Genomic DNA, 72,089 nt, shown 5'->3' with positions numbered 1-72,089 from the left:
TTTGTTCATCAATAATTCATTGCAAAATTTTACAATATCGTAATTTTCATATCCTCTAGGAACACATTTCTTTTACTTGGACATGCATTTCACTTCATCTAAACTTGGACTTTAAATATTCACCAACTAAGTCGCAAAGGTTTTAGGGCATACTGCGTAAAACATTCATCTTTGCATACAAGACCGGTTTGTCAGGTGCCCGGCAGAAGGGAATATGAGCGTTCTGACGCAAATAATAAATTTCTAGAAAAATGCATTGAAAGGTTCTATTGTTCCCCCATGCGTATTTGGAATCCCACCCGTGTTATAAGCCGTACGATTTTTGAAATTTGTCACACGTATCAATCATGAGTTGTGGAACAACCTGTATTAATTTCTGAAGAAAATGTTTAAATTTCGTTGAAAAAGAGGCAGTTTTCTGCATATGCCCTTTTGCTGGGAAGAATTTGTTGATTACGCGCTATTGCATAAGGGCATACGCGCATATGCCCTTCTGCCTGGCACACGACGGTTTGTAGGCTTATACCATGTTTCACAATTTCTAAGCAATGTTGAATTTGTGAAATATTGTGTATGGGAATTGGCCAAATACTTGAGTTATATGGACAATCACACCCACACACACAACCACGTTTGTTTAAGTTGTAAATCGAGGTGTAAATCAAGGATTTCCTAGTGAAATGCAGGACGTTCTCGATTCAAAACCTGTACAAAGTCAATAGGAGTTGTATGAACACTCACATAATGTTGATGTTGTAAATCGAGGATTTCCTATTTTTCTATTTTTTTTTCATACTAACTGTTTGGCAACAGCACCCATTGATTTTAAACACGTTTTCTAATTGAGGACTTCCTCGATTTGACTCCTGTCCTTAAATACACAATGATGTGTCAAGTGTGTCCTCGGTTTGCACTATTAACATGCACAGAATAGTACTTTACTACCGAGAACCCTTATTATTCCTTGTTTTATGTGGACATTTTCTCGATATTCCCACTATGTCTATCCACGAAAACCTTCTAAAGACTTGGGCTATATTCATCGGGGTTATTATTATCTGTCGTTACCAGTTATTCAGACTTAAAGGACCATTTCCAACTACAGACTTTCTTCTCTTATTTTGGAGTGTGGACTTAACATTTTCGTCTTAAACTCATTCACACACAGGCCGCATTACAACTTTCAGTGCCAAAATAGAGGCAGTAACATATTAATGACTTCATCTTCAACATTTCTGACACACCAAATTGCAATGAAAAAAAGAACAACAACAAAAACCAGATAAATGAAAATAAAATGAGCTTCATGCTGTGATAAACGATTAACAGAGAAAGGCAAAGTTGAAGATTATGAGCACTGGTTGAGTCACGTGTGTGAGGTGTCTCACTTATCAGTTGCCACTTATGCAAACTAGAGAAAAATACGTTATCCATACCTGTTTACAAAGAAAATAATACTAGCCGTCCGCAATAGAAAGAAGGAAGTCGCTGGTTCGATGCCACTTGAGCAGCTTGTATTTGTGTTTCTCGCAACACTCAGACAGCGGTGGTGGTGGTGGTCCTTCGGATCCGAAGAAGACGTCATTGTTTGGCAACTCGATCGGTGATGAGTTGCATAACAGACCTGTGCGTGAGTGTTTTATAGTGGGAGAATCGTTGCACGGGGTAATCCCACTCTGTCGGCCTTGTGAGTCTTGATCCAATGGCACGAGGAGCCGTTACAATTGGAGACTGCCAGGCTGCAGTGGATGACCAGGACTTACTATGTGTCACGTCCATGCTCTAACGCGCTCCACAAGCACAAATCAGACAGCACTAAGTATGCAATACCCATATCATTGCATAACTGAAGGGGAAAACCTAGAATTAAAAAATAGTTAAAGAAAATATGATCAGTTTCAAACAATCTACAAGCCGATTATACACTCCTTGCAGCTGACGTCACATCTGAGGGCAAATCTGTGTTGCTGTGTAACACGCATGCGTAGACGCATTGTATTGTAATTGTTAATTAATTGAAATGACAAGACCTGCCAACAGTGAGGGCGCAGCGGGCAAGGGGTCTGCTGTAGAGATTCGAATGATATTTTATTTGGCAAAAGTTTTATTTTAGATCTTTACTGGTAGTGATGGGAGTCAATCTAGTAAATGAAATTCTCAGAGAATGTGGGAGTACAAAATTGTTGTTTTCATGTGAGAATTTGAGAATTCAAGGCGAGATGATGTTACAATGGCAAAACCTGTACGTAATATATTAACCGACAGCTGAAATAAAGATTTATACCTTACCTCTGTTCATGATTAAGATGTACATAAACAGTTGATTTTGTATTAAGCTGTACAATAAAAGGAATACATATATGAGACATATTATATAAAAGGGCTATCATTTGATGAATTGTTTGGTACTTCATAACACCTGAAATAAGGTTTTCTATAACATAGGTTTATGCCCTATTATGTTAAAATTGCCGAAATTTTACTGCGAATATTTTAACATGCATCTTTCTTTTTTTTATATAACTGTATGTATGTAGAAGGCGTTTAAATCTAAAGAAAAGAAATATGTTTTGTGTAAAATGGATTTCACACTTTGGAATGTTTAGTACAGGAAAAGACCTGTCGGATTTCAGGATTTACACAAAGACATCGAATGATGCTTGCAAATCACGTTGTGTTGGTATTCTCTATGACTATCATGTTTTCTGGATATACTAGTCATATTGAAGTGAATATCTTCAGATGAGTATTCACATATTCTATATGCCGATATTTTTGAGCGAAAGAGAGGACTGATACGACGCCATTTTGAGACCGAGAAAATAACTGTAATTTCTCATAAACTTCAGCAAAGTTTTATCTAAGAATTTCTTTAACTCAAATATTTATGAATTTACAAATTTGGAATTGTTTAAAGTGCATCTCTTTGTACCAAAATTGATGCATTACACACAGCTTTCCATTCACTGGAGTATAGCTCGCTGAAATTTTTATATAAGTTTGTTCCAGCTGAGTAATGATTTGAGTAATTACAATATACGAAAAGAGTATTTACAGCCAAAATAAACCACAAGTTTATCGTGTCACGATATTAAAAATAGGATGGATTATATAAGGGGCTATCGTTATATTTTATAGTTTACATTTATTCCTACATTACCTTCACGTTTGAGTGACGATATTATAAATTATCTGGGTAGCCTATTATATGTCACATGAAGCCGGAAAACCAAGTTAGATAGAGAAAAAATGTCAAACAATATCTGCTTGTTTTTCGATTTTTTTTTTAAGTTCCAATAAACAATTGAAAAAGCCATTATAGCAGATTGTGCCATTTGTAAAAGATGTGTCCAATTTAAACATTTTGTTAAAAAAAACAATTTTTGTTTTCAGAGACAAGCATATCAGAGGAGACCAACTTATAGCTGTTGTGGGCAAAGGAAGTTAAATGTTGAACCAACCAAACCACAATGTTGAAAGTCAATATTTTTGACTTTGATGTAATACATCATAACTGCAGTTTCATTGATAAAGTTTTGAATAAAACAGTTGACGCAGAGGGTCTTGTAACCAATCGGTTTTTTTTATAAATCTTAATCAGAATTCCGCATGAGGAAAAAGGTTATATTTAGAATTTGCAGAACATATAAATGATACGTTCGCGTACACCCTTCCCCGTCTGCATCACTGCCACTCCCAACTTTTATAAAAGGCATAAGACATGACCTTGAAACAATGACCCAAAAATGCAACTGGAACACATAACATTATTCACGGCTGTTCCATGTTTGTCACTCAAAACGATACCCCCTCGCAACCCCATCCCGGATACAGGATACTCCAATGCTCGGTGTGCAGCAGAGGCAGATCCAAGATTTCTTAAAGGGGTTGGCTGGGGTATTGATATCCAAGAATGTTCAAGGGAGGGGCTGATAAGTTGCAATCGGCGCAAAAGGGGAAAAGGGGATTGTAACAATGGACCGAAATTTGCAATAGTTGAAGATGGACATTGTTCAGATAATGTCCAACTGAATATTTTTTTTTCAATTATGTATATGACATTGGTCAGTCATGGGGAGGGGTAACCACTGACACCCCCTCCGCATGGATAGGGTCCATGCTGCCTTGCATCGTGTATACGTTTCTGCCTAAGGAATAAGTAATTGCGGCCTCTATTCGAATCCCATCTCCACCAAAAGGATATTATACCACCCTCATGAAGACCACGCTGAAGCATTTTTGTGGATTAATAAAAGAACATTTTTTTCTTTGTGTGTCCACCTCCCCTTCCTCCCGTCCAACTTAGCCGTCAGTCAAAGAAATCAATTTTCTTTTGCAATTCAAGGTGTTGTTTTGTTGTCCAAGACCTATTTTCTGACAAATGAACATTTTATGGACCCAGCCTCAAAATGAGAAAACGCCCTCGCGTGGTATGGTCTTATGACGTTCATCAAAAGCTGGAGTCGTTCGTTGCAAATAAAATTCAAGACAGTCAACTTCATGATTTCACAAGTCTGGCAATGAGATCTTAGTCGAGGTAAGATCACGACAGCTAAAATTGCAACAGAATATTAAAATTCAAAAAATACCTTTGTTGTTCCAAGAAATTATCAAACAATTACTTGGCAAATGTATAAGGCTTCATAGTCTTGTTCCAAGACTTCATTTGATTTTTGTCCCCATGAGCTAGCTCCTGCCGAGCGAGGTCAAACCGTCAAGGCGGTTGAGGGCGCTGCCAGTAAGATTAATCAAATCCACTGTGGTGAAGGGGCAGACATGTAAATAGGCCCAGAATTGCCTATTGCAAGTAGAACATTCTGTGGACCACAAACTTGAAGGTTTGTAAAACAGATGGGTGAAAGCCGTGCACCGGGGTGCCAGCTCGTATTTCCGTGAAATTCGGATGAAATTGGGACCTAACATTGCTTTATTTTGCAATGGAGCGCATGTATCATTTTTCAAAACGGCGATGGGCCAAAGGACTAATTTTAGGGGTGATTATGTTTGGATGGAATTTGCTCCCAAAAGTCATCGGGATTACCACCCAACAATTTAACAGAAAAGTAAAGATAACGAAATAAGCTTTCATTTGGTGGGTGTCTCAAACACCTCGAATAGTTGTATTTTGTATATGTTTTTGGAACTACGCGTAATTATCATCGAGGTCCATGGGAGTCGATTTACAGGTCTGCACCCTGAATAACATTGACACTGGACCCAGACAATTCCTGGGTCTGCTTCATCTTGTTGGTAGCGCCCTTTACCGCTGTGCCAGCTTGATCAAGCTTGCCCTGGGGATCACGCTTTTACTGGGGAGGGGGGCATTTCCCAAAATCTGTTTATTTTTTTCTAGCACCCCAGCCCTATGGGGGGGGGGGGGTACGCCCCCTTACCCTCTTCTGGCGACGCCCATGCCAGGGACTGCAACATTATGATAGCCTTGGTCAATGCTCTCGACGTTATTCGTCCCGTACGCGGTCAATCGTCGGCGGATATCCTCACGCGCTATGCACATGCATGTAAAAATACAGCGCGAACAGCGACCTCATGCGGCCACTATTTTTTTATGCAAATCAGTTGAGGACGATCTCGAGCCTTGGTTCAATCGTCGGCAAAAGCTTATGTTTTTCTTTATTTTGCGCTGGATTTCTAGCGCACGACCTCGTATGCGAATACAGAGAAGTGTAGGCGGGGCTAATATGTGGAGTGTCCAATCACACCTCGGTAAATTCCGACGTCATCAAATTATTTGCAGCTATTCGCCTTTTGCGGACGTGACAGGAACCACAGTTTTTGTGCATTGGTGCCGTGTGCAGAGACACACAACGTGTACATTGTACGTGTATGGATTATGTACGGTGCCACGTTTCACTATGCAAGTTTCCAAGCAACGATCGACCAATAAGAAAACGACATTTAAGGTCAGCTAAGGCTATTAACATAATGAGCACCACCCCCAAAACCTCACATGGACGATTGAACCAAGGCTCGAGATCGTCCTCAACTGATTTGCATAAAAAAATAGTGGCCGCATGAGGACGCTGTTCGCGCTGTATTTTTACATGCATGTGCATAGCGCGTGAGGATAATATGCCGACGATTGACCGCGTACGGGACAAATAATGACGAGAGCATTGACCAAGGCTAACATTATGAGAGCGGAATCCAAATCCAGTTCCCAAGATTTGATTCGATTCATCTTGTTGATAGCGCCGTCTACCGCCGCGGTTGCTTGTTCGTAGCTGCAAGGAATCGGCTGCATTGAGGGAAACAAAATACAAATCCAGTTTTGCACCCAGACAATTACGTCACGAGTGATTGGAGAGATCCTGGGCTACATTTTGCTACTTGGACTTTTCGGCCTGCATTGCATCTTCTCCGCTCTGCCAAAATCAATCAATTTATAAAATCTACCAGGTGGTTTTCGTTATCGATTTGCAAAGAGCATTCCTATTTTCTGCGGTTTTTTATCTCCATGATGAATGGCTTCACACTGTTTAGGGATGTAGTACATGAATGGAGATTTGAGCTGAGCATGGGGGGGGAGGTCAAAAGAGCGCGGAAATTGGACAACATGGAAACCAAGACTTCAATCGAGAACATACACCTATCTTACTATTAATGCTGACGTTATATACTCAAGCCCATAGCAAAGTTAGAATTCCCTAATTTTCACGAAATCTACCAAGCACAGCGCTTTATCACATTGCATTCTGTAAAGAAGAGGCGCTCATCACCATACGGAGGCATTCTAAACTCTTGAACGACACCTCAATGTATAAGTAGTGAAAATTGGAGGTATGTGGGATATCTTTGCAAGGTACAGAAACGTGTAAAAATATGATTCTAATGGTTCCTTATCATCGCAGTCCGTATTACGCTTGCGTATCGGTTTGTATGCATGTGCGTGCACATGATTGAGATTTGAAAAGTAAAAAAAAAAATGTTTATCAGAATAAACATCACATGATAACAGATTAATGCAAATTGCCTCAGTACACATCAAATTAATTGCATTTTTGGCTCGTCAACTGGAAGCCCCATTGTTTATGCATGCAGATTGCAAATTTTGGCAAACATGCGCACAAAGACTGGCTCGTTGTATTTAGGCACACATCTTAACACAAGCTCCACACTCAATACACCCACACTTCATTCTGAAAGTAAATATGATTACCTGCGGTTATCCAAAACGCACAACATCCAAACATTTAAAGAAAGTTTGAAGAGAAAAAAACATTCCCAAGTTCCCAAGCTTTTTGCCCAAATGATCCAAAGGTATGGGGGAAAATACCAACCTCACCACTTCACCAAGATAGTCTTATCACCAGTCCATAAAGCCATGTGACTTGGACAATGTAAATTACCTGATACCGCACACAGTGCATAGGGTTCAAGTGCATAAACGAAACAAATTTTGACTTAATTACCCTGTTATCTTTGTGAACCGCCGAGAAGATGAGCCAGTGTGGTACAGCCGTACATCGTTATCAAAGCATTATCCAGATAACTGTTGTTAATGCGCGTAAACAAGTTAATTAACCCGAGCAAACGCCACAATATTGGAGTCAAGTATCAGATAATTGATGTAGATGTTTATTGTCAGATAATCAATAAAGCACCATTGTGGGATAAATTGACGAGCCAGACCACGTATACTTTTGAGAAAAGGGGTTTCAAAAACAAATTCAATAATTTATAGGAAATAATCAACAGGGAATATTCAATAGGAAATAATCGATAGAATTTGTGATAACTATATTAAGTCAAAATGGTTATGGGAATCCGTTTCATTCAACCTCGTCGCTATGGCTCGCATGGCTCGCCATGACTACGCTCGCACTAGCTGCTCTCTTTCGTGGCACTGATTGCCCAATGATATGAATATAATAATGAGGAGTGAAATGGTCGCTGCGCTGCGAGTCGATACTTGTTTTTTTACGCAGAATATGGAAAGAAGCCCTGGGTTATCGTTCCCTCTCAGAAATTAAGTTCTAATTGATGTCTTTTGATCAGAAAAAAATGCGTAGACAATAATTTGCTATGTTAAAAGATTCAAAAAATGTCCCACGTATTGTTTTTTATACAAATTAGTGCCGCCATTGCCGAACAATCTATTTTAAATTTCACTATATCTCAGCCAATATTGTAAATAACTGAACGAATTAGGTGTCTAAACCCATGTTTGCGAGGTCAGAGATCACAATAAAACTATTATGGAAGTTACCACGTGTGTCTGACGCATAGAGATATGCAATTAGTGCGGCTTATACCGGAAAATTATGTGTGTTTTTTATATCTCGGCCTATAGCACATAACTACACAAGTAAAGTGTCTGAACCCATGTTTCGAGGGTCAAGTATTGCGGTCGGCGTGGCCACTAATGGAGTATGGAAATCACAAGATGACCTCGGGAAAATTCCATTTGTAATGGCACTGTCATCCTGTTCGATTAGAAAAGTGGCACACAAAAAAAAAAATTTTCACGAGATAGTCGTCTTCACAATGCATGCGAATAAAAACAACAACTATTGTGACACATATTTCGATATTGTCAAAAATATATAATAACTACACTCATAAAGTGCTGCGAGAAGTGTTTTTTGCATGCGTAATCCTTACTTTTCCTGAAGTGCACTTTTGGCTCATCAACTTGAAGCTCACATTTATTGTTTATGCATGCACAATACATTTTTTTTTGGCAAACATGAGCATGTATTTTTTCGGCACACATCCTAACACAAGCTCGCCATTCAATACATCCAAACTTCGTAATAAAAGCTTATAAAAGTTGACTGCGGTTTGGAGGGTTTTCCTCAAATCCTCAGATTTGTGGGGGAAAAAAATCCGAATTCCCAAGCTCATGCCCGAATTACAAAGATCTTGGAGTAAATACAACATTTAATCATGCTGATGGCGGTAAAACTCTAGGAGTTGTATAAAGACGCACTGCAAATGCTATATATACTGACGCACTACATTAACGATCAACGACAGTCTTGACTTGCATTTGATAGTACCTTTACCAGCAACTACAGAGACTCATGGAACTACAATGTTTAAATACTGGTACATTTAAAACCCCTGTCTCTTTTTTTTCGGCGATGGAAGGTTGAGTCAATATTTGCCTATTTTTTTTACCCTCTTGAAACTGCCTTGCCACTGTACCCTGAAGATAGTCATATACCATTCCATGAAGCCCTGTGACTTTGACACATTGCAAATCACCTGATACCACACCCCATGCACAGGGGTTAAAGTGCATAAACGACACGAGAGCCAGGTTGGTACTGACGTACATTGTAATACAAGCATTGTCGATATATAGTTATTGTTGATGTGAGAAAAACGCTTCAACAATTACCCAGGTCAAACATCTAAACATTGGAGTTTGCCCCCATATTAGCATGGAGGAATAAAAATACATGTTTTATTCTTGTGTATTTACATTTCTCCATACTATCAGTTAATCATTATTATTCCAGATTTGGACCTAAAAAATTCCGTCAGCAGTGCCAATGTGTCCCACAAATCGCGGAGACGCTCCCCCCCCCCCCATCCACGCAGAAATACGTGTCGAACAGTACACTTTCAGATCCTAAATTCGAAACTTCGCCTAATAGTGGCAATTTTGACCCCAAAACGTGGACGGCTTTAGACATCCATGACTAATAAGTTCTTCCCGATCCTGAACTCATATTTCTGCCAAATAATGTAAATTTTGTCCCTAAAATTGTGGACAACTCTAGACATCCAGGACTTACAAACACCCAAACATTTCCCCTCTGGTGCCACTTAGTCCCCCTAATCGAGGACAACTCTAGCCATCCACGTACGTTTTTCAAAAATCTGCAAGCTAATCCTAATTTTCTCCCTTACAGCGGACAACTTTAGACAGCCTTGCATGGTACACTACCAAAAATCAGTGACAAGCTCAGGGCAAGGATACTAAGATTTGCGCGGCACTGTCACATGAATCCTGAGCTTGCTGTCAGCAGCCTGGTGCTCTGGACTTCCTCCCATGGCAGACGACCCACAGGAGGACCGAATATTACCTACGTTGACAGCCTTTGCCACGATACAGGCCTCCTTAAAGAAGAACTACTGGATGTTATGGGGACAGGGAACACTGGACAGCCATTATCCGGCAGATATCGCGAGAATTAAGCAAACAAACAAGTCCCCGGGTTAGGTAACTGTCCGCCCAAATTTAGTCAAATTTTAAGGGGTACCTCTTTAGATTCAGTGATAATTTGAAAACATTTCCAAGGTTCCAAGCTTTTGTCCGAATTCAAACGATATTTAGAAGAAAAACCCAGCTTCGCCACTTTACCTAGATAGTCTTATTACCAGTCCATAAAGCCATGCGACTTTGACATTGCAAATCACCTGATGCCACACACTATTCATAGGGGTTAAAGTACAACATGAAAACGAAACTGAAACCTATAACAGGTGGACTGAAGTGGCCTTTTTTTGGCTGTGAGTCGTATGAGTCAGGTTGGTACAGACGTACATTGCATAAACACATTCTTGTTGATGTGCGTCAACGGTTTAATAATTAAACAGGGCAAACACCACAATATTGAAGTATGCCCTGGTATGAGTAAGTCAATATTGATATTCAGTTTTACATAAGACAGCCAAGAATCAATGTTGGATAATTTAAGGCCTGATGGAAATCATGAAAGGTATTCTAACGTACTTAATTTAACAAAAAGAGCCAGAGCTACGTATTATCGACTTACGAGCGCTTAAACAAAATATTGATCTCGTATTATTCATTTCTAGTTAATGTGAAAAGTTTGTAAAAGAACAGCGGCCTGTGATAATCTGTTATAATATTAGATTATGGTTGTTTATATAATTTCAACGTCATTTTGGTTAAAGGTCAATTTTGTGATGTCCCTGAAATTATCAAGTACCCCTGCTAGGCAACCGTTCGTCCAATTTTAGTCCAAATTACGGGCACCTCTTCTTTATCGTGGGAGTCCTACGTGTCAAGATGTTTTCATTGTTGATGAGATTTTCCACATAATTATATAAAGGTCAAAATGTGCCAGTATACATGTATAATCATATTTGTGAGTTTGAAGTTGATCATTAGCGAGGTTTGGCAAGACTACTTGATGATATCTGGGGGAAAAGTAAATGAGCGAGAATCACAGGGTATAATCCATGTTGGATGTTTCACGGTTCCCATAAATATGTAGTGGCTTATATCGTTAGTCCCACAACAAAGTGACGTATGGTGTGTACAAAGCCTATGGATGGTTTGCCACTTCGTGGTGCACCCGATTATGCTTTAGAAAAATGTTATTTAAGTAAGGGTAGGTCAACCCAAAAACCCAAAATATGTAAATAAATACAATGTTTATATTAAGCAACGGATAGTAAGATACATGCAAATAAGGCTCCTTTCCAAAAGAATTTTAGGTGGCACGGCACCCTTTCCAAATGTCTTCTCTAGGACTAAAAGAGTCTGTTTGCCAGGTTTTATGCTTTGGTCCAGTCGGTCACGATCTTATCAAAGGTTGGAACTAAGCCACTTGACAATGAGAAAAGTATTGAAAAAAAAGGAAATATGGATCTGCATTACACTAGGTGCTTTGGAACAATCATAATATAAGTGCCACATGTACAAAAATAACCACCATGTTCCGGGCGCATGCGTAATACACAAGTGCAGAGCATTATGTGGCGGGGACTTCAAAGGTTCAAGGTACAAGTTCTACCAAAGATGAGATCTTGCAAACAGACGGAATAGCATGCCCTGCCGCATGCTGTTCATGTTTGGCAATTCTCCAAAAAAAACCGGGGCTTTGCCACTTGTAGCGGCTATCAGGCCCTTATTAGGAAATAATGCTATTGATAGTCAAATTACGCAAAACTGTCGTCAGGCAGCCAATGAAATCACTCAATCGAGGAAATAATGCTATTGATAGTCAAATTACGCAAAACTGTCGTCAGGCAGCCAATGAAATCACTCAATCGAGCGCGTCGGGGCAGGGCCTGTGATGCATTGTGCTGAGGCTCTGGGCCGTGCCGGCCTTTGCAGAAAATATCACGCCACTATATTTCATGATTACAATTTATAAGAGCTCGCGAAGCCAGTAGCGAGTCACATTGGAGATTTACCCCCGACGAAGGCGTATCATGGATGCATGGGCATCGCAAAGCCAACCGAGTGGTTTCAAATTGCAAAGGAGAGGAGAGACATAGACGTTTGTATCAGGATAAAGTCAACGCTGGTGGAGACCAGTCTCTGAAGGATTAGGGACTCGTTGGGGAGGGCTGCCAACGCGCCAATACAAGGTACGTAACACATCACACTTCAAATGTTGTATGTCACTAAGAAAAATATGTCACAATTACTTCCATAAATCCACTTGCAGAGTGTAAGCCCATACATATCAACATTGACGTTATTCAAGTCAGTCCATCTAAATCAAAGACTATTGAGAGTTCAGATATTTTAGCTAGAGATAGCTACATTTTTTTGCAGGTCACGAGGGCTGCCGATTTTGCAGAAATGTTGCTGCCGATTCGAAAAAAATACCCATTGAAAAGTACCCATCAGAGACTTGTATTTCAAAGATGTTAATTTCCATATTTGGTTCAATCGCTGTATATATAAATGGGAATAAAAAATTGCATATTAAAGGTTTTCTGAAATCGTAAAGAAAAGGATTATTTCAGGATAGGCTGCCAAAGGGTTTTGTTAACTCGTCGCAAAATACAATGTTTGTCCCGTTAAATAATGTTGCCGTCCCGATTTTGCCTCTTTAAGTGTCCCTGTTTTGCATTTAAAATTTTTAGCCCGTAGCACTTTGCCACTCATGCATCCTCGGCTACTGTGCTGTTTGTTGATATTTGAGACCATTTGGGTTTTGTCAAGAAAATAAAATGCATTGTCATTATAGCAAAGTTGTGTCCCTAAGAGTGACGTCATGATTACGTGATCATGGGTCACGTGACGTCATCACAAACGTGCATGTTTTGAAGTGCTATATCTACGGAACTGTAAATCCGATTGGGTTGAAACTTGGTATGTCGGTAGACCGGGATGTGTTATAGGTTAAAAAAATAAGGTGACGTCATCATGACGTCATCATGCGATTTTATATGAATATTTGAATTTTGGGACCTTGAAGCCATATCTCACGAACGCAACATGCAAAATTCAAAATTCTTTTTGTATTTGGTTCGTTAGGTAATAGGTATTTGCCGAAACATTTTGAAAAGTGTATGACTTCATCATGACGTCATCAAAAAATGCGATATTTTAAAACACACATAAGGAAAGTTCCGATCGTAATGAACTTGGTCGGTAAGTAGATAACGGTACAAGTATAGAAAGTTCGAAGTGACGTCACAATGACGTCATCGGTTGATTTTTTATAATTTTTTATAATTCTATTCTGCTTCCAAAATTGCACACTTCCTTTCATCGGATTGACTGTAACCTTGCTTCAAACCAAGACCACAGTGACAAAATATGTAATGAGAAGGGTTTTCAACATGACGTCATCGGAGGGCATGTGACGTCATGTGATAAGGCTTTATTTTGGGGATTATTCTAAGCATTGTGAACAACCTTTAACTGTATTAAACACTCTAAAAAGTTACAGCAAACGACAAACATAGCATAAACATTTATAAAATGTAAAAAAGCCCTGTGTTCTGTTTTCAAACAGACATACAGCTCTAGCTGTTTATTGCACTGCTTCACATCAGAACGCGATATCAATGAATTTGTTGAACCATGGAACCGTAGTCAGAGTGTTTTATTATACGTGTGTTATTTGCTAGCGCTTTTCTTTAATATAGGTCCAGATCATTCTGATCCACCATGTACATGTCGACCAAAAAAATGAAATGTCGCAAAATGGCTGAACTTTTGATATTCGATTTAAACAAAAAACAAACCGTTTGTTTCCAAAAGTGTACCCCTCTTTTAAGTTTTGAGCCTTCTATTGTAATGGTCAAGAAAATGATTGCCACGTGAACTTTTACGTTCCGTATTTCATTGTGCGTATTTCATTCGATTGGCTTGAAATCTGCAATGCCCCCCCCCCCCCCCCTTAAGCAACATAAGGGACGAATTTGGGTCGGGTTTTAAGTTGGTCACTTTTGGTCAAAAGATTTCGCCTATTTTTTTCTCTTTTTTTGGAGCACTTGTTGACCATTGTTTATACAGATATTAAGCTGAAATGTATAAACTTAAAAATGTACCAATTACAGAATATAAGAACAAATAATTGCGAAGTACGCGGACTAATTAATCTCCATAGTCTTTAATTGTTCGTGAAAACTTAAAATGCCACACGCGCGTTGTTTTACAGGGCAATTATCTCACGCACATTACGCGTTTTATTCCGTCTCTTCGTGAAAACTTAAACGCCTATTCGCGCGTTGGTTTTGCCCATAGAACAACGTGATAAAGTTGGAATGTGTCTGTTCGTGAAAACTAAAATACGATTCAGGTGAAACTAATGATTGATTTTGACAAACATAACTTCCCCAATTTGTTCGTTGCTGTTTACTTAATAACCGATTTCGCCCGGAAAAAAAAAAGAATTTCGAAAAAAAGTGTAGATTTAGGCCAACTCGTCCCTTCATGAACACAATGCCGAGTAATTTATACAGGTAGCAGGTTTAACGTTCATTGCCTAAAGCTTTTGATAGACACTGTTCCTTTTCATTTGCAGGGTTCGACCTTAACTTTTTTGTCCACTAACCAGCCGGGTTACTGAAAGAGACTCTTAACTAGCCCGCGGGCATTTTTACTAGCCAGCATGTTTGTTTGTTTTCTTTTATACAGTGTCTCATAAACAACAATGTGCATACATGTAAAACGTGTATATAGAGCCTGAAATTAACATGATAAAAGTCAGAGTTTTTGAAATAGTTTTGGTACATTGATTTCTTAAAAAATCACCCTCGGAATTTTATGGAAACTGCAAAATCACATGACGTGAAAGAGAAATATCGTGCCAAAAATTGACCTCTCACTTCCAAAAACATCCGTGTGGACTCGATCACTCGTTCAAGCATGAACATTTATGAAATAATTTTGTGGCGGTCATTTGGTAAAGCTTAAACATGAGACTAATCTATAATGACCGTTGATAAGAACTGTATTAAAACGTGATCCAAACGTTACCGAAAAATCTATTTTTCACTATATCTCAGCCAATATTGCAGACAACTGAACAAATCAGGTGTCTAAACCCCTGTTTTCAAGGTCAGAGATCACAATAAAATTATTCTGGAAGTGACCACATGTTTCTGTGGCATAGGAATATGCAAATTAGTGCCGCTAATACCGGAAAATCATGTTTTTGGCATATCTCGGCCGATAAAGCACATAACTACACAAGTAAGCAGTCCAAACCCATGTTTTGAGGGCCAAGTATCATTAGAAGACCATTCACGAAGTAACTATGTGTGTCTTTGGCATGAAAATATGTAAATTATAAAGTGTTGATTGATCAGAAATTTGATTTTTTAGCCAATATCTCGGGTCTACCGGAAGTTCAAAGTTAGGTGAATTCAAGATGAAGACATCAAAATAAATCAAAACAAAGCGAAATTTCTTCAGAACGGTTTACGTGATGAGCATGAAATCTGAAACGAACTTGAACCATTTTAAGAAGATGTTATTTATTTTGTTAAGTCATCATGATTTTATCAGGTATCAAGATACAAGCAATTTAAGGGCAAATTTTGGCAAAATAGTTTGCGCTATATATAAATAGAATATTGTGTTCTTTTCTTGATGAAGTTTAAGACTTTTCTTGAGAAACATTTTCTGTTCCCGGACTCAAAACTGCTTGACCTTTACTTTCAGTGTTACCGGAAATGCAATAAAAACTGAATATAGCTTACTACAGAGATATAAATGATAAAAGTGTTTAATGAGGAATGCAAGACACAAAAAAGTGTCACGATGTTATCATCCAGAAGGGCTTCCCCTAGCGGCACATAAAATGTAATTTGCTTTCTACAATTTTAAATCCATCCGTTAAAAACCACAGATAACTTGGCAAGATTTCAAATTCATAGCGTCATTAGACAGGAAGTTACTTTAGGGAGAATTTGAAAACGATTATTTTGTAAATTAAGTTCTATCATTTTGATGCCTGTCTTATATCTTTTTAGCCAAAATAATGATATCCATTACAATGTCCACCTTTTGATCTCCTATGGTGTGACGTCATTAAACCAGGAGTTAGGTGCTATTAATACAAACATATATATTTTCATACGTTATTTTAACTTCACAGTGAACATCTATCATCGACGAACTAAGTCAGTATGCAATTACCGTTTTTAACTGATGACGGCATCAAACCCGAAATAACTTGTTTCTGTACACAGAATGTTTAGCGTTAAATATGCATTTTTTTAACAAAATATTGATTGTACTGGGAAGGATTTAAATTTGTGATCCTCTGTTTTTACCAAAACATATTCATAACTTAACTCGTCAGTGTTTAATGAATAAGTTGTCGCTCGACCACGCTGCGTTTGTAACTCAACAAACGCGAACCTCTAGTATTTCTCTGAAATCGCCTTATAGTAAGGACTAAAGTGATGACGACAGGTTTGCAGAGCCGAGCGCTTGTCACCCACAATTTAATCCCTCATCAGCATTGACTGACCTAACCAACACTGAAGACAGATTCTCAATGTTCTTTTCTTAAGCCCTTTAAGCTTGAAAATGGAACCCTCCTAACTCAAATTTGATTGGTTTGGTTTCCCCCTTTAGGATTTCTTTTTTGGGCGGGGGTTGGTTGTGTTGTTGTTTGTTTTGTTTGTTTTGCTTTTGTGATTGATTTTATTATCATTTTATTTGTATTTGTTTCTTTGGGGGGGCGTGACACACGGCATAAAAGTGGCACACAGATTCCCTTTTCCTCCTTACTTCCACCCGGATATTTAGATTAGAATTTCAATTCGGAATGTATAAATTTAAATGGCAATAAATTAATGAAGTCTTGTGACATTTCAATTCGGGCGATTCACAATGCAGTGCGCCACCAAGAGTTTGCCACGGAGAGTCCATTTTTCAAGTTTACGGTCGACAAAACATGGCCCATCGGAATGAGTGTCGGTAGACAACTTGAGCTAATATGTCATAGATTGGGGCATAGCGTTCTGCCGCCTTACAAAAAAACACCATATTGATAACACGAAAAGAAATGGGCAAACAGATTCTCGAATTATACGCTTACAAAACCACTGACCGGAAAAATGAACAATTTCAAAGTCCCGCGCTGCGAATTTGTCGACCATCTCCCACAATGCACTGGTAAAAATGAACTCTCCGTGGCAAACCCTTGGTGGCACACTGCATTGTGAATCGCCCGAATTGTAATAACTAATATCCTGCTAAGTAGGGGGAGTAGTTATGTTAGCCGAACGCATACAATGTGTCTCTTCTACTCCCAGAAAGGGGTGTGCAGTGTTGTGATTAAACACATCTTAGAAAATTAGATCCTTCTGGGTTTTATATTCTATCTAGGTTATTACAAGTGTTGTTTCACACCAAAAAAAGTGTATATTAATATGAGACGATGATTAAAATATGAGTTTGTCATTATAAAGCATATTTACAAAAACAAAATGTTTTCTTTCCTTCATGTTCGAAGCACGGATCTGCAGCATTATATTGCACAAATTATGAAACACTCACAGTAATTAAAAGTAGGTGTCCGCACAATTTGATGATTTTCCGATAAACGAATTGACTTAAAATTGATCAATGAAATTATTATTTAGGGGAAGTTTGTGAGGGGCAGGTTTGCGCGAAGCTTAATTGCTATGGGAGAGTTGACGAGGGGAGTAGGTAGGAGGAGGGCAATTGATAAAGGGGTACGTTGGGAACGGGTGAGTTGATGAGGCAAGAGTTGGCCTTGAGGAGCGTTTATCAGATACCATAATATCCCATGGGAGTGTGATATTCACTATGACGCGAACAAGCCATATAATGCCAATGGTAACTGCATGGCATTAAACTATCCCGACTTCAACTGTTAACTTTGTATCGGCATGTTTGTATATACTTTTTGCAACTTATTCTTTCGGAGATGCCACATGCTTAGAGGAATTCCGGTATTTCAAAATTATGATTACCTGCAAATTACCTTTAATAGTTATTAGGTGCCATTTATAGTTAAAACTTTTCATCGTTATTCTAGATCAGTTGAGCCTCATCGTCTGACGTCTGACTTCAATCACAAAGATGCAGGAAGGCAGCCCTGGTCGGCGGGGTAGAGCTAGGATCACGGCCGAGGAGTACAACCACTCACTCAGCAAACTCGTCAGTGCGAAGAGGAGGGTTAAGCCAAGTCGTAAGGCGGCATTCATGGCCGCCTTTCCAGTCAAAGCCTCGCCAAGACTCCATTCTGACGAAGATGGAGCATCCGTCCTGCCACTGAAAGAGGCTTCAGTAACTCATCCTGAGCACAGCAAAACTGCAACAACAGACGATACAACCAGCAAAACTGAAATGAAAAGGTACTAACGGGGGAAATTGTTCTCAAAATCTCAATCTACCAAATGTTTACTAAATCCCCATCATGTATCATGCCTGTAGGATGGTAGTGTCTCACTTCTTGTCGTACCATGATTAGTGGTATTCAGTTTGACAGAGAATAAACCACCAAATTTTCTTGACTACAATGTTCACAAGTTCACATTTAATAATTTCGCATTCGCATCTTTATGTACCTTTTCAGTTTACTTTTTCATACAGTTCCAAGCAACCTTAAATCTGTATCTAAAACAAACTGTTAATTTCAATGCAAAAAAACCCGATATTTTTACTCTTATATTCTTTATTCTAATTGATCGTTATTACCCAAACCATATTAATATAATATGTAAACATCCATTGTAATTTGAGGTGAATATCTGACATCGTTTCCTTGTACTCAAAAGGTGAAAACTGTATACTAAAAACCCTTCAGGAATTTGCTGATTAGAAAACAATGATTGTCAGAGTTTTGTTGTTTCATCTCATGCAGGATATTTTATTGTGTTTTCAACTTGCAGTCCCGTTGAAGTGAGACGGAAATTGCAGGTGTTTGTTCGAGGTCTCCTCTTACCAAAGACAGTTTGCCTGCAATTAGATCCGGAGACATCCGTATCTGATTTAAAGGCATTGATTCAAAATGAAAATGGCATCCAGTCTCAAAATCAACACCTTTACATCGGGAGAAACTTTCAGGTGCTGATTTTACTATTACACTGGAAAGAGAAATAAATTGATGTCACATTTTAAAAATTAATTTATCTGAGCGTATAACAACCATTCAATAATAATTTCGTAAACGTTTTAATGAATTAACATCTATCGCTGCGAGTAGGTTGTATTTGAAAGATCCACATAATAAACATTGAATTGTTGCTCTGCCAATGTAGATAGTTAAAGACTCCATCATATGTGACTTCCAAGAACAATGACTTCCAAGGGGTTCAAGTTTATGCGCAAGGGCGTCAATTGCTTCTAAAACGTGGTTGCGTACCTAGATAAGAACTAACGCGTGAGCGCGAAGTGCGACTTCAGCCGTCACTGTTTGGGGTTCTGAGCCCGCTTATAAAGGGGCACGAAAAAAATGATTCTAAACGCTCTGTGGTGCAATTTGAGGCAATTTCTGACCTTGTTAACCCTTCGTTTTAGCAAAATATTTCGATTTAAACATCATTTTCGCGTTAAGAGTTATTGAATCAGGTATTCTGAGCTACATGATTAAATAGGCTGCAAATTTTATTCTGGAAAAAAAATAAGTGTGTGTGGGAGGGAACAATATGATATTCCCCCACTTTAAAAATTGTCGCCAATGTTCATGCGCATTGTGCTTTTCTTAAGAAAGTTTCGTGTAATGTGCTGATCAGCATCCAAATTCGTACAACCAAATGACCTTGTATTACCCATGCTTGTATGGCTTTAGCCTGGAATGTTTATAGATATAGCTATGGAGAGTACATTCTGTCGATAATCATGAGTCAGTTTGTGGTTTGGGGTATGTGCAACTAAAATTATTGGAATAGAGACTGGTCACCTGAACTGTTAATAAAAAATAATTTATAGGCCTACAGCAAGTCTATTCATTTTGGTCACTCAGCGAAAGGAAGTATTTCTTTGGTTTGAAAACTGTTGATGAAAGGCGGGATAAAAATTTTATTTATTTTTATAGAGTGTCTTTTCCCGCAAAATTGTTTAAACCACGTAATTGTAACATGAATTTTTAAAACAAAATGTTGTAAAACACAAAATGATTGGTAATTTCTGGCACGAAATTGTGCCAGCTCGTCAGGTTCTCTTATACAGTTATAACAATTTGGAAATATTATGTCAGTCTAATGGCTAAGAAGTGTGCCACATTTATATTTTTCTAGAAGTCTCATGAAATTTCATTCAAATTGGTTCGCAGCTGTGTGACCTACTCTCCCTTTGTGATCATGGAATACAACAAGACCAGAACATCGAGCTTCGCATCGGTGGCTTGTTGGGCGGTGCACCATTAGGTAAATATCGAGGCAAAAGACTGTCTCAGAATTAGTTATATTCAGTGTTTAACCAAAATTCCACCTTTCAAAACAAAAAAGGGACGTTTCACCATAATTGCAGCAATATTCCTTTGCAAATTGTACATTACAATATGTTAATAAAACTGTAGAAACGGACCACGGCGACCTTTATTTTCCTCTCAAAGCTGGTATATATGTGCTTTTTCAAAAAACAAATTTCTTTCCTGAACGAAATTAAAAGAAATCTGATGTCCTTCAACAAAAACAAATTGCTTGTTTGCATTTGCAGGCCTTTATACAGAATTAAAACATGGTTTTAAATAGCGCGCTTCATTTCAGAACGTTTTGAGCGAAATACTATAAATATTCAAATCTACTGACGTTTTAACAATTGGCTCCTGCGCCAACAAAACGGAGGGCGTTTTTAACCATTTTTGAGGGGCCAGTGGACGGGACACATTCACACCGCGTGTGCACACTCTACAGGTTCGCGCACTAAGTACGTGCGACTTATTAATCCAGCTGTTGTCCGTGCGAAACGTCCCATTGATAGCGCTGCCAACGACAAAAAAGAGATAGGCCTGTAGAAATTGATGCCGAGTGCCCCTTGTCATTATTGAAATCACTGTTATGTTGGTAATTTGAAGTACTCGGCACAAATTGTTCACTTGATATCCGAAACTACACTTGTTCAGAAACTTCAGATGATTTTGTGAGAATATTGTAATAAAATCTGAAAAAAAATAGTGTTAGTTCAATGTATGCTTGAATTTTGACATGCCCTTACAGCCAAAACACGCACAATGTTATTTGTCTTCGTGCGAGCGAATCTGAACACTGCTCTTTACCTCTTTCGCGCCGCACCGTGACCCACTGAACTTCGTTATAAAATTTGTACAAGCGGCATATGAAAGAATAGCTCATCAATATTGATTTAATATATGAAAGAAAGGTCAATATGCAGATTTCCTGTAAGTATATGATACACTCCAAAAATATTCACAATACCGTTTCGTTGTTCGCGGTTCGGGGACGTCCCAATACCATATTTAGTCATATAGACTGTTTCATTTTGTTGGAAGTATTCATTTCAAGAAAATAAACTGCAACCTCATTTTCACATGAGGTTTCTGTGAAATAATCTTGCATGCTCCACAATGTGAAAGCTTTGAAAAGTTTGTTCATCGACATAGGGTCTGATTTGTTAGGCTTAGGCGAGGGCTAAGTATGCGTGCTGGAGCAGAGCTAATGCAATGCACCCGAGAGTAGAATGGAAGTGACCATCTAACGACACACGCACAGAGGATGCGTGGCGTAACGCCGCTGAAAATAATTAGAGGTCGGGAAAATGATGCCCTTGATGCCAGTTAGCTTCCTTGATGCCAGTTAGCTCGGCGGCTTTACCCAAAGGATGAGTGGGTGTTCTTTTATAAGTGAAATGTCTTGGAATACATGGATGTTTTACGTTTGGGTAAAAACAAATGGGGTGGTTTCGTCGTGCATTTTCGTCTTCCAAATCCATCAACATGTTCTTTCGATGCCATGAACGTGCGCTTGATCCGCGAACTGAATATCACTCCTGATTGGCTTAAAGTGCGTATCCATGGTGATCGCTGTATAAATGAATAGCTCCCTCTATCGGCTATCCAAAAGAAGGAATGAGACAAATGATTCAATATGCAAAAAGCTAAGCCATAGTGTCCTCGCGTGGTCTCCCTTGTCCCTCGATCCTCCCCCATAACTATTCGAAGTCCTTAATAGATGGACTGGGAAACCAGTCTAGATCTCCCTAACTTTCCTTTTTCTTGCCGTTGAAGGGATACTTTTGCAAGCACGGAGCCCATTATACATGTATGTTAATTTTGGAATTAAGCTTTTTGCATTAGCCTTGTGCGATCCTAGCTACGCAACGATTGCGGCCGCGCAGGTTCGCAACAGTGGCAGCCCCGCGATCATAGTGGACCTACATGCACCCAACCTACGTTCCATCATAATCTCTGCCATTTTTGCGTCTTTTTCTCGCACTGAATCGTTAATACCCGTAGTTTTCCAAATTGTGTTTTTGTGTGAGTGGTCGCAACACGTATGACACTGTATACTGTGCATGTACGGTGTCAGGTCAACTCGCCCCCTGGCCAACATAAACATTATGACAGCTACGTGTGGAGTCGTATGTAAATACTTGAAACATATGCTATTAACTTTTGTATTCATAACTGCACTACTACAAAGCACATGTGCACAATAGATCCCACCGGGCTTCAAAACTGAATTAGAAGCAGGACGAAATTAATTAATTGGTTACTTATCGTGGCCGTTTTTGGTTTTTTAGATGTCTAATTAAACAGTTCATAAATAATGTAATGCTTGAAAGTTATCAATTTAATTTGAAAATCTATTTTTCAGGGTGCCACACCTAGAAAGCACGTATATACCAGCTTTAAAAATAATATCCATCTGTTGTAGAGTACCCGACTACAATTTACACGTGTGTTAGCTGAAAAGGTAAAAGATGATTGATCAGTCAGTACGACTGGCTTCTGGTCGTGTTTAACCCAACCCTTGAGTTGGTAAATGCAAACTGTTTTATATGATTTTGCATTCCAGAGGAAGAACAGTTGAGAAGCATATACTTCTTAAACTTGTCAGGCCGGCTTGGACGACAGTGGAAGACGCTCGCCATCTATTTGGGATTCTTGGATGAAGAACTCGACGCATTCGAATACGGCAGAGAGGAGTTAAATCAGCAGAGCTTCAAGATGTTAAATACCTGGTGGCAGAAACAGGACAACCCCGCAGACGCGGCTGAGAAGCTGAGAGACGCCCTGAAAGATACGGGCCGTGCTGACTTGGCATTGCAAGTCAATGTACAAGGTGTGTACTGTCCTTTGACTGGTTTGGTTAAACTGCAGTGACCCGAGCCATCTGATTTAGTTTGCGTCACTGATTCTTTAGACGTCAAATAAAAGTAATACCACAGTGATTAAATGCTTTAAAAAGGTTTGGGTTTTTGTATAAGTTGTACCTCTTAAGACCCACTTTACACAGGGCTGCGACCTATGGGCCTCCCTTGTGCGACCATAAAACTGGCTCAAAGGAGGCCGAATGGTTGCCTAGGTAATTCAAAGGTACACAGGGTGTTCAGACATCGCCATGGACGCCATGGTCGCCGTAAATTTTCAAAAAAGTCGGACAAACATGACCATTTTCACTCGAATGAGCCGTTGCGCCCCTCCCTGGCACGAACCTCTCTGGATCCGCCACTGAGGTTGGTTGCTTAAAGGTGGCTCAAATGAGGCAGAAGGGAGGCACAAACATTGACGTGGTGGCAGAATGGATGCACAATGGAGGGCTAATGGTCGCCGCGTAATAGATCCGTTCTGTTGCAAATGTTACCGTCAATCTGGGCGATATTTCTGCCTCCCTTGTACCTCCTTTGGCCGACCGATTGCGTGCGTTGAACGTCAACTGTGGTAACCACTGTGCCACCATTCGGCAACCACGGAAACCCTTGAGCCACCATTGTTGCATGTTGCACAGGGGAAGCACAGGGGAGGCAGGCAAGTGGCTCAGTGGACGCACTGGTCGCTTGTGGCTCGACATGAAAATGCCCGAAAATTGCAGTTTTGGTGGTTCAAGGGAGGCCCAAGGATCGCTTGAGCAGTTACATAGAAACAGGATTGTCTGGGTTTAGGCGACCATTGAGCGTCCTGGCCTTTTTGGGTCGCTCATAGGTGGTACAAAGGTCGCAGCCCTGTTTCATTTAAAGGGGCCGAGTGATTGAAATTTAAACAAAATCGAATTCGATATTGAAATGATAATTACTGCTGTGCATAACTTCTGTTCATAAAGTTGCAACTGCTGATGGACGAAAACTTATATTCCAAAACACACACGAAACTGTGAAGCACACCGTATGTTAAAACGCTTCGCAGTTAATAAGCCAATGTGCTTACAAAGGCCAATCAGGAGGGGCCTATTTCGACACTTGTCATAAAAGAAATGCGTTAAGCTAGCAAAGGGTGCAAAACTTTTTTTGAAGAGCACGGGTCACCAGTGTTCTTCAAAATAGATTTGTTTTCTCTAAACGACCTTTCAATTTGTATGGGTTTTTTTTCTTTTAAACCTCTTTAGTTCAACATTAGGCGTCTGCGACCATCCGGAAAGCTTTTATATTTTGCGGACAAGTTAACCCTTAATGGGAGAGCCAGTTTATTGTCTTGCAGACAAAAATAAAATCAATCTAGTGAAGAAATCATTAATTAACAAGGTGTCGTGGATTATTTTCGTTGAAGTTTTCATTTCAATAAAATTAAACTTGTTTAAGCCAGGAAAATAGCAATTGAAGACCGACGTTTTATATGCTGCAAGTTAAATTGACCCCCACCCCAATGACTTTTCTGCACAGGCATCCCAGGACATCGTTTTGACGTTGAACAGTGTGCAAAAGAATTGGCAGCGCATTACCGAGAGACGATGAAAGTGGCGACATACCCATCAGCGAGACACATGTCTAGAAAGATGGATGACATGTACATCAACCCAAAGCTAGAAGAAGAGACTAACATACCAACGCCTTTTTCCGCGGTATCGGAGACAAAGATGCAGGCAGAGACAGGCATGCAATCGGAGCATCCGACAGCATCGCAAAGAAGTACTCGTAATCCTTCAAAATTACAACCTGAAAGGAGAAAAGGGTTAAAAGTCCAAAAAATTTCACTAGACTCCTATGAAGACATGCTTGTACTCGAATCAAATCGATTATTAATCAGAGCTGAGGCGGGTTACGGAAAAACCACACTTCTTAAAAAGATTGCTTACGATTGGGCTGATCTATATCTGAAAACCAAGAAGGATCCCAATGAAAACCAACCAAAACCTGAAACCACATCAGTTCTGGGAAGGTACAAGCTTGTCTTTGTGGTCGAGGTCAATCGAATGGGCAAGAAATTGGACATCATCGACGCCATTTTTACTCAAATTCTCACAGACAGGAAACTGAAGAAGAAATTTTCAGATTTGGAAAAATACATCAATGAAAACCCAGAGAGCGTTTTAATTATGTTAGATGGCGCTGATGAGATTTCCTTGCAAAGAGTAAAGGATGCACAGTGCGAAGACGGAATTGACTTGAACGATGTATTATCGTTCAAATCACTTAAGTCGTGCAAGGTTATAGTTACAAGCCGACAGAAGACGGCAAATGAATTGCTAAATATGCATGCACATTACACAAAAATTAACTTGGTGGGCTTTGACGAGAAAGACAGGGAACAGTACGTGAGGAAATACTTGAAAAATTTTGGACATGCTAATCAAAACAACTTTCTTAAAAAGGTGAATGGATCCGAAAAGCTTCGTAGTTCAGCCGAGATACCGTTATTTCTGTGGCTGATGTGCCACACATGGGCAGATGAGGGAGAACTATCTGACCAAATAACACACCTTTTTCGGAATGAGTTTCAGCTGCTTTTCCAGCATAAGGCTAGTAAAGAAACAGACAAGAAAGTTGATGAACCAGAGACACACGTTTCAACACTTGGTCGGATAGCTCTTAAAGGTTTGTTAAATCCAAATGGGAAAATGCTTCATTTCAGTGAAGATGAAATCAAGTCAAAGGACCTGGAGATTTTTGAGAGGGCCTCTGATGTTGGCTTGTTGTCCAAAAAACAGACTTTCCAAGGTCTCAGGAAGGTCTCTCATTTTTCGTTTTTGCACAAGACTTTCCAGGAATACTGCGCGGCGGATTATCTTGTAGATTTGTCAATGGATGACAGAGACGCCTTTGATCAATACTTGTCTCGTATATTGCATGGTGATGTGGAAAGCTTGGAATACGTACTGCGATTCTGCTGTGGGCTAAACACAAATGTCGCCGAGGTGATTTTGAGGCAAATTGGAGATCTCTTGAAGCAAAATGAAATGAACAAGTCCTTACATAGAATCTCGATGTTGCTCCTATTTGAAGCTCAGTCAGAATCCCTCGTGAAATACTTTGTTGAAACTGGGAAGGTTGAGTTTCCATATCAACTCCAAGGCGAAGTTCTCGCGGCTGCGCATTATTTCTTTGAAGTCGCCTCAAAACATGCAACTCTGCACAGAATTGACACAGAGGAAATTAGTGCTACTTGTCGAGATGCTGACTTCAATATTTTAGAGGATATACTGACGCACATTCGATGTAAGCCGTCGTTAAACCTTGAACTTCATGGCATCAAATGGGAGAGATTCTTGGATAACTCCACATGGATATTGAAATATCTTGCTTTTATAGACGTCCATAACTGCGAATGGAACCTTGCAAAACTTTTCCAATTGTTATCAAAAACCAACACGCAAAAAGTCGGAATAAGAGGGAAAGTTTCGCTGGATACACTGTCTGAACAAAACATTCAACCATTTCCATCCCTCGAAGAATGTTATTTTGTCGAATGTGGTTTTAAAAGCAGTGATATTGAGACACTTTTCAGTCTTCTTTCATCAGCAGACAGAATAAGGACAGTTGGTCTGAGGGGACACGATTTGCACGGTTTGGAGCCTGTCACAAAGACAAGTCTTCCTTCCCTCGAAGAATTGCAACTGGTTGAATGTGGTCTGGCAAACAGTGATATTAAGCCACTTTTCTCTCTTCTTTCCTTAGGAGGCGGCATAAAGACAGTTTTCCTGATAGGAGACAATTTGCACGGTTTGGAGCATATCAATATCGCTAGTGTCCCATCCCTTGAATACTTTGAGCTATGTAAAAGCCGTCTGACGAAGAGTGATATTGAACCACTTTTCTGTTTTCTGTCATCAGCAGGCAGCATAAAGACGGTTGTTCTGCGTGAAAACAATTTGCACGGTCTGCAGCACGTTACTGTCGCCAGTGTTCCTTCCGTGGAAGAACTGCACCTATATGAAAGTGGTTTGACAGAGAGTGATATTGAGCCACTTTTCTCTCTCATTTCATCAGCAGGCAATATAAAGACAGTTGCTCTGCAAGGAAACAATTTGCACGGTTTGGAGCCTGCCACGATCGCTTGTGTTCCTTCCCTTGAAGAACTGCACCTATATGAAAGTGGTCTGAGAGACAACGACATTGAGCCACTTTTCTCTCTTCTTTCATCAGCAGGCAGCGTAAAGAGAGTTGTTCTCTGGGGAAATACTTTGCACGGTCTGCAGCCAGTCACAATCGCTAGTGTGCCTTCCCTCGAATATTTTGAGCTACGTGAAAATCATCTGACAAACGTTGATATTGAGCCGTTGTTCTCTCTTTTTTCATCAGCAGGCAGCATTAAGAAAGTTGTTCTGAGAGGAAACAATTTGCATGGTTTGCAGCCAGTCAAAATCGCTTGTGTCCCTTCCCTCGAAGAATTGCACTTATGTGAAAGTGGTCTGACAAAGAGTGATATTGAGCCACTTTTCTCCCTCCTTTCGTCAGCAGGCAGCATAAAGATTGCTCTTTTGGGTGGAAACAATTGGCATGGGCTGCAGCCAGTCACAATAACTAGTGTCCCTTCCCTTGAATATTTTGAGATAGCTGATAGTGGTCTGACAAAGAGTGATATTGAGCCTCTTCTCTCCCTGGTTTCATCAGCAGGCAGAATAAAGAGAGTTGCTTTGATAGGAAACAATTTGCACGGTATCCAACCTGTCACGATTGGAAGTGTACCTTCTCTCGAGGAATTACACCTATATGAAAGTAGTCTGACAAACAGTGATATTGAGCCACTTTTCTCTCTTCTTTCATCTGCGGGCAGCATTAAGTCAGTGTTTTTGCGTGGAAACAATCTGCACGGTCTGCAGCCAGTCACAATCGCTAGTGTCCCTTCCCTTGAATATTTTGACCTACGTAAAAGCGGTATAACAAAGAGTGATATTAAGCCACTTTTAGCTCTTCTTTCATCGGCAGGCAGCATTAAGAAAGTTGTTCTTAAAGGAAACAATTTACATGGTTTGCAGTCTGGCACAATCGCTAGTGTCCCTTCCCTCGAAGAATTGCACCTATGTGAAAGTGGTCTGACAAACAGTGATATTGAGCCACTTTTCTCTCTTCTTTCATCAGCAGGCAGCATAAAGACAGCTTTTCTAGGTGGAAACAATCTGCACGGTCTGCAGCCAGTCAGGATCACTAGTGTCCCTTCCCTTGAATATTTTGAGCTATGTGAAAGTGGTCTGACAAAAAGTGACATTGAGCCTCTTTTCTCTCTTCTTTCATCAGCAGGCAGCATAAAGAAAGTTGTTTTGATGGGAAACAATTTGCACGGTTTACAGCCAGTCATGATTGGTAGCGTACCTTCTTTTGAGGAATTGCACCTATATGAAGGTGGTCTGACAAACAGTGATATTGAGCCACTTTTCTCTCTTCTTCCATCAGCAGGCAGCATCAAGAAACTTTTTCTACGTGGAAACAATGTGCACGGTCTCCAACCAGTCACAATCGCTATTGACTCTTCCCTCGAATATCTTGAGCTATGTGAAAGTGGTCTGACGAACAGTGATATTGAGCCTCTTTTCTCTCTTCTTTCATCAGTGCGCAGCATAAAGAAAGTTGTTCTGAGAGGAAACAATTTGCATGGTTTGCAGCCTGTCACAATCGGTAGTGTCTCTTCTCTCGAAGAATTGCACTTATGTGAAAGTAGTATGACAAAAAGTGACATTGAGCCACTTTTCTCCCTTCTTTCATCAGCAGGCAGCATAAAGACAGCTGTTCTGAGTGGAAATAATTTGCACGGTCTGCAGCATGTCACAATCACTAGTGTCCCTTCCCTTGAATATTTTGAGCTGACTGATAGTTGTTTGACGAAGAGTGATCTTGAGCCACTTTTCTCTATTCTTTCAACAGCTGGTAGGATAAAAACACTTGTTCTGCAAGGAAACAATTTGAACGGTTTGCATCCTGTCTCGATCGCTAGTGTACCTTCCCTTGAAGAATTACACTTATATGAAAGTGGTCTTACAAACAGCGAGATTGAGCCACTTTTCTCTCTTCTTTCATCCGTAGGTAGCATAAAGAATGTTATTCTGAAAGGAAACAATTTGCACGGTTTGCAGCCAGTCACTTTCACTAGTATCCCTTCGCTTGAAGATTTGCGACTATATGAAAGTGGTCTGACAAACAGTGATATTGAGCCACTTTTCTCTCTTCTTTCATCAGCAGGTTTCATAAAGATTGTTGCTCTGAGAGGAAACAATTTGCACGGCTTGCAGCCTGTAACGATCGCTAGTGTCCCTTCCCTTGAATATTTAAATTTACGTGAAGCTAGTCTAACAAATAGTGACATTGAGCCACTTTTCTCTATTGTTTCATCAGCAGGCAGCTTACGGACAGTGGTTCTGGAAGGAAGCAATTTGCATGGTTTATCACATGTCAAAATCAATCCTCTCCCCTCCCTTTACTTATTGTATTTAAATGAGTGTGGTCTACAAAATAGCGATATCAGGGCAGTCGTCCGTTTACTGTCATCTCTTGGGCATGTGATTGGAGTCAACTTAGGCGGCAACAATTTACATGGCAACGTGGCGAAGAAATTAGCTGCCGTTCCTTCGTTGGGAGTGTACAATCTCGGTACTGAATGGTTACAGATATCACACAAAAAGAAGACTTGTACATGTGAAATAATATAATCCGTAGCCCGGATATGTTGCACTGTTCATTATTTTATCCCCACACATAAAATCAGTAAATGCCTTTCTGCATGCAATAGTGTTTCGAAGTTTTCCAATAAGCAACAATGCCAGACACATTTCAACTGCCTCTTAAGCAGGAGCGGACTTAGGTTTGGCTTAAGGGAAATGGGGGAGGCGTTGCCGGAAAGAAAGGTGTTTATAGCAGGATTGTGCTGATTTTATTTTGTTATTGTCTTTTGGAATCGTCCAAAAGGCACTCAGGAATTGATGCTACAGGGCCATTAATTCTACATTTGTTATTAATTACAAACTCGGTCCAAAATTTAATATTTTCAAGATTTATTTCACTTTAGTTCTAACCTATGATTCAGCTGGCAATTTCAGCTTTCATTGCTTTGTTGTCTACTAAACATTTGTTTCTTTTCAGGTCTTTGCTTTTGATTCAGATAAAATTGATTGCAAATGTTAAATTTGTGTAAATATTTCTGTAAACTCTGTGAAAAAGATTTCATTTACTCAACAATAACATTCACTTCGACCGAACGTAGAATTAGTCGCAAATACCTTCACTTCAGTGAAGTCCCTTCACTGAACTCGTTTGTCCCTATAATAACAATACTATTGACTAACAATACTATTTAATTGACAAAGCACAGGACAGTTCTCATAACAAATCTCTGAGGAAAACAATGAATGTGTGGTTCTTTGTCTTGTTGTCATCGGACTGTATTTGCACGTACAGTGTCAACTTGAGCTAAAAGCAGTCGGTACAGCAGTGTCTATATGATGACCCCCAGTCACACCCCACCACACCCTTTTCTGCACCCATACACAAAGTTTGGTTTTGCAATTCTACAGTGGACCATTCACTTCTTTTGTTCCGCTTTGAACACGGAAACCTTTTTAAGCACCCCGGCTTAGGTCATCGAGGTTAACCCATTATTCCAAGTCCTCGGACATAAAGGACCATTACAACTTCCGATGCCTAAAAAGAGGCAATAAGATATTCATGACTTAATCTTCAAAAATTCCTGACACACAAAAATGCAATGAAAAAAAGGAAAAACAACAACAAACAGAAAATCAGTAGAAATTGGGCTTCATGCCGTGATAAAATATAAACAGATGTGTAACTTATCAGTTGCCACTAATGCATGCTCTTTACATAAATTAAGAATAAGGCCATCAGCCTGGGGGTTTGGTCGGTATCAAATCAGGGCATAAATGATTAAAGTGCACATGCGCAAGGTATACCGCCCCTAGAGTGGTAACAAGCATTTTGATGGACATTTAAAAAAAAAAAAAAAAAAAGGGTGATAGGACCCAAAAAGCTGCCACCGCTGCAATGCTTTCACATATTTTTCAACTCTGGAGTGATACCTTGCCATACCAGGCTGATGACCTAAATAGCCAGGCGTCTTTAACAGAAAGCAGGAAGTCGCTGGTTGCAAATCCCACTCGAGCAGCCTTGTTTTTTTTTGTTTTGTTTTTTTTTGGGGGGGGGGTTTCTCTCGCAAATCTCAGACAGTACCGAGTATGCAGAACCTTAAACATTACATCGGTTAGTGAGAAATCATAAAATTAAACTAAAAGGGAAAAAATGATCGTTGTCACATAATGCACAAGCCGACAATTCACCCCTTGAAGTTGACGTCACATGTGAGGGCAGGTCTTTGTTGCTCTGTAACACGCATGAGTAGACGCATTGTATTGTAATTGTCAGTGAATTTAAATTACAAACCTGCCCTCACTGAGGGCGCACCGTGCAAGGGGTCTGCTGTAGAGATTCTAATGGTATTTTTTGGCAAAAGTTTTGGAGCATTATTACTAGTGATGGGAGTCAATCTGGTAAATGAAATTCACCGAGAATGTGGGTGTGCAAACTTGTTGTGTTCATGTGAGAATTTGAGAAACCAAGGCAAGACAATAATACAACTGCAAAAACTGTACGACATATACATATATCGAGAATTATTGAAAGCAGAAGCAAAGTTAACTGACAGTGGAAATAAAGATGTATACCTTCCCTTTGTCTATGCTTAAGATACGTATACACAATTGGTTTTGTATAAAGTTGTACCAAAACATAATACAAAAGAGACCCATTCTATAAAAGGTTATCATTTGCTGAGTTGTATTGTACTAAATGTGCAGTGGCACCTGATATAATATACGTATATGCCCATTTATGTTAAAATAGTCCACATTCTACTGCCAAACACTTGACAGGTGGTCGTTGTTACTTTTGTTTCTTTTGATAATTATAAGGGTGTGTTTATACCTGTGAAATAGATTTCAAACTTTGGCTCCTGCACGTTTAGAACAGAAAAAGACCTGTCGGATTTCAGGATTTACACAAAGACATCGAATGGCGCTCATTTGCAAATCAAGTTTTTTTGTCTTAGGCCAAAAAAAAATTCTCCGGTTTCTTGAAATGGAGCTTGCCCCAAAAGTGGTGCGGCTACGCGGCTTTTTTTTTGATGGGGGGGGGTTGGTTTGTTTACCTACAATTGTTGGTTGATGACTGCAAATGGTGCCAGACTAAATTTAGTGCCAAATATTTAGGAGTCCAGAGAGGCCACTTAAATACTCGATCGTAACCCAATCTAAAATCACGTTAAAATTGTGCAGTAGCAGGATTCCAGTCAAATCAGTGAGTTTGGCGGTTTGAGAAATCATCAAACATTGAAAAAAATCTGTTTTTCATTTTACCGACGCGCATGGCTACGGCGACGCTCGCGCATACCAGAAACCGGAGACTTTTTTCAGCCTTAGACTGTCATGTTTTCTGGATATACTAGTCAAATTAAAGTGAATATCTTAAGTTTCGTGTTCAAAATTATTAGATGCCATGTTTTTGAGCAGATGAGAACACTGATACAACGCCATTTGGAGGCCGAGAAAATAACTCTTATATCTCGTAAACTGAAGCAAAGTTTGGTATCTGATAATTGCTTAACCGAAACAGTTATGAATGCACAAATGTAACTTGGAATTGTTTAAAGTAAATCTCTATTTACCAAGATGGATGCATTACACACAACCCTCTGTTCACTCGATTATGGCTCACTGCAATTGTTATATCAGTTTGTTATTTAGTTGAATTATGAATTGAGGTATAGACATACACAGGAAAGAGTATGTAAAACCAAAATTGCCCACAAGTTTATCGTGTAACAATAGAAAAAAAAATAGGTCGGAATTATTAAAGGTGTTATGCAGTCATATTTAAGGATACTTTACCTTTTACATGTATTCGTTTCCTATTTTTTCTTGATGTTTGAGTGACGATATAATAAATTACGGGTATTATATGTCACATGAAGCCGAAACAAAAACAAGTGCGATACAAAAGCATTGTCTAACAATATTTGCTAGTTTATCACTTTCTTTTTAAGTTTCACTAAACAGTTGTAAAAGACGGTAGCAGATTGTGCCATTTGTAAAAGATGTGTCGAATTTAAATATTTTCTTTAAAAAAATACACTTTTTCAGAAACAAGCATCAATTCATAGAGAACACCAATTCATGGCTGTTGTGGGCAAAGGCAGTTATATGTTTAACTATCCAAACCACAAGGTTGAAAGTCAACAGTTTGTGACTTTGATGTAGTCAAGGGCGGATTCAGGGGGGGCAAAGGGGGCCATGGCCCCCCAAAACGAAACCATTTTTTTTTTTTTGTGACATCGCAATAAAGGCAGGCAATGAGTACACCACCATCTTTTCCTCAAAAAAACATTGGTTAAAGTGGTCAGAAATTGCCTCAGATCGCACCACAGAGCATCTAGAATCCAAAAATTTTTCGGGGCCCTTAAGCGGGCCCCGAACCCCACGCCGTAATTTTTTTGACCCACTTTTTTGGGGGGACCAAAATTTTTTTTTGGCCCCCCAAAATTGTGTTCTGGATCTGCCCTTGGATGTAGTACATTATAACTACAATTTCATTGATATTTTTTTGAATAAAACAGTTGACGCAGAGGATCTTGTAACCGATCGATTTTTGTTAAAACTTAATCAGAATTTTGCTAGGGAAAAAAATATATTTAGAATACACAAAGCTAGTCAGAATTGTATATCTCTGTGCACCCCCTCCCCGTCCGCATGACTGCCCCTCCCGAGTTCCTTGAAAGGCATATGACGTCACCAGGAAATAATGACCCAAGATGCAATTGCGATACTTAACATTATTTACGGATATTTCATGTTTGTCACTCAAAACGATTCCCTACCCCCACACCTCCCGGATACAGAATGGCTTAAAGTTAAGGAGTGGGCTAAGTTTCACCGCTTATTCTACTCCCATGCCCCGTGTGTAGCAGAGGCGGATCCAAGATTGACATAGGGGATGGCTGGGGTATTGATGTCTAAGTTTTTTTAACGAAAACAAGAGCTGTTTCGGTTTGTACACCGAAACAGCTAAAAATCTTAACGAAAACAAGAGCTGTGAACTAATGCTGCAATAAATGAACGCTATAGCAATGCACAGACCAATACTGCATATGGTTCGTGCGCACGTAGCACTACGAAACCATGGGCCCAGCCCCAATCAACCACAATGCACCCGCAAGTGAACGGCTAAACTGTCTAACAGTTCGCCCGCGCGTAGCATATAGCGCAATCACCATCCGCTCCGTTCACAAGTACCCCCTCACCGGCAAAGAAAGCACAGTTGGGGGTGACCGACCGACGCCATCTTGCCTGACTGAAATTTTGCCGCGACGCGCGGCCGCCGAACCACTGTGTGTACATAGTACAAATCCCCTGGTGTACATGCGTCACCCACAAGGAACGGTGCGCGTCAACCAGCTAAATGTCCCGCCCATGGTACGTCGTTGCTAGGCAAAAGGGCGCCCTCTTTCGTTGCCGCACAGAGCCCATATAGCAATACACACCACAGCGAGAGCACACTCAACTCACCTTCGTACAGCTCGCCGCCACTTGCCAGAAACTCCCCGCGCAATCTCCCCACGCGCATACATAGCATGTGCACTAAACTATTTTGCTGCACTAAACCTATGGGGCTTTGTTAACCAATCGCGAGCGTGCATACACGCAAGCACTGATTGCTAAGCCACGCCCAGTCACGGGCCTACTATACTACAGTTCATTCATAAGATAAGAATACAATAACATGTACATGTACATGTGCATAAAAACTACACTTTCCGTCACAGTATTCATAATTTGTTCCTCGTCATATAGGTTTATTGCGAAACGAACGGGACCATAGTTCTTTTCCCTTTACTTTCAGTGGTGAGCCGGGGGACCTAACGATCTTTGTAGTTTTGTGAACGAGAACGTAAGTTTTTAAAGAACCCAACGTCTTACACCTAAAGATCTTTGTAGTTTTGTGATGATAACATAAAATTCAAAAGAACCCAGCGTCTCAGAACTACAGGTCTGTGTAGTTTTGTGAATGAGATTGTAAGATTTGAAAGCGTCTAATAATAAGACCCACAGATCTTTGTAGTGTTGTAAATAAATGAGAACGTAAGATTTGAAAGAACCTTGTCTTAGACCTACATGTCTTTGTATACTGTTGCAGTGGCAGTTCTACGGGGGGCTGCTCCCAAAAATTTGTCTAGCCCCCCAAAAAAATTCCATAAAAAAATTGCATTAGCAAAAAGAAAGAATGTGACGTACATGCGAACGGTCTCCCCCTAAAGAAATAGTCGTGACAAGGGTGCATTTGTAGTTAATATAGTGTGCCTGATTGTAGGATTTTATTGGCACTCCCCATTGAAAATATGGCACGAACCCCCTCCCCCCCCCCCCCCTCCCCCACCTATTCGATTTTCGGAAGCCTAAGTGTCTGGAGAAAATAACCGGTCTACATTTCAGCACGCCTCCCTAAAAAAAAAATCTGGATCCGCCCTGCTAAGGCCCCCCAAAAAAATATATTGGCTCTAGAACCGCGCCTATACTGTTGTGAATGAGAAAGTAAGATTTGAAAGAGCCCAGCGTCTTAGACCTACAGATCTTTGTAGTTTTGTGAATAAGAACGTCAAATTTGAAAGAACCCAGCGTCTTAGACCTATTATCTTTGTAGTGTTATGAATGAGAACGTAATATCTTTAAAGAACCCAGTATACACCCAGCACACCCTCAGACACAGACACACCTTCATAACATATATTTTAGGAAAGCATTTCAAAAATAAACCCGTATGCCCACTAGCTTCCCACGCCTTGCGGATATTTAATAACCATAAAACAAATTATTTTTAATTATTGAGAAATGAAAAATTAAAAAAATGTTTGATAAAAATCAAATGTCATTAATTTCTCAGAGCAAATATTAATAATGTCAGTAAATCGACATGTCCTACACAGCTGCCAAAAATAGTTGTGAACATGGATTTTAATCATGCGCGTCAACCTTTTTTCCCCAAATTAACATGGAAGCTACAACAGCGCCCTCTATTGCCGCGCCTCTTCACATTTTTGTACCAAGGAGCAACAAGGAATGGGGAAATTGCACCAAGGCAAATGATAAAGGGCACCAAAGGCAAATTATGGAGGACACCAATTGATGCGTCGCCGCATCAATTCCGGAACTTCGGTCTGACCAGAGACCGACTATTTGTTTGTTTTTTGGCCAAATGTTCGTTTACTAGGCCCTGCGAATGTGCTCACCCAAATGAAACATATATTGATGTCATCGACACATTGTTTTCAAAATGTTGGCGCCCTGTATGCAATCCTTTAAAGTGTCACTGTGAAGTGAAGTGAAATGTTCCGGTAATATGTTCAACATAGCCCCGATAAAGGATCATTACGTGCACTGCACTGTGTGTCGGCCATTTTGGAAAACATAGCCTGCTAACGTTCGCCACTTGCGCAAACGTTGCCAACGTTGGCATAGCTCGCGAAAGTGGAGTCTTACGGTCATCTATATGACCGGCGTAAACCAGAACTGCTGTTCAGGAAAAAAGTCCCTTGTTAGACTATGGACTGAAAGATTTACACCCACACACGAGACAGTAGGAAGGGCACTGCACGGTCAAAGGTCACGGAAGATACAACGGCAGAATGTGGGCCTAGCCTATACGTCGTATGATGAATGTAGTCGTCTTTCCTGGCATTTGTAATTCAGGTTGCCATTTTAAGTTTGTTTGCCTCTGCAATGTTGTCCTTATATACTCAGTCACAAGTTGGCACTTACATTATTATAAGATCATAATTTATTTGCCTTGTGGCATAAAATATTAGTCTGAATATCACCCGTTCTCCACGGAGCCCATCTCCGGTCGAATATTTGATATATCTAAGCATGCGTGACGTCAATTCACTCCAAAATCTGGACTAAGATTTTGATTGGTCAATTTCGATGTCTGTACATGTAGTTGCATAATTAATCGCCGAATCTGCCTATATCACAGGGGTATATTACATAGAATAAGTGATCATAACGACAATTAGAATTCAGCTAATTACGGAAGTCTGTTTTCCTTCGGCCGGACAACAATATCCAGAGGGGAGAGGATTATGTCCAAGTTTCAGGCATAGAGAATTAATGTGGGCCAGAAGGGACACAACTTTTGCAAAAATATCAGAAATATAATAAATATAAAAATATATACTTGCAAATCTAGAAACAAAAACAGAGGAGGGCAGGAAATAAAAAACGAGTCGGGATGAGAAACTTTTCACTTGCCCTTAGTAAAGAGTGCTTACAGAAAATAAAGAAGTCAAATAGAGATACAATTAAAATCACACAAAAAGGCAAGAAACGACTTTTCTACAAAATAAATACAGTATTTTAATATGCGTCACTTGACGAATGTTTGGAAATGGCCTTCTTGTGGTGTTGTCTTTCAAACGGACAGCATGCCAGAAAGAATAATTTCACGGGGAGTTTATTACCCTTCCCTTTTACTCCCCCATTTACGATCCCTTTTGACAGCGTCAGTTACGTGTTTGGATAAACCTGCCAATGATCTTATGTAGCCTCAATCCTGTAAAATCCTCCAATTGGCCTCATGGAAAAACAACATACAGCCTCAATCCTGCAAATTACCATTAGTTCTTGAATATGGTCCCGGAGGGTCACCCCTTGCTGAGTCATGCAAAATCCTGCGGCAGTGACTGCCAATATCAGTGTTGAGGCTTCAGTGACATCCTGGAGCAGTATGGAGGATTTCAAGCATAATCCAGGTCTATATTTATGCTTGGCAGAGCAAAAACAACACAAGATCCGGCCTAAGACCTTGATGAAATGCATCCTACGAAATCAGTAGCGCACGTCTGCCACGTAATCTCAATCCTCCAAAGGCAGCTAGTGCCAATGGATGAGGAAGGAAAACGTGAAAAAAACACGTTTCCTAACATTTCCTAAGTGTGTTTGTTTATGGTGGTTGTGTTGGCAAGAACAATATTAGGTCGGCTGTTTCGTATCTCGGCTCCATTATCAACATTGAGCGTTTTCGGGAAGTGTGGTATTTTCATATAACCCACCTACGACGCTGAAATGAGGCAGCTCACCGCGACGACGATGCATATCTTGTGGGTCTTTGTGGCCACTTGCCTGGTGCGCCAGAGCGGGGCGTTCCTGCCAAGCAACGCCGGTGTTTCGCTACCAGTGACCGACTACACCCTCACGGACATCACGGTGCAGGGTATCGTGCGTGCCGTGGCGAGGTACTTCGAAGATACCAATCCGGATCGGTACCGTAAGGGCGATCTTACGGGACTCAATCCCTTGACTCCTTCGCGGTTGTTTCAGAGGCACTACGGAGGTAAGACCCATGCACACACAGTCATATAGCAATGTACATGATACTTGGGGCTTTGCACGGTGGATAGTTCAACTCGAGAGATGTTCGTGGATATCCGATAATTTTGAGATGACTAATAACTATGAAAGAAACGCGTGATTCTAAGAAAAAACACAAAGTGATATTATTAGCTCGACGTACGAATACGTACTGTCCAAAGTCACTTCACTTTTCGAATCTGTCAATTTCTTGTATGTAATTAGCTGACTTAACAACAAGAACGGTTGTTGGGAATGCCTATCAGATGAACAATGAATATTTTGACTCTTTATCACAATAGTTCCTTAACTGGTAAACCATACAAACAATGTTTGTTTAGAGCAATGCACAGAGTTAGGGTTCAGAGCCATTGAAATTTAATAAAATGATTTTTTTCTCTTTTTAGACAGCTACTCTTTACTGTAGGGCTGAAAGCATCTAAAACGACTTTACATTTATAGTAATCCCGATTGGCACCGAAACGTCGATTAAATTGTTTTTATTTTTTACAGTGACACGAACAGTCTTCTGAAACGCATGTTAATGTATGGCTTTATTTTAACGTCTTGTTATGTATCCTGGCTGTTTTTTGTGTGTGCTAGATTGTGTATACTCCACCAAATTTGAACGAGTCATCAAAGCCATACTGAATACGAACATTCAGATATCTAACAAATACTCGCACAGGGCAGTCTGGCACTTTAACGGAAACCAAATTGACAATGGTATGTATAAACCTTCAAATACGTTGGTATCGATATTAACCAGCTTTCAATATTTTTGTATGATTAAAACGAACCGCAGCCCCCATCACGCCTGCACCTTCACCTTTCGACCTTAATCCATAGCTGGTACTTGATAACATGAAAACAACCTAGGTCCTCTGCTATCACCTCAGACTGTTGGGTCTCCTATATACACCATAGGTCCTCCCTCTACTGAGACTGCAGCCCTACTGTAATTCAACTTCAGTGGGCACACCAAGCTTGCTCTACACTTCATCGATTTCGATATTACCACTTAGTCTTAAGTGTTTACTTTCTTAGAGTTTAGGCACTCTCCTGAAGACGGTCAGAGCATACTGACTGGAACGTCGAGTTCATACCTCTGGTTCTTTTCAGAACCATTCTCTTAGTTTGAGAAATTATTCCCACATGGTGTTTCCAAAAACCTTTCATTCATGAAAACCACCTCTTTTGATTTTCACCAAAATAGCCAATGCTGACCATTTATCATGCAGTATTTTTGATATATCATATTCACCAATGTCATGTTTTAAAAATAAACGTGAGAATTCTTAAAGTTTACGTTGTTCTGTTTGATAGGCCTGATGATTGTGACCTCTTAATAATGTCCCTGTTCAATTACTGTTCCAAAAAGTCCAGCAAAGCGCAGAAACAGTGTTGACAATTCCTGTTAATGTACCCTTAGGGAGACATTTTCGGCATATAATTTGGTGAGTTTTAGATTTCAGTCCCGCTCAGGAATTCATTTTTGTGCATTTACAAAAGTAACACATGCACAATGAAATTAGGCAGTTGCATTATATGTATATTGTGTTCTGCATGTATTTAGTTTTAAAACAGAGACTAAAATTACATGAATTTTGAGAAAGTTTAATAAAGGAGCGTACAGTTATTTCAAAGAAAAATATAAATACATTTGAAGCGGAAATTACACTGTAAACAAAGTCCGTCAAAACACTGTCAAATTCGCGTATTTTTTACCGTTATCGCTCGAAGCGTCACAAGAAAGAACATGCTACGTGAATTTCCCGTAAAACTTGGTGCCCTGACGTATATGACGCAGGCTCGGATTCACAGTGCTTTTGTATTCGTAACCTTTCCAAACCCCTCCCCTTTCAAACCGTTTTTTTAAGCTGTGATTCGTATACACACCTAGTGCAAACACGCAAGGTTCGCTACGTGTATTTTTCATTCAAAGCTGATCACTGTTAATGCTTTGATGTTGCAGAATTTGGAGAGCGATGCAGCTAATCCTGCGGTGTTGACCAGCAATGGGTCGGCCCCCTTTCTGTGGGATTAGTAAAAAGCTGTAAATGAAAATTACATAACAACTTACAGATAATATCACCTAAAATGATACGAAAACTACTATGCGTGTAACAGACAAGCTGTAAAACGTGTGCATACCCAATTCCCAGCTGCCGCAACTGGAACCTATTCCCCCCCCCCCCATACTACCCCTGCATCCAGCCCCGACGCCACCCCACTTTGCATTCCTTCTACTTTACGGCAAATTACCGTTAAATTTACGGGAAATTCGTGTTTTTGGAAAAGACCCATAACTGACCGTAATTTTACGGTTTTTTTGTTGACAGTGCTTTTACGATAAGAACATTTTTTTTTACATAACTAAGAAAATGTAAAGGTTGAAGGTGATAGCAGGAAATAAATGTTGGATATTTGCCGACACAATACTGCGTAAAAACACAGACTTTTTTTCTGTGCCGGCCAAAGTGACCGATTTGTTACTTGGTGTGATCATTTTGTGCAAATGTCACATAAAATGAAAAGGTCATGAGAATTGTATAAATTTATTTGCTTAAATGAAACTGATTTTCTTATCGCCACTATGACTGAGGTTTGGAGAAATGCAAATGCCAAATCCAGACTCCTATAAGTGCGTTTTACTTTCGATAAAATGAATACTTCTGTCAAATTCGCCTAATCGAAAACCAACAAACGAAAGAGAATTTTCCTGCGTGAATGTTTTTGACCACACGCTAATGTGAACACAGATACGAGATCTAATGCTCTGCGATTTGGAAACCGTATTCGTACCCATTGACTCACTGAAAACTCATGGAATGGATTGAAAACCTATATGACACCTTTTTAGCTCTGCTATACGGAAGGGACTGGAAAGCATCTGCCACTTGGTGGGGCTGTGGACTGGTAAAAGAGGCAAAGGAATTGGAGATTGGGGGTGCTTATTTGGGAAAAGCAGATAGGTTCTCAGCCTCCTGAATGCCCCTAAGGCTAAATAGGTATTCATTCAGTTCAATCAAGTTTTTATTTCATAACTTCCATAATGAACACAAATAAAGCTCGCAGCTTAATAGTAGATAAACAAGACATAAAAGTATTTGACGAAGATAAATAACAAAGACACATGGAAAGCAAAAAAGTTATGTGGAAGATGTTAGAAGTCCAGGGACTTATAAAACACTCCATTTTACCACCCCCCCCCCAAAGAAAAAAAAACATTGTTCCCGTTAAGCTCAACTACCCCACCCCAACCTAAGAAAAATAAAGATATATTTTTTTTTAGGTGCCGCGCTTTTTTTGTTCTCACTGAAATCACGGATCCTACACACCAGGACAAACGGCTGTTCTTAGCTCCAGTACAAAATGCACTGAGGGTACGTACTTGCCTTAATTGGTATAGATGCGTGATAACGGGCATACGTTGGCGCGTAATCGCGAATTTTCCAGGTATACCATTTTGTCGGGGTTTTGCACGACATCTAAAACGGAAATATTCACAAAACTGTAAAACTACTAGCAAAACTACTCCTTATGTAAGATATATTTGTTCCAAAAATTGTAAAAAAAAAAAAATACTTCGGGATATAACAGATGGTATTGTGCAGTTTTTGTCGTCATAGATGAAGTATTTACCTGGGAAATAAATGTCAAATTTCGAGGAAAACATCGTTTACCCAAATTTCGTTTTTATAGGCTTTCATTAACAAGTTTTAGAGAGATGTGATGCCGAACCGATGAAACAAAAGCGACATTTCATTGTTCATTTAAAGCTAAAGATATCGTGCTTGGCATTAACATGGTTATGTAGTTATCACTTTATCAGAATTCAATAAAAAAGACCCAAAACGTAGACTCATGAATATTCGAAAATATAATTAGCTGGCTTGACAGACTTCGACACCATATCGGGCGCAGAGCCCTGCAAATCCGAAAGCCGCCGCACGCAGCGGTCTTTGTTGACAAGTATTCATGGTATTTGCCACCAGTACGAGCCGTTATCACGCGTCTAACCAGGAGTTGGGCCGAGTCGTTAATCATTGTGTGTAGGATCCGTGCTGAAGTCAACCCAAATATATCGTGAGGATGTTACCCGCACTTTCAAACGTTTAGTTATCCCTTGGAGGTCAAATAAGAAAGTTTTAATAGCTTATTTGTTTGTTCTTGGTTTTAATGAGATTGAGTTAACAGTAGCACCATGTTACAAATCTCTTTTGTGAGTTTGTGAGGTTCTGAAAAAACCAGGGAAACTTGTTTCGGACAGTATGCTGTGCCAGTCGTCAGGAGGCTCAGGGGTTCTAAAGGGTGGTTATGCTGTAGAAGTGAAGCGTGGAGGCCTGAATTATCAGGTTGTTGGCAAAACTGTTGCCAACCTTGCATGTAGTTTATGCAGCTTCATGGTCGCCAATATAAAACGTCGTGGCTGAATGCTTGTGAACAAAAGAAAGTGTCCCGTCTTCGAACGTCCCCCTCCCCCAAGGTAACCGCAAGATGATGGGCATCCAGGACACCTTGCTGACCCTCCTTCTGGCGGGAGACGAGAGCACGCCTGACTACGATGTGGCGCGCCAGTACTGTGGCCAGTTCCTGCACATGGCTCAGAGCTTCTACTCCAACACCAACTGGATCGAGCTGCACCGATGGCTTAACGAGAATCCCGATGAAATCTTCACCTCCAGTGAACTAGGTAAGAGTTTCATCTTTCTTTACTCCGATACGAAGCCAAGGAATGGCGTGTTAAACCACTCACAACACATTGGTTGAAATCCACAACGCGTTTTGTTTGCAAAGAAAATAAGTTGCCATTGCGTATCTGAAAGTTTTTGCAGCGGGATAAAATCTAGGGATCGACCAGCTTCGAGGAAGATTCTTTTAAAAAAATGTTTAATGAAAAGGACTAGTGGCAGAACGGATTTTTTTTTGCTTAGCTCTCCCATACCTTTACTTAGCCGAGCGATCGTTGAAAAAAACCCTTTCCAAACACTATAATTCTGTCAACGAATTTGTTTTTTTTTAAGGGGGTGGGGGCTGGGTCAGAGGATTTACCCGGAAGCGTTTCCGCCCACGGCACGCTGTGATTCTGAAGCAAATGCCGAAACGCACTTTTCCTCTTATGCGTTTTATATAACTGTTTTTTGTGTGTGTGCTTTAAAAGGAGCAACTTTAAGAGCATGCGCCCATTTGTGCTCGTAAACGCGTTTTTCATGCACGAATTTGTTAGGAACCGGATGCAATCACGGATCCTACACGCATGATGGTCCGTGATGTTATCAAACGGGGTTTTCCCCCTTTTTCCCCATACATGTAGGCCATTGCGTGCACTTCCTGTCATCCTGACCTTTGATTATGCCTATATTTAGGAACGAATATTAGACACATAGGCCTAATGTTGGCAATCTCCGGAAGAAAGTTACCATTAATTTTATTGCACCGAATAAATTGAGAACAAAGACACTGTACTCGAAAATAGTAAACTAAACGTGCAAGAAATAAACAAAGCGCCAACATTCAGCCATTAAAACTTTATTCATAAATACTTAAGACAGTTTATCCATTCCAATAGGTCGATAGCCCGTCATGTGGCCGGTTTTAAACTATTTATAGAGACCGGTGGCTTGTCTTCAACACTTTTCCAGTGTCACATGAAAGTTGGACTCCTATGAAATCCGGTGCCTTTTACCGTTTTATTGGTTGAACGTTCACAATCCCCACGTAGGCATGCGCAATACTACCAGTGAGTCAGTGTTTCATAGCCCTAAATTCACAATACACCGGCACAGCTGCGTTCTGTGCCCCACATCGGGCAGTACGCGCGACGCGCTCGCCATCTCCTTATGGGCTTTATTCACGAGTCGGCCATATTGAATTGAAAGCGAGGTAAAATCTATATTTTTTTAACTTGCGAAGAGAAACGAAAGCATGACGTAAAGTTAATTGCAACATTACCTCGTGTTTAAGCCACATTTGATTTTTTTTTTAAATGAGGCTACAATGCATAGATAGTCTGGCACTATCCCATTCCACAGTTTACAATTTATACAATACATTTAGGGAACACGACCAAAATGGCTTCCTTGTGAATAAGGTCCTAAAGTGTGCACACCGGTAAATAGGCCAAAAATATTCTACGTTAGAGATTTCTGAGAGCCATAACATTGGGCAATTGAAGAGATATGGCAATGAACCTCTGGCCCGGACTTGGGGCTTCCTGTTCTGAGCATTTTGGATACAATTGGGCTCGACAAAGTGGCGCTATTTTGCCATGTTGTGGAGGGATAGTTTTTCAAGATGGCTACCGTTCCGCTTTGGGCGAAAATTTCTCGAAAAGTCAATGGTCAACCCACCAAAAAATGAAAAGAAAATTAAAGATGACATGTTGATCATCATTTTTCTGTGCAGCTTAAATACATGTGAGAATTTTGAGTATTTTTAACTGAGAATTTGAAGTATGGGCATTTAGCACTAGTGTCTATGGGAATTTTAATGCAAGGGTGCACCCATAAGGAATTGTTTACGACTACTCGCGAGAGGGACAGACCATAACATAGCTAGAGGGGTGTTTCGAAAAAGTTGAAGTAAAATTGTTGAACAAAATTGTTGGAAATATAATTTTTTATATATAAATATAATTTTTTATTTGCTTTGGACCGAAAAGTTTTTATTTTTAGTTGGAGTCTGGATGCTAATAATTACCCTCGCTTTTGACTCGGGTAATTATCAGCATCCAGATTCCAACCGGTCTTAAACATCGTGTTTAAAACCGGCTAAGCACACATTTATTGCCTTAATCAAGACAAATGATTTGCACATTTTGCATAGCAACACTTGAGCACACTGAATGATGTATGTATAGTCCAGTTTCGTGAATAGCAAAAGTAACAGAAAAACAAAAACAAAGTATCCAAAAAGCAGATCACATGCCAGATGGCCCGGATGTGACACAGGAACAAGATTTTCTCGATATCGACTGATTGTAATCTAGATCCGTGTTATGATGCCAGATGACCCGGATTTGCTTTGGTCTAATGTTGAATTTCGATTGGCAAACAATTTATGTACTTAGGACGTCTATGACAGATGTGTTTGCGAGGGGAAAAAAAGAAATTATGCACGGCCTCTTGGCGAGAGGGAATGGAAAGGAAATGGCATGGAACGAAGAAAATAAGATCCATGTAAATCGTGTTGCGCACTGAAATAAGGTTAACAAAGAAATTGACTAGTATATAGAGCGGGGTTTGATCCTGCATCCTCCGGCTTACCGTTCCGGTGCTCTACCAACTGAGCTATCGCGCAGTCTTGTGTTGGCGGCTCCCCATTTAGTCAGTGTCTTTGTTTGAAAAATATCTTTGTTGAATGATATAAATAGTTTGATCTTTTAAAGCATTCCAATTTTCTTTTCTAGGTATACATGATCCGCTGTCTTTGCGCCAAAGCCCTGAAAGTGAAGGCATGTGTCAAAACTGTGCCGGAAACATTACACGGTAATTCATCCGGGAAACGCCAACGAAAAATGAACCGAAAGAGATGAGTGCTTCAAATTCGATAAAAGAACAGTGCTTTGGATTATGTCAAACGTATCAGTGATTCATGAAAACTAGAACGAGGTTTGCGAATATTAGATTACAATGTAAAAGCTTTATACTGCAAACATTTTTTATATATATATATATAATCCTACATTCCTATATCAGGGGCGGATCTATAGCTTTTAGGAAACGCATTCAGACGGGGGGGGGTGTTTGATATTTGAGTGAAAGCATGCCCTCGTTATAGGGGGTCAGGGGCATGCCCCTTCCCCCATTCCTAAGGAAATTTGAGAAACAAATAGGAATTTTAAGTCAAATTTCATCGTTTGTTGGCCCAACTTTACTAGTATAATAAAAAACAATCAGCGTTTTGAATGGGGGGGGGCTGAGGGCCGGGGGGAGGGGAGGGGGATGTTTACACCCCCCGGATCCGCTACTGGCTATGCAATTATAGCTCAAAGTCATAAGTCATAAGATATGAAAAATATCTTCCTCAAATTAATTCGTGATTGAACTGACCCGATAAAAAGAAAATTGTAAATGTGATATAATCATTGGGAACATTGTAAAAGTTCTTTTCGTTTCTTTTTCTCGATTCCCCATATTTTTTTCGACAGTCCCGAACTGCAAGATTGCTCTAACAATCTTCGCCCCTACGTTCACTACCTTACCAGCGGCTACAGAAGCGGGCAGGATGTGACAAAGCCAGGTAAATAATCACGTGCCTTATTCCTCACGGCCCAAAATTAGAAATAAATTCATTCCAGAATGCTTGGATACTAAATGCTTTTTGTGTTTCTATCCGCTAAATTCTAAACTCAAGATCCACATCTTTTTTTAAATTACTTTATCAATGTGCAATTATGCTTTTCAATCGTTAGCAAGTTGCAACGGCTTTTCCGTTTTAGTTGGATGTAGATGTTAGATGCTGTGCTTGTTTTGCAGATTTTGTGCTTCATAATCAGAAGTGAACAAGCAAAAGTGGTCGCGAAGTGGTTGCTATTTATCGCATCGAGCCCCCCCCCCCAAAAAAAAAAAATAAACTAGTAGATGTCAGTTATTTGGCTACCTTTGCACAAACATAGGCCTATACCATATTTGTTTCTTTCGTTAAATTTGGACCACTGCTCATCAGAGTCTGTTTAGCAATGCACGGAAACATGTGTAACACCGTGACAGGAACAATTTATCTCTTTTGACAAGAAATATTAACGGTCCCACTGACCCTATACTTATACATTATACATCAAGATACTTTAATTGCATAAAAATAACGCAAGAATCACCCTTCAAGCAAATGCTATTTGGTTGCGAATTAATGACGTCAACGGGAAATTTTCGTTATAAGCCTATAAAATTAAGAATAGCAGGTTTTACAGGTGGGAGGATACGTCTCCAATCCACCTGTCACCCCTTGGTAGGATTCGACCCCAGGTCACCGGGGTGCTCCTACTCGACTCCCCAAATTGAACTCCGAAAATTAATTTTGATATGTCAACTCAATTCTCTCGCAGCTGCCGACCCAGAAAGTGACTGGGGGGCGTGCTCCCATGGTGGTCTCTACGACGCGTCCAGGACCGAGGTCGCCACCGGAGGCATCAACAAGGAATCCTCGGATCCACGGCGATCTCCGCACTACACCCTCCACAAACAGGCCGCGCTGACGGCAATACAAGCCACCGAGGACTTCTTCTACCACCCAGGTATACCCAGGGGTGTGGTCCAAAGCTAGGGGTGGGGACATTGGGGAGGTGGACTATTACAAGAGGTGTAAATCAGATAAAAAGGGGGAGTGTTCTAATGATAGAGGTGGGATAAAATACAAGGCAGTGTAATCAATTAAAACAGGGCAGGCGCGGTTCTAGAGCCTATCTTTAAGGGGGGCTGGCAGGGCTGGATCCAGATTTTTTTTCCCCGGTCACTTACGCCTTCGAAAATCAATTAGTTGGAGGGGGGGGGGCTCGTACCCTATTTTCAATGTGGAGTGCTGACAACATCCTACAATCATGAACACTATCCTACATATAGCCATTTCTATTTTTTAATAGATTTATTTTGGGGGGGGGGGCTAGACAAAATTGGGGGGGGGGGCTAAAGCCTCCCCTAGCCCCCATAGAATCGCGCCTGAAACAGGGTGTGCTTCGATCTAAGGGATGTGGTAAAATAAAAGGGCTTGTCCAAAAGGAGTGTAAAAGGGTTGTTGACCGATATTAAGGGGGCGTGGCCAATTAAAGGGTAATAAATAGGGGCGTGGCAGTGGGCAGAAAACATGTCCAGGGAAAGTGGGTGTGGTCAAATACAAACTCATTCAAGAGATATTCGGTGTAAGAAAATATACAGGGTGAGTAAAAAAAAAAACAAACCCAAATGTCGGGACCATTGTTTAAGTGAAGTTCTGCATGAAGCACTTTTAAAATCTAGAATATGAAAGCCCAATTCATAAGCTTTCTTTTAGTGCAAGAATCATTCAAATCACTTATGTACTTTTGAAGTTACAGAATTTTAAACACTACCACCGTTTTATAGTTCTGTTCACGGATCAACAGAAGGTAAGTGTTCTTTCAGCAAAACGATAATGTGTGTGGGTGTTCCTGCATGGCATTACGCATTATTCCTCGAAGGAAGGTGCCTATTGTCCTCGAACGCAGGTTTGTGTGCTTAGTCTATGGGAGAGTGTTATATTACAGGGACAAAGGAAAACACAGCCAATCCTCGGAAGCATAGCAAAAAACTGCGTGTGTGTGTGTGTGTGTGTGTGAATTGTTTCGTTTTGCTGAAGGAACGCACACCTTTTTTGTGATCTGTGGACAGTAAAACGGTGGTTGTGTTTAAAATTCCGTAACTTCAAAAGTACATGAGTGATTGGAATGTTCTTGTACTAAAAGAAAGCTTACGAATTGGGCTTTCATATCCTAGATTTTATGCTTAATGCAGAACTTCACTAAAAACAGAAGTCCCAACATTTGGGTTTCGCTTTTTTTTACTCACCCTGTATATTCTTATTTCCAGACAGATTTCCAGCAATCCTGGATTGCAGTGTATTTCAAACAAATTTGTGGTTTTTCAAGAAACGGAGTGAGGTCAAATTTAGGCTGTATCTTACTTTGACTTTATATCTGGGCGAAGCAACTGTTTTGGCTTATTACAAACGACGTGACCAAGTGCTTGGTTAAATTCGGTACGTGTACAAAATTTAGGAATATTCTTCACCAAAGTTGGAGTCAAAGTGGGTTCAGCTGTGACATATGTAGTGTCAGGGTGTGGTTTGCATATTTTGGTGGTTGCACCAGAAAACTGGGCGTGGACAAAATATTACGAGTTGCTGAAGAAGGGAAAAAACGACCCCCCCCCCCCCAAAAAAAAAAAAACACCCACCGCTTTACCAAGATTGGGCTTTGTTTGCCTTGGAAAGAAATAAACTCATGACAGATGTACAAATTCAAGACCAGTAAAAAGAAGACGATGACAGCAAGATAATGCAAGCTGTGGTATCAATACATTATGATATAACGCCATTGCAAGTTTGGGAAGAGCTGCCGTTTTTATTGCTGAACCAAAACCCTCAATTTGATTGACAATAAACTTGTTTTCCACCAGAAACTGGTCTGTACAGGCTCATTGGCGAGCAGAAATTCCGCAAGCTGCTGAACCTGGACGCAGGCACTTCGCTGACTTTCGTAATTGACGTTTCGGGAAGTATGTCCGATGACGTCGCTGCCGTGAAAGAGGAGACGATCCGCCTCGTGGGATTGCACGGAGAAACCTGCCTGGCGGCCTCCAAGTACGTCGTCGCACCGTTTAACGATCCAGGTTGGTGGAGCAGAAACCAAGTTTTTGGGGTAATTTGTAAACCTGGGAGTCGGAACAACAACTGGATCACGCACAAGCAATAAAAGCAGCCAGTCATTGAACGAGTTATTGTCGATTTCTGAGGGTTTTCCTCACTTGGCATCCCGAAGTAAATGTTTTTTAACAGTTCCGTTTTAAACAATATTGTTATGCCTTTGTCTTTAATACTGTATTGTTATTGGCCTAGAACGATAACGTGTTAAGTTTATAAAAAGTCATTGCATGATGGCACACTCCTGATCACGTACGTAATAAACGCTTGTATCGTTGGTACCCACGCTATTTTCACCATGTTTTCACACATGAGTGGGAGCAGCGAACTAGCAGACGATCAGCTGTTTTGAGCATGTGAGTTGACGTTCGATTTTCATTAGTGTAGTGTTTACTGCTGTTTGTTTTCGTGATTTTACATCAAAGTCCAAATAATGTAAGGCCGAGGGGCGCATAGCACCGTCGGCTTCGTCTCGGGGTGCTATTCGCCACTTGGGTGTTCACGTCATATCCCACACCACACCAGTCAACAATCGTTAAATGTCCAACAGCAGAAATATCTGTTTCCATGTATAGGCGCGCCTCATCGTTCAGTGCGAATGACACGTAATAAATCGGTGCTGTATTACATCAAGCAAACATCTTTCAATTGATTAAGTATTTTTTTGTTCCAGATTATCGCAGTTGAAACATGTCCAGTCAAGACGCAAGCAGTTTTAATGCGTCGTTTTATTTGCATAGCCCTTATTACTCACCCCGTCAACTCCGAGATTTATTACCGGTATCTTAACTTGTTTATTGTTTCAATATGCCAACTTATCCAAACTTAAAAGTTGTAATTGCACTCCTGCAAGCATGGGCGTCGCGAGGGGGGGGGGGCAAGGAGGGGCACTTGCCCCCCCCCCCCCCCCCCCCCCCCCCCCCCCCCCCCCCTGGAAAAGCAACCAAAAAAAAAAAAAAAGAAGAAAAAAAAGAAAAAAAAAAGAAAAGAAAAAGAGGCGCGAAGACAAAGTGGTGTAAATTTAATGACATGGGGGGGGGGGATGTCCCTGCCCCCCTCTAAAACTGATAAATCGAGAATGTGTTGAGAAATACAAGCATTTTTTGGCAACAATATTTTTTGCCCCGCTCTAGAAAAAATCCTGGCGACGCCCATGCCTGCAAGGGTCATACTAATTGCAAATATACTCATTTTTATGCGGGACAGATTACGGACCGGTCTTTGTAACCACTGATGATCAGAGGTGTGTGGAGTACATCAACGCGCTAACTGCCAACGGCGGTGGTGACTGTCCGGAGTTGGCGAACAGCGGCTTGGAACTTGGTGTCCAGAACAGGTTTAGAATCCAACCCCTCCGTGTATTAAACGGTAGTCATAAATACCTAAGACAGTTTACCCACTCCTATTGGTCGAGAGCCCGTCACGTGGCCAGTTTTAAACGGTTGGTAAAGACCGGCTGGCTAGTCTTAAACACTTTTCCAATTTCACATAAAATGTGGACTCTAATCGGTCTTAAACATATAGTTTTAAAAAACCGGCCAAGCACACATGTGTTCCCTTAACAAAACGCGGTTTTATCAATTAGTTTTTTGGTTTTGGTTTGGAACGGTTGTGCGACCCCAGCGGGGAACGTGTATCATTTCCTTCATTAGGGAGGTTTCGCAAGCGAACGGATACGCTTACACTTACGTTTAGCTATCCGTATCCGTTTTTTACTTACGTGTAGCGAGCGAGATATGCGTGTCGTCTGCACGTATGACGTCATACGCCACTCACTATCCGCTAAACGTGCAGACGACACGCATATCTCGCTCGCTACACGTAAGTAAAAAAACGGATACGGATAGCTAAGCGTAAGTGTAAGCGTATCCGTTCGCTTGCGAAACCTCCCTATTGACAGCAGCGGCGCGCACACATCGCTGGCAAGCAAACCCATTGTATATTGTATACATCGCTGTCCGTGCACACACCCTTTACACAAGGAGCCTACACACAGAGCTAGATTCGCTCGTACCCCCCCCCCCCCCCCCCGAGCAACTGAGGGGGGGGTTGAAAATTTAAAAACAGAAAAGTTTTACAGATTTTCCTACATTGTTATGCTTTTCAACCAAAAAAGGGGCGTCGCATTTATGAATGGGAATACAAGAGCGATGAATGACTCAGTCTTAACGGCCATTTCAAACCTTGCAGGGTCGTGGTCGTGATGACTTGCAGGTCACAGGTCACGCAAAATCTATCCAATCAGAGCGTTAATTCGTCTGCCCTTCCCAGCGTCCTGTTTGGAGGCGGGGGTACGAGCGAAAGAGCTAGATAGCTACCGTAGCTACAGCGCGCCGGGCCCTGCATGCTTTTCGAAACGGCGCGATATCGTATTGCAATGCTCAACGGTTGACAACACACACGGGGTTTTTCGAAACCTTGGCTTCGTCTTCGGCTACGGCTTTTCCTCTGAATTCTAAACCACTGAGATGCCAACCAAACGGAATTTACCAACTCTTGGTTTCGTATCAACCGACTGATAAGTCTTGAAACATTAACAGGCACCACCAAGAGTCCACGAAGTTGCCTGCCGGCGGCCTTAATTTCTTAATACAAAGCCAGAGTTTTGGAAAGGCCCATAGACAGTCACCAAGCAAACACGCCGAGCCAGTCGAATTCCTAGTTACGAACAACGTTATCGCTCACTCGTTGAGCCAGGCACCAGACTGTCATACACCCAAACAAACGTTGGAGACAAACCATTTTGAATTTGGTATTCGCGATATCATGTTGAACTGAGCGATTTCCTTCAAACGACTCTGGAGTAAAGATGAGACCTTTGATGAATCTTTCAAGGAATAAAAACGAAATCTTAAAAAAGCGTTTCCACAAAAAAAGATCATTTTTGTGTAGGGGTTATAGGGGCGTCATTGAAGGTGCTACTATACACGGTAAGTGCATTTCCCACGTGTCGGCGTACGGGATTCACTGCGGCGCGATGGCACGAAGCAACTATACAGATTCTTTTCTAGAATTGCTCTTTCAATACTAAACTAATATAAACATTCGGTATAGAACAATTGCTTGAATTATGCCTGTAGAAGCAAGAAAGCATACAAATAACGACTTTCAAAGGGATATTTCTATTATCACCATTTTGCACACCCCTGTTTTACGAATGGAAGAGGCACACAGACCATCGTTCTCGCTCTTATCAGGCTTCACCCCCCCCCCCCCCCGGTCACCGTGTGGAATCCCGCAGCCGCGCTTCAAACTGTAAGTAAAACATTGTGGTGCCTTATGCAAAAGAATTGCTGTGTGACGCGCTTTTTTGACTGTTTTCCTAACATGCATTGTAAAAATAACCTTTTTATGGTAACATTTAACCGGTTGCAGTATCAATGGAGCCAATGTGTACGTGTTCACAGACGCCACCGATAAGGACAGCGAGAAGGTGCCGGATGTCCTGGCTCTAATTGAGCAGAAGGAGGTCCGTGTCATCTATCTCTTAACCGGTACTTGCTCCTCCAGACGACGCAAACGAGGTGAGATTAGGCCATAGACATGTTGCAAACACCTAGACTGGCCATTCGCCCAAAATTTACGTTATCGAACGCTACCGCCATTTTGCGCGAACGCTCATCAAAGGCGCACAAACGCGCAAGAAGACGGTCGCACGACGAAGGATCGGACTTCTTTAGTCGTCACTAAAGAGGATACATAGGCCGGAATTACTTGGCTGCAGGGGTGTAAATCCTGGGGGGGGGTATATATCCCCCCTTTAAGACAAGGGGGATGGGCTATTGAATCATCCCCACAGTTTTTCGTGATGAGAAAAAAATTGTGGATTTTAAGGTATATTTCCAACATCGCAACAACCAAAATGTATTCAATAACACTGAAAAGTGGACAAAGTACAAAAGCTTTTAAAATGCGCTGTGTTGATGTGAGCGCGAGTATACAATGTTGACATACATGTACATCTATATCCTGAAGAGCGTACCCTAGTGTAATGATGTGTCCATTAAGTGTTCCGTAGGCCCTAGGCACCAGTGTTCCGTAGGCCCTAGTTACCCTATACACCAGCACCAATTTCATGTTGATGCTAAGCTATACTAAGCAATCCAGGCCACACTGTGATATTTTCGTAGGCTCCCGAATTTTTCGAAGGCCAGCACAGTGCTGGATAATCCAGGCCTGACACAAGGAGATAAGAGTGCTACTTCGTGAAAACGTTTTGCTCGCATTTAAGTACTTTGCGCGCCATGCATTACAATGGTAAATGGAACTTGAGTACTACTTCGTGAAAACAAAAATTGTCACTCTCGTGCAAAAGTTGCCATGGATAATTAGCGTAATTATTACAGTAAAGCTCTTGAAGCTTTGAAACTTCGTGCAATGGTAGGCCTTGATGAATAATGTTTAAAAATGTAAAAAAAAAAATTGAAAAATGAAAAAATGAAAACCGACAAAATATGGTTTTACACACGACGGAGTGCTACTTCGTGGTGTTGGTGATGGTATGTTGAAATTGCTTTGCTATGGCAGCGATAATATCGAAGACGGAGAATTCAACTCAGCAGCTAGATTTTGTTTTAACGGAGATCAACGACAGGTGCACGCGATGCTTCCTTCGTAAGTTGAGGTGGCCATACTTACGAAGGAAGCATCGCATGCACTTCACAACACTATACTATTCGTTGATTGAAGAGCAGTTTCTTACCATACTACTCAAAATGACAACTTGTCCTGATGCCAGCTCTTTTGTTTATCAATGTTTCCACAGCGATTGATATATCGAGTGTGTCGCCGTCCTATGTAAGTATCGCCGCCGCATCAGGCGGGGAGATTTACCGGACAGACAAGAGTGGGATCCGCGAACTGACACAAATTATAGAAGGCGACATCCGAGCCTCTCAGGTATTATTTTAGACTTTAGAGGGTGGTATTTTTTTTTGAAATAGTTTAGGCAGATTGATGCCTGTCCGGCACAAATTTTTTGTGAATATACTCTGGAATTTCGTGGTATAAGAGTAGTCCCATTACAAAAAAGTATTTCCTTTTTGTATTTTCTGAACCATACCTCGAAACTGTAAGTTGCTTTTACATAGAGTGGGGGTGAACCCCCCCCCCCCCGATCCGCGCCTGATGAATGACAGAAATGAAACACTTAACGACAAGACCATGGGGTCGAATGTTTACTGAAGTTTCGGTGGTGACACAAATGAAAATCAAAACCTTTTCCTTCGCACACCAGGTGAAAATAATCCAGAGGACTTCAAGGGGCCATAGTGCTTTGGATGTGGACATACCCGTCGATTCCACCATGAGGGAGCTCCTGGTGTCTGTTGTCGGGTCGCTGTCGAGTAACACCGTGATCATCATGAATCCCAATGGTATCAAACAGGTTCTTTTAAAATGTCTTGATACAGTTTGTCAAGGAAAGTATAAGAAAAGAAACGAACTAAAAGTGGGATGCCTGTTTCCCTAGAACACCGTGCAAGAACACTAAACACTTTCATTTTCAGTGAACTACGGTGCAGGGAACTACTTTACAATGATGGTTGAATTCAGCACTGCATTCATTATTAATTGCAAGATCTAGCATACACGTAGGCCTGTGAACGGGATCTACCCGATGTTCCCCGCTACCGATGTTCCCCGCTACCGATGTCCCCCCAAATCCTTAGGATTAGGGTTAGGGTTAGGGTTAGGGTTAGGGCTAGGGTAAGGGTTAGGGTTAAGGTTATATTGGTAGGGATTTCGGGGAACATCGGTATTGGGGGACATAGGTATGCACCCCCTGTGAACAACATTACGTTATAATTTAAAGAGGTGGTGGAATGGTTGAGGACATTTCCGTCATTTTCCGGGTATATGTAGCCTAAGGTTTGATGAAATAAAAACGACTATTGTGTCTGTCATGAAATGAGTACAAAAAGGTACTTTTGAGAGCTGTTTTTCAGGTCCTGTTTCGACCCAAACGTGTAATTTGTGTAAAAGTCGTCGTTGGGGCAGCAAACAAAACATAGTAAATCGTGAAGTAATAAACATGACTCCCAAAGCAGCGTAGTATAAACGTGTCCTGTTTATTACGTCACGATTTACTATGTTTTGTTTGCTGCCCCCTTTCTTTGCTGCCTGCTCTAGAAAACACCCAATGATACCAATATTTGGAGCTTTTAAGGGGGAGGGGGGGGCCACCAGATGGCAAACTATATATACTTTTGTTCAATTCAAGATTTTAATTGGGGGCTGGGCACCCGGGGGAACGGACATCCACTGGGAGGCATGTGCCCCCGTGATGCCCCCTATTTACGCTACCGGCTAAGCATGGAAATATTTACTGCTTAACATCTCCATGAAATTATGCTTGATAACACTATTCTTCATGGCTCTGGTAACCACGGATTCTTTGCTTACCCAGCCGTGTGGTTGCGAAGGCCTAAGAGTCGCCGTTGTAAACAACGTTAATCCCATTACGTACTTGGTTGCCTTAACAGAACAGTGAAATTCATGCACACCCCCCCCCCCCCCAATAAAAAATGGCCTTTTGAACGTTGTGTTTCTCAGAAAATATGCTCAGGTTGATTGAAATGTTAAATTATAACGGAAGAAGACATTCTAAACTTCATGTCAGTGAACAAAATCGCCGTCATCGATGCTGAAACGTCAATTCTGGTTACTGGTAAAGCTGACCTTAAAGTCGATAAGAAATCGTTCGACAACGTCACCAAATTATGATGTATTTATCTCGATTTCTAGGAATCCCCTCTAGTTAAAATTCCACGAGTAGTTGAACACATATATCATCTAAGTATATTCCGAATTTCAGCTTAATCTGTTGTTGCAAACGCTCTTGTGTTACACCTTGAAACTATCCGCAAGGTAAATTTCGACGAGGATTTTTTTGCTGACCAAATTAACTCACGTGCATGGTTTTTAGGTTGGCTGACTTTGGGGCAACAATGACGGAGCGCATATTAGCATATTTATTAGCGTCACTCGGCGTTACTTCGCGTGGGTCTCGGTATCGACCAACGGAAGCCGACAAAAAGGGTGATACATTTGTATTTATAATTAATAACTCGTGAACGAGGCTATTCTGCCAGTATTTACTGCACACCATAATGAATAGGAACCTTATTAATATTCTTGAGGCTTGAAAAGATTTACCGATATTGCAAACACCAGTGTTACAACTTTTTAAAATGCACCTAGCCAGGCCTATTTTTGCAATTTCAACGAAAAGTACTGAACATATCAAAACGATTTTAAGCACATAGCTGGATCATTATTAAGGAAACAAACCCTGAAAGTTGCATGAAGATACGATCTGCCAAACGAGAGGAATGATTTCCAAAGATTTCGCCCGCCAACGTGAACATGTCAGTGTGCATGTTATTTCATTCAAAATTAAGTATGACGTACCCTTTATAAATCGGCCTTCGCAACCATGCGGCTGTACTTATCACCATTCTGTGCTAACAGCACTAGCGGAGAAAAACATCTGCGCTAACCCTGTAAGCTCAGAATCATTACATTAGCGATAACGTTTCGCTTACTGTAAACACACACTCATACCATTGGCCCCCGGTTTTCTTGTTCAAGGTATGGAAGGTACCCCGAGCGAGATGGGGGCAAACGTTTACACCAGTTCGGACGTACAGCTCGTGTTCAGCATCAACGTTACCGAGCCGAACGCCAAGGGCAACTGGCTGCTAAAACTACGAGGATTGGATTTGTCAACGGAGTACAGCGTCAAAGTGTCAGCAAACAGCCATCTGGATTTCACCTTCGATATTCTGGAAACGGACGCAACAGGCACTGCGTTTCCCATAGACGGGAAACCAGTTGGGGGTGAGCGAAGGATAACTCTCTGTATTATTATTTCTTTCTTTCTGGTAATGAAACAAGGATTCATCCAAAGTGTCCTAGGCACTGTAACTCGAAAACCTGTATAGAGAGGAGACAATGAATGTCTTGTCTCCAAACGATTCAGGGGTTTATTCACTGCTGTACAGCCGGGGCGAATTAATATATGCTCCATTTCTCATATTTCTCTTTGATAATGACAACATGTTCATTTTTTTTTAAATATGTTTACAAACACAGACGTTTCGGTTAAGTTTTAAATGTAATCAAATAAATAGTATTGATAGTACATTTGTAATTGTTATTGGTATATTTCACCCGACCGGCCGTGAATAAGAACGTCTCCTGTAACCCTTTCAATTCAAAGGAGCTGAGGTGTTGCTCATGATCCAAGTGTCAGCTCCGGACACCGCGTCCTCCGTCAGCGAGATACGACTGCACAACTCCGCGGGTGACGCAACGCTCCTGACGGCGAGTGCTGAGCCAGTGACCGGTAGGACGGAAGGGATATTCACGGCGAGTCTTATTCTCCCCACTGAGGTAAGTTGTTTATTTTCAGCTCGCATTGATCAATAAATTAACCGTCTAAGGCATCAATCCTTTTATAGGTAAAAAAAAGTATTGTGAAGGAAGGGCGCGCTGACACAGTTTAAAATGCATACTATTTTCCCTGCTTGAACTTGTTTGTGCTCTGTAAACATGAACTCTCTTATTAATTCAACATTTTAGATGAGCAACCCCATCTAAAAAGAAAATTCAAAATCAAGAGAGAAAATGCTTCCCTAGACTTTTTCGACTTCAGAGAAAACCTACAAATATGTATGTCATCAAACTGGAACCGATGTTGAGATTATATATTCAAGTGTGTTTGACATGGTTAAAGATTTGTTAATAATTTTATTACAACTTGGCCTTTCAAAGTATGGAACAATTCATTGCTTGTCCCTTTTTTTTGGTTCAGATAGTTTGTGATTTCCTTAGCGCAGGTGTGTGAACTTTTTTCTTCAGCCTTTTTTTGTCAGCATTGTCGGACTGGACACTCAGGGCAGGGAATTTCTCCGCACCCAGCCGTCTGAGATCACAGTCGTGAAATTCAAACTGGAGCAACTTCCCAGTAACAACACTATAGGTTAGTGACTTCTTGGAGTTTCATTTGAGAATAAAAAAAGAAAACACAACCCAAAGCTGTTTGGGAGATATACATGTACAAGGCTGTGTATAGAAACTGGCATGTTTGTCTGCAGCTATACAGTATACGGTTATCTACGGGAGCTTAGAGGGGCCACAAGCAATTAAAAAATAAAATCAAAATTGATATCTTGAAAAAAAATTGAGGGTACTTCAGATAGTTGTGTAAAAAAAAAAAATCGCCTTCCGCCCCCCCCCTCCCCCCCCCCCCCCCCTCCCAACGAGTGAGTAACTTGTGAGCTTCCAACCCGCCGCGGCGAAATATTAATTCAACGCAGTGAGATACCAATTTCGATTTGGTTTTTTTTTTATTATTGTTTGTGATCCTTCTACTTCCTAACAACTTCCGTATTTATCTACTGTAGAGTTTTCTATGATGGTCTTGAAGGGACATCGCAAATGGCGAATATTGGTGTAAATAGTTACGACAAAAATTCACGACGTGCCCCGAATCGCGAATATTGGTGTAAATTTTCACGACAAGAATTTCACTTATCGCTCTACGGTCGCAAATATTGACGGCAACATTCGCGTCGAAAATTCCACGTCTCGCCCTCCGGTCACAAGTACCGAGCTTGCTGGAAACAAAATGTCCTTAAAAATTTGCTACCCAGAACAAGTCGTGAACTTTTTGACTCGAATATTGACGTCAATATTTGCGACCGGAGAGCGAGACGTGACACTTTTGGCGCGAATGTTGACGCAAATATTTGCGATGTCCCTTTAAAGCCACCATAGTTTTTACGGTTAAAAAAACCCTGATGATATCATGCATGTCGCTCCTTGCACGGAACGCCATGCAGAATCGAAGCAAGCAAGGTCGCACTTGCAAATACATTAGACTCTTTTGCGTCATTATGTTGCTGAACTGTTCATTGGACTAAAGCTTACTAAAGTGCAGACTCGTGAAATAACTCTAAGTAGGACTCTACGCGAGTAGAGTCCTACTAATCACATTTAGTTTTTATATTCAATTCGTGGTTTCATCCAAAACCCATACAGAGGACCTTGTCCCTGGAGGTAACGGGACTTTTGGCTTCCGAGTCACCAACGATGGCCCGGCGGACACGCTGAACATTTCCGTGTCGGTGCTGAACAGGACGTTGTCGTCAGCCGTCACGGGCTCGTTGGTCACCGCCCAGGTGTCACCGACCAGTATGGTGCTTGCTACGGGGCAGACCAGGGAGGGACTGGTGACAGTCACCGCTACCCGGGACGTACCTGCTGGCACACCCGTGTAGGTGCTCGAAGGGGAGGGGGGGGGTCTCCAATATTCGGTGTTGTCTCTGCTTTCGACTGCAAGACATCCGGGTCCCTTGATCATCAAACATGACTTAATCATCGATTCCTTACAGCCGATTCGTATAGGTTTCACTTTAGCGTTACCTTCACGCAGGGGTAATTCTACAAAGTCAATGAGATAGGGTTGGGGTCGTTGGGGAACAATTTCCAAAAAACCTCAAGCCTGTAGGCCCACCCCATTGCTTAAAGTGTCCTTCTTCAGTGAGTGTTTTCCCTGCAAATTTAAGCACAATTTAAAGCAAATCTTAAAAGACTTTTAAATGGTCCTGTAAATTTTGGTATAGGTCCCCAACTTAATTTATACACAAACGTATTTATATGGTCCATTTTTGTTTCAGAATAACATGTCTTTGCTTTAAATTAAATACATCGAATGCTTGTCGATATTTAAAGGATTGGTTCGTACTGAACTGATGGTCATTTTGTGTTTGTCTTCCCAGCAAGGTGACACTTTTTGTCACGAGTTCGGTGTCTTCGTCCCGTAATTTCCTGTTCATTGAAGCCACAGTGTTTGCAGTACAGGATGAAGTAGATGTAAGTACATTCATCGGCTGTTAGGATAAGGGCATATCCTGCTGCACATCATCACCTGAACCCAATTTACTAGAGATGTGCGCAATTGGGTTTTTTTGCAAAGCAAAATCAAGTTAAGGACCATTCTATTGGCAGGAAATTTGGTCTGGAAATTTGGTCTGGTTACCGGTTTCTGCTACGCAAATGTTTCCTCGTCCATCATAGCACTTTCATAAAAATGCCCCTAAAATATAGCCTATTTAGCGCAAAGAATATTCAGTTATGAGTAAACAACATTAATCTTCTATCCCTTAAATTCTATAGGAAAATCCAGACAAAAACGATCACATTGCGCCGACCTGCAGCATTCTAAGTTCTGGCGGTGGCTGCACGGTGGATCAGATGGGACGTGACTGCCAACAGCACACGTGGTGGGTGCGCGCCCGTGCCATGGACGACGCTATCGTGACTGAGGTAGTGCTGGACCCTGAGATCGAGAGCGGCGGTACAGGCAAACAGTCTCTCGTCTATGAGAACTTTACAGCTGACGATGTCACCTTCCTGTACAGGTAGGTTTGACAGGTAATAACGAACCAACGTGTCTATGCGTGCGTGTGTTCAAGAGTTGTTCACGGTCAGGGTTGATCGCCCACAACGCTGCGATTCGCCCACCAAAAACCCCTGTCACATAGTAGTGAATAGAACTAACTTATGCCTAGCGTACTGATTTTTTCTCTCGAAATTTGGCAAAGTCCAGATACGCTCAAATTCTCGGCCAAAATCTGGGTGTTTTTTTTAGCGAACTCCTGACGTATAAGACGAATGCCCAACGAATGAGGAACGGATGCTGAGCGTATAACTAGCGTCCATAGTAACGAATAACAACACATGCGTAGCGTCCATCCAACGAATGCTGAACGTACGCAACGAACGGCCAACGTATGCCTAGCGTGCTGCAGCCGGTCAAGTGACGTGGCTCTGCTGACCCATAAATACGCTCTCCAAGTCCACGTCATCACATTCGTTAGCCATTCGTTAAGCCCGGTTTATACTCTGCGCGAAAGCGAACGCGAATTTGTGACGTCGTGGCAAAAATTGAACATATTTCAACTCGGGCGAATTTCGCAGCAAATGTTTTATGATGTCAAATTCGCTTCGCATTCGCTTTCGCATGAAGTATGAACCAAGCTTCTGACAAACTCTATGTTTACGCTGGGCATTCGCTATTATGACAAAGATCCTTGGGTTGGACGTATATGTCCAAACAGCTGACGAAGAACCAACCTACGCCCGAAGTGCGAAACGTTCTCACAGCGAATGCTCAACGTATACATAGCGTATTGATCACTACGTTGTCGACCGCTCAAAATTTTGAATGTGCTCAAAATTTGTCCTAGACCCCAGCGCACCTTTTCGAACCCTTGCGAACTTTTAAAGAATACAACTTATGCCAAACGTGTCACGAACGAATGACAACTTATTACACGAACGTACACCTAGATTTCCAAAAACGTCAGGCACACGTTAGCTCTATTCGCAACAGTGTGACAGGGCCTTGTAACCTCCTGCCGGCCCCAGTTGACGCGAAGCCTCGTCACTCCACTCAGTCGTGTTTTACTATACTCATTGAGGACCCTCCATTGTTCCCTTCTCATTGAGGACCTTCCATTGTTCCCTTCTCATTGAGGACCCTCCATTGTTCCCTTCTTTTGTTCCCTTTGTTTGTACTTTCAACTTTTTCTCGACAGCTCCCATAACGTTTGTACACGAAAAGCTCCCGAGGACTGGTCCAACGTCCTCGGGGTTATTATTATCGCACACACCCCATTGTCTCAAGCCCTCAGTCGTATAGCATGACCTGCTGTACACTCTGCGCTTTACACAGCATAGCGGTAATATTGCACAAAGAAATGACCGGAGCAGTACTCGAAACAGTGACCTCCGAAACACTGTTCCGGCGTTTTACCGAAAGTCGGAGGTTCGAGTCTCAATACAGCTCAATTTAAAGACAAAGCTATATCTCGAGAAATTCTATAAATGATGATTCTTGATTTAAACATAATCATTTTGCGTAATTTTGTTGAAGTGCCAGCTGTTGTTGTCCTATGGTCCAATTCACCGTTCGTGATGGGGCCAGCAACAATGTTTCGTGTGGGGTGGATCACTACACCAAGATATCTGGACAAATAGATGAACCTGTCAGCAACGGACCGGTAGGTCTAACAAATTATTCAAAAGCGGGGGGGGGGGGGAGTGGCGGGAATAAGTGATCCAACCCAACAACATTTCTTTGAAGTTGGCAGAGCTACTTCACATTAACAAGCTTGTCAACAGAAACAGAACAAATGTTCACCCAAAATAATGTCCATATTAATCATGATGTCAAATGCTCTATATATAGCACAATAGTTTTTGTTTTCCCTGTAGATGCACATCCCTCTTGGTCTGAGTACCTGCATGATCGGCGTTATAGCTGCAGCGGTCATAGTTGCGACGTTGATCATAGCGGGCGTCCTCAGGTCTAGAGCCTAGAGGCACTCTCCTACAAGAATCTGCAGCACAAAGTCGTCAACACGGAAAACGATTACACGAATGACGTTTAATTGAACCGAATGCGTACTGGGATAGCTTGTCCCTAGCCTAGAATGACTTGTGATTGAATTGAACCGGTTTACATTTTGAGTTGATTCGTATTACACTTTGCAAACTCACCCCAAAACAAACTTCTTCACATTGTGAGTATAAATTAACAGCTGGCCGATCAGCAAAAAAATCATATGGCAAACTAAGTCGTTCTTAGAATTTTGAAAGTCTTACGGAAGGCAACTCTGATGAATCATATCTTTAAACTAGATTCTAAAGATACATGTAGCTCCACAGAGAATGATTAGAAAGTTGCTAAATTGACCGCTACGTATACGGTATACCGCCCTCTACATACTGACCAAACCATTAGACATATTTTTGTCGTACGGCTAGACTCATTCAACTCGTTGTAACAGGTATAAACGATTGAAATATGTTTTTGCTTGCAAAAAAAGAAGTAATGCTTGGACTGATTACCGAGCTGTTCTCTGAATTATTAAAAACTGTTTTCGACATGTTTGTGTAGTTTTCTCCAAAAGTTTTGCACGTAAACAAACTTATATGTTTAAGCTTTGATTTTGAAACAGGATCAGGCAAATAATTTTTCCGTGAACTTGATAAAAGCTAGAGTGCCAAATAACTCGCACGCATACTCGTCAAAGATGTCTATTTCAAGGTAAAGGAGTGAAAAAAGTTGCAGATTTTTAATATAATAATTGAAAAAGTACCTTTGTGTCCCATTTAACCGTATTTTCCCATTTCATTTTGCCATTTTCAAGGGTATTTTGGTGCCTTTTCGGTTTTTAGCAAATGAATCTTTCCGTTAATTCATGAGCAAAAGTATGATGTCATTTCAGGCGGAAACCTCAATGTAACAACTCAAAAAATTCAGCACACAAAGTTGCCGGAATTTGGGATATTTCGCTGTCGTTAACTCTTTTTTTTTAGCGACTCGTTGTTGTGTCGGTACATGACAGTACAGCCAATGAACAAACTTTTCTCACAAATATTTTCAATGAGTAAATTTGTGGGTTCACAATTTGAACAGAAAACACCTAAAATGAACAGTGTTTTCCTGAAATGACATCACAGCAACAGCTCCCTCATTTGTCCGGAAAAGCATGGATTTTGTTTAAAATGTTTAAAGAAGTGCTCTTTTTAACTAGATTAACCAAAAAGGGATGTCAAGTTGTTTTCATATACATTTAAGAGGAGAAGGAAGTTGCACAAAATATTTTCCCAAATAAAATTCATGTCATGGGCCCTTTAAGCTTTGATTTTGAAACAGGATAGTCAACTTTTTCGTGAACTAGATTAAAACCAGTGTGCCCAAATAACCCATGCACACTCATACTCACTCAAACAGAGTGTCTTGAACTTATTTAATGTAAGCCTCCTCAACAACGAACCCCGGAAAGGAAGTGAAACAAAGTTACAGATTTTTAAAATTACGCCGCCCTAAAAACCAGTTGCAATCCAACATGAGTGGCACTCTCGTCTTCTATATTGCTATTGACAAGTACGTTTCATTACTTTGGCTTGTATTATGCATGGCAAGTGTAAGGACGAAAAAATTTTACTCAGATTTATACCTTTTTGCAAACATTATTTTTATTTTATTCTTTTCTTTGTGTATTTGTTTTGTGTAAGCCTATAATATTTGACAAGGTAGATTGGGAATTGTCGGGTACATTCAGAATTGAACATTGAGTGCATATCAAGTGGAAAAAAGCAGATTGCATAATCCAAAGTCGGTTTTTATTTCGTCTTTGAAGTACTGACGTTTATTTTGGAGTCACTATATAGCAAAAGATGCGATGACTACAAACACCCACTTTTAAAAAAAAAATAATACTGTTAAAGTTAACATTATAATTAATGTTAAGTGTTTTGCTGCATTTACCCAGATGAAATCTATTCAATCGAGTGACATTCTGATAATTACATTCAGACGCCCACTCACCGATTGAAATCATGTTTGCTACTCAATATCGAATAAATATTAAAATGATGAAAGAATGAATCGTACTCGCCTATTTTTTTATGCTTTATAACTGATGAAACGCTTCGGATGTCCTAGAAGCATACTATCTCACTGCTATCAAATAGTGAGATTGAATTCCAGAATCGGTATTTTCATAGCAGTTCATTCTTCGTTATTTTCCAGGGCTGCAAACCTCACTAGTTTTTACTAGTGAAGAAAATCCTTTATAAACAGACGTTTTTCTCTCTTATTCTATGATAAAAAATGGTTTGCCGCAACTATGATTTGATATTTTTTTAGCTTGATGCTCATTCCTTAAAAAGAAGACAGAATAAGAAACATACAGCAGCGATCAAAAGAAACAAATTGAGTGAGAGAGATACTTGATTAAAGAAAGTCCTCCTACCTAGGTTCATCACACGTCTAGATTTTCTTCTTTCTGGTAATTTCCAATGAAAACATGGCGCACAAAAGGTAATTGAAACGATTGAATGTGTACTCAATTTAACAAGGTGTGCATCGTAAAGCAGTGGCGCACTCGGGGGGGGGGGGCGGGGCTTGAGCCCCCCCCCCCCGCCCCAAGAGGTTGTCATTTTTTTTTCATGTTTTTTTTTCATTTTTTTTTTTTTTAGTCCCACGATTTGGCCTTGGTGATATAAATGTGGCCAGTTTTCGAGTAGTACAATAGGGGTGTAAGGGGCGCCACCAACGTCAAAATAGGCCGTCCCGCAAAAAAACCCAAATTTTTCTGCGGCCAAAAATTTTGGGCAAAATATTTTGGAAAAAAATTAAACTTTTAACAAATTTGTAAAAAAAAATTGAGCCCCCCCCCCCCAAAACCAAATCCTGGATGCGCTACTGTCTTAAAGGTTTCGTATTTCAAACAAATTTTGTTTGGATCGACAATGTACATTGGTCGCCGACGTCGACGCATGGTATGTACGCAGTCGATCGCGAATAGTGTACAATAATGGCGGATCGTGCAGCAGAGCCAAAGGCTCTGCTGGCGGTCGCATTCGGCCAAAAAAAAGGGGGCTCCACCAACGTCAAAATAGGCCGTCCCGCAAAAAAAAAACAAATTTTTCTGCAGCCAAAAATTTTGGGCAAAATATTTTGGAAAAAAATTAAACTTTTAACAAATTTGTAAAAAAAAAAGAGCCCCCCCCCCCCAAACCAAATCCTGGATGCGCTACTGTCGTAAAGGTTTTGTATTTCAAACAAATTTTGTTTGGATCGACAATGTACATTGGTCGCCGACGTCGACGCGTGGTATGTACAGTACACGTACGCAGTCGATCGCGAATAGTGTACAATAATGGCGGATCGTGCAGCAGAGCCAAAGGCTCTGCTGGCGGTCGCATTTGGCCAAGAAAATGTCGCTGTTGTGTAATTTGTAACCGAGAGTTAAGAGATGTTGTGTAATTTGTCACCTGTAAGAGATACTCCACATTAAGTACCTTAGCCAAGAAGAACCAGCTATTTCGCCCCCCCCCCCCTCCATTTTAATTCCTAAACTGGATCAGTGGATGACTCATGTAAATAACAATAGGGTTTGCTAATAAACACTTGCAAGTATTTACCAGCAGCCTTAGCCCCGTAAAAACAACAGAGGAGTGTATACAACAAAATGCATCGTAGATTGGAAAATAAGTATGGCCGCATCAATATTGCCGTGGCCATTCTTCAGTCCGATCCGTCAAAATCAGTGCAACAGGTACTGAGCTCGACGAATGCTTACCGCCGCGCCATTCATCAAAACTTTCCACCAGTAGCGTACGTATGATGTAGGCTATACTGCCACGTTTGCCTCAGAAAATATTGTTCTTTTTGCAACTTTTTCGAGAACCGCTAATCCAAACAACTTCAAATTTGGCACTGCACATTCTGTAGTCCCGAGCATTATACCCGCCGATTTTCAACTTCATACGGTGCCCGGTTATGGAGATAATCGACGTACAGACAGACAGACCCAGTCACACATGCACACACAGAGATTCCTGGAATTATAGTAAGGATACTTGTATAATAATGTAGGACAAAGTGTTAATATTGCAGTTTCAGCTAGAACGAAATAAAGTACAGTTTGTTTTGCAAATTGACCACGTTTCTTTAAATTCTTGATTTGTGTATTGTGCAATCGAATGAAATATTCTAAAAGAAGTATGCAAACTTATTAAGGATATGATATTTTCGGTCAAACGTTTTACCGATTGTATGCTTCATTTTGAAAAAAAACCTAACATTGAAGAATTTACAAGCTCTAATCCAAGATGTTATGCATTTTTTTTTTGTATTTTCTGGTGACAATGACTTGAAATTGCATTTTGATGCAACAATTTTTTTTACCAACTTGAGGTGTTTTTTCAGATAACTGCAAAAACATGCTGTGATTTACAAAAATATTGACATCTTTCAAAAAAGTGCTAAGATATTTTATTTTTGTAATGATATTTTTTTATTTTTAGAAAGTATAGGCCTAGCTTAAAAAAATAAAAGTTCGTCAAAACGACGTGATTTATGAAAAAATGATAATTAAAAATGAACCTGTTACATGCAATTTGGCCTTCGGGCCACGATTTATGGATGAATAAACCGATCTATCTATCCATCCTTTAGTTGGTCTAGCCCCTTAGTTTAAGCAAAGGTTTCGATCGAGGTTCATCTTACTGTAAACCACAATATGATACAAAACAATTTGAAGTATGCTAGCCTAATACTTAATACATAACTATTGTTTGCACCCTGTTTTCAATCACGACTAAATGAGCCATAATTATCAAAACATTTATTTATATTTATATTTACAAACGAAGGATGGAAAATCAAGTAATAAATCTACTTCCAATTTATTTACTTTTTTCAAGAAAATGCATACATGATAGACAGTGCATATGAATGATATACATGTACATGCAAATCGAAAGAGATCATTGTAGTTACGCTGTTTATTTTTTATTAGACTTTTTATTCCTGAATTTTGAAATTCTGAATGCCAACAAACAAACACGCTGATAGGTGATAGCCATCGACCAATCAACAGTCAGTTTCTTGCATGTTATTAACTCACAAACAGCTCCGATTGAATGGCGCACGGGTTGAGTATAGCATTCGCACCTATCAGACTTTCGTTTAGAACAGCTTTGGTGAGAGCGGGTGATAGTCAGACTAGAAGTTGCCGTAGTTTTGCAAGGAGTCCATGAAATAAACACTAAAACGAGTTGAACATGCTGACGAAGGCACCAATCACGAGGAGTGTCAACTGATGAGCAGGGCTGAAGACTGAAGCATTCCCGCCAGGCCCGTCGTCTGCAGTGTCCGCAGTGACTGAACCGCCTTCCTTCTCCTTCGTCACCGGTCGTTTGGTGGATGGTGCGCCCTTCCCGCTGTTCACGTTGGTGTAGAGAAACGGCGATTCCTAGTATTGAAGACAGAAGAGGGACACAAAAGTCAACAGCAATTATATATATTTTTTGCGGGAATTTCAAGTACTATCCATTGTGATCGATGGTCAAAACAGACTCCTCAGTATCACAAGGACGGACTGCGCACAGTCTGTGTCGATGTACATATACGTTATTAATCAAAATTATTTAAAATGTGTACCGATGAACATGGATGTCCACTGACATGACAGGGGCATCCCCGAGAATTGGGCGGTTTCATCCCGCACCCATTAACTATGACAATCCCAGAGATTTCTATAGGGGGGGGGGGGGGCACTTGGGGACGGTATCAGATTCTCTGGAGGGGTCACTTCATCTGTTACCAACAAATAAAACCCTTTTGCCTCCTCCAAAATGCGGAGTTGGGGCGGGGATGACACAAGGTGGTACAGGCCTCGAGTGGTTCAGCTCGATATAGGCTACCCCACCTCCTCGAACCCTTTAACTTAATGTTGATAATGACAACAAACTTCTACACCAATTCAATTCCAAAATCGTGTATTCTAAAGTTGTTCAAAACTTTGAAAGAGTTGATTGGTTCTTATATAATCGACGTACAGATCCTCGTCATTTGATCGGTGGAACTCACATCACGTGGCATTTGTTATTGCTCCCATTCACGCCGCAGCTCAAAAAGTACTATCCGCCCATGGGGAATGGGAAAAACTATTCAACAGTTAGGATCATGATGCGGTATTTGTGTGCGAATGCATGCTGGTGTGCGCGTTCAGCGTTGCGCGTAGCGCGTATTGTTCCAAAGTGCCAGCGCTACAGCGTTGGGTTCAAACATTTTCGTGAAAGGGTGGTTTGGAAGAGAGGAATACATTTTCCTCCAGTTTTGTATTGAAAAAAAGTTCAAATATATGTAGCCCATGATTCTGTGGAATAGCGCCCTCAAGGGTTGCGCGGCAAAAGTGCGCTCGTTCATTGTACGCCATTTTGTCTGCGTGTTTTTCAATGTGTTCTCTGAAAAGTACAAGAGATTTGTTCGAAAAAGTGCTTTATAAGTGACTTATTCAGTCTGTGGCTCTCAGGTGAGTGTCATAAAAGGTATATATTATCATACTGGAATATGAGGGAGGTTAAATTCACAATCATGTATTCACGGGAAGGGATTTTTACATAAATCTTGTGTCGTGTGTGTGTGCTCCAACTACATCATCATGATGTAGTTGGAGCACACACACACGACACAAGATTTTTGTAAAAATCATGTACATGCACATGTGTAAATGAAATATTATTATGGTAGGGTTTTCGCATAAAATAATCGGGAACTGTTAATACTTACGGAGCAAATATAGAATGCAGGGCCACGCCGGAAAAGGTTTTTTTTGTAGTTGGACATGTTGGATGCGATGTGAGGGGTGGTGTCGTTGACGTTGGGCACTCTTTTGAGAATGAAGCAACATTGGTGTATATGAGACTTCTCCCATGCTAACGCGTACGTACGTGGGTGGGTATACAACATGTATATACGGTTTGAACGTAGATGTATAAAAAAAAATTAGAGGGCGGTAAAGAGTGAATGAGCGTGAAGTAAATTGTGATCAATTGAGGGCGCTTTATTTACACCAGGACCTCCTACTGTATTTACCCTATAGACCCACTACTTTATTTCCCCATCTAAAACCAACCCCAACCTACCCCGTCTTGGATGCGCGGATGCGCGGATGCGCGGATGCGCGGATGCGGGGATGCGCGGATGCGGGGATGCGCGGATGCGGGGATGCGCGGATGCGGGGATGCGCGGATGCGGGGATGCGCGGATGCGGGGATGCGCGGATGCGGGGATGCGCGGATGCGGGGATGCGCGGATGCGGGGATGCGCGGATGCGGGGATGCGCGGATGCGGGGATGCGCGGATGCGGGGATGCGCGGATGCGGGGATGCGCGGATGCGGGGATGCGCGGATGCGGGATGCGCGGATGCGGGGATGCGCGGATGCGGGGATGCGCGGATGCGGGGATGCGCGGATGCGGGGATGCGCGGATGCGGGGATGCGCGGATGCGGGGATGCGCGGATGCGGGGATGCGCGGATGCGGGGATGCGCGGATGCGGGGATGCGCGGATGCGGGGATGCGCGGATGCGGGGATGCGCGGATGCGGGGTGGGGATGAAGTAAATTTTAATCAATAGAGGGCGCGATATTGGATGCCTGGATGCGCGGATGTGGAGTGGGCATGAAGTAAGTTTTAATCAATAGAGGGCGCTATATAAATGCGCGGGTGGCATGAAGTTAATTTTCATCAATAGAGGGCGGATGCGGAGTTGGCGTGAAGTAAATTTTAATCAATACAGGGCGCTATAGAAAACCGACTGCGCATCCACGCAGCCATGGATGGGTGCATACCTGCAAATAAACTCCCATAGACACTAGTGCTAAATGCCCATACTTCAAAATTCTTTTAAAAATACTCAAAACTCTCACAGGTATTCAAGCTGCACAGAAAAATGATGATCAATGTGTCATCTTTCATTTTCTTTTCAATTTATGGTGGGTTGACCATTGACTTTTCGAGATATTTTCACGCAAAGAAGACGACCCCTATTTTCCCCAAAGCGGAAAAGTAGCCATCTTGAAAAACGATCCCTCCACAACATGGCAAAATAGCGCCACTTTCGAGCCCAATAGCATCCAAAATGCTCAGAATTGGAAGCCCCAAGTCCGGGCCAGAGGTTCACTACCATATCTCTTCAATTCCCCAATTTTACGGCGCTCAGAACTCTCTAATATAGAATATTTTGAGGGTATAACTTTTATTCATGAGCTTGGCGGATCGATTTACCGGTGTGCACCCGGATGCGCGGATATGGAATGGAGTGGCCCTCAACCTCGTCCCCAGTGCTCACTTTATTTCCAACCGGGTTTCCAATAGTAAACCCTGGATAGGAAACTTCATTCCTGTATCCTGATTCGATACCGCAATTGGCTAGT

General features: G+C 41.0%; 2 protein-coding genes across 2 annotated transcripts; both read left to right on the top strand.

The window, feature by feature from the left end:
- Positions 1 to 12,104: 12,104 nt before the first annotated feature.
- Positions 12,105 to 27,193, top strand: LOC119742784. The gene is made up of 7 exons (XM_038218957.1): positions 12,105 to 12,315; positions 18,207 to 18,525; positions 19,063 to 19,237; positions 20,445 to 20,538; positions 23,149 to 23,415; positions 24,950 to 25,680; positions 27,182 to 27,193. Exons 2-7 carry the CDS (start codon positions 18,251 to 18,253, stop codon positions 27,191 to 27,193), a joined length of 1,554 nt encoding a protein of 517 aa, XP_038074885.1. The 5' UTR covers positions 12,105 to 12,315; positions 18,207 to 18,250.
- Positions 27,194 to 38,465: 11,272 nt separating this feature from the next.
- LOC119743630 (von Willebrand factor A domain-containing protein 7-like) lies at positions 38,466 to 64,414 on the top strand. The gene is made up of 19 exons (XM_038220046.1): positions 38,466 to 38,887; positions 39,508 to 39,630; positions 43,394 to 43,600; positions 46,316 to 46,394; positions 47,057 to 47,148; positions 47,954 to 48,142; positions 50,037 to 50,249; positions 51,487 to 51,616; positions 53,656 to 53,804; positions 55,046 to 55,179; positions 55,517 to 55,655; positions 57,871 to 58,119; positions 58,502 to 58,674; positions 59,143 to 59,263; positions 60,325 to 60,559; positions 61,065 to 61,158; positions 61,462 to 61,706; positions 63,224 to 63,350; positions 63,565 to 64,414. Exons 1-19 carry the CDS (start codon positions 38,620 to 38,622, stop codon positions 63,667 to 63,669), a joined length of 3,072 nt encoding a protein of 1,023 aa, XP_038075974.1. The 5' UTR covers positions 38,466 to 38,619; the 3' UTR covers positions 63,670 to 64,414.
- Positions 64,415 to 72,089: the final 7,675 nt, after the last annotated feature.

This window comes from Patiria miniata, unplaced genomic scaffold, assembly GCF_015706575.1.
Source record: "Patiria miniata isolate m_02_andy unplaced genomic scaffold, ASM1570657v1 HiC_scaffold_6, whole genome shotgun sequence".
Lineage (NCBI taxonomy): Eukaryota > Metazoa > Echinodermata > Asteroidea > Valvatida > Asterinidae > Patiria > Patiria miniata.
Note: the sequence above shows the minus strand (reverse complement) of the source record. Positions and strands in the feature narration are given on the sequence as shown.

Excerpts from the sequence above, each read along its gene's own strand:
- LOC119742784 (XM_038218957.1), top strand. The coding sequence starts at position 18,251 with ATGCAGGAAGGCAGCCCTGGTCGGCGGGGTAGAGCTAGGATCACGGCC. Across the intron at positions 18,526-19,062 it reads AGCAAAACTGAAATGAAAAG|TCCCGTTGAAGTGAGACGGA; the intron begins GTACTAACGGGG and ends TTCAACTTGCAG. Across the intron at positions 20,539-23,148 it reads GTTGGGCGGTGCACCATTAG|AGGAAGAACAGTTGAGAAGC; the intron begins GTAAATATCGAG and ends TTTGCATTCCAG.
- LOC119743630 (XM_038220046.1), top strand. The coding sequence starts at position 38,620 with ATGAGGCAGCTCACCGCGACGACGATGCATATCTTGTGGGTCTTTGTG. Across the intron at positions 39,631-43,393 it reads CGGAAACCAAATTGACAATG|GTAACCGCAAGATGATGGGC; the intron begins GTATGTATAAAC and ends CCCTCCCCCAAG. Across the intron at positions 53,805-55,045 it reads CTCCAGACGACGCAAACGAG|CGATTGATATATCGAGTGTG; the intron begins GTGAGATTAGGC and ends ATGTTTCCACAG.